At 44.1% G+C, this 72,089-nt stretch overlaps 1 protein-coding gene across 1 annotated transcript; it reads left to right on the top strand.

The window, feature by feature from the left end:
- The first annotated feature begins 24,154 nt into the window (after positions 1-24,154).
- LOC137344594 (lamina-associated polypeptide 2, isoforms beta/delta/epsilon/gamma-like) lies at positions 24,155-60,246 on the top strand. Its single transcript, XM_068007669.1, has 7 exons — positions 24,155-24,417; positions 37,799-37,922; positions 39,194-39,319; positions 41,670-41,705; positions 52,367-52,446; positions 56,609-56,676; positions 56,802-60,246. The coding sequence occupies exons 1-7, from the start codon at positions 24,193-24,195 to the stop codon at positions 57,148-57,150; spliced, it is 1,008 nt and encodes a 335-aa protein (XP_067863770.1). The 5' UTR covers positions 24,155-24,192; the 3' UTR covers positions 57,151-60,246.
- Positions 60,247-72,089: the final 11,843 nt, after the last annotated feature.

Raw genomic sequence — 72,089 nt, 5'->3', positions numbered from 1 at the left:
GGCCGCTCCTACAGTTCGTGCCGCTCCTGCTGGGCCGGCGCCTTTCCGCCTCATTACCAGGAAGCATGGGGTGAAGAGCTACGCCCACCCCAACATGACCATTGAGGCCTGCGTAAAGGCCATGGCCGAGGTTGTCGGCCCCTCGGCCATTGTCGTGGCCTCAAAAATGTACGGGAGGGCGGTGTTCTTCCTGAGGTCCGAGCGGGCGGTGTCCCTGGCCCTTAGTAAGGGGCTCACGGTGGGCGGGACCTTCCTGCTGGTGGACCCGCTGGAGGCCACCGCGCAGCGGGTCATTCTGTCTAACGTCCCGCCCTTCCTGTCGGACGAGCTCCTCCTCCCCCACCTACGTCAACTGGGGGAGGTGAGGTCGGGGGTAACGCCGCTGCCGCTCGGACTCAGGGAGAACAGCCTCCGGCATGTTTATTCCTTCCGTCGCCAGGCATTCGTCAAGCTGGCACGGGAGGAGGTTACGGAGGGGGGCTTTAACGCCCTCCACGAGGGGACCCCTTACCGTGTCTTTTGGACGGCAGAGGGTGGGCGGTGCCATGCCTGTAAGGAGGTGGGGCACCTGAAGAGGAACTGCCCTGCCTCTCAGGCCGCCAAAACAGCTACGGCGGCCGGGGCTGGCGCCGCCACCGCTCCTCCCCCCAACCCCGCCCCCGCGTCGGGAGAGTCAACTGCGCGGGTGGAGGTTGGCGTCGAGGCCTCCGCCAGGGGGGAGGAGGGGAACCCACGCCAGAAGAAAGCGCGGAGAAAGAGGAAGAACTTAGAGGCTGGTCCCCGGGACAAAGAAGATCTTAGTCAGCCCGAGGCCGTGACCGCGGCCAGTCAACATCTCGCGGTCGCGACAGAGCCCGGGCTGGCGGGTGATCAGGAGGGAGCGGAGGTGGGGGTCCCAGCAGACATGGAGTTCCCCCTCCCTCCGGGAAGGAAAAGAGGCGCCACTCCCCGGAAGCGAATGGGATCCCTGCTAAGGGACGGCCCCCCGTGGAAGGGGAGTCGGCGCCGGTCGCGGATCCTGCGGCCCCGCCCGTTACATCCGAACAGCGGCGGGGGTCATCTACCTCTCGGGGGGAGGAGATCGTGCCCGTGCCTCCCGGGGGGGATGGAGAGACCCTGCCAATAGGGGGGGTCGCGGATCCGCACTTACCCGATACTACCCTGTTCACCGGGTCGGGCGTCCTGGGTGCCGGGGTGGGCGAGGCCGTTGCGGCCAAATTCGTCTGCCCCCGGCTCGACCTCTCCCAGGACCTGCTCGACCTGGTGGTGGGTTTTAACCAAAAGATCTCACGGGCCGGGTCGGTCGGTGGCGACGTGGGTGGGGGGACCCCCTCCTCTCAGTCTCTGGGCTCGGAGCCGGGGGAGGTGGGAGAACTTGAGTACACGTTCTCCCCGGTTTCCCCTTATATCCGGGTGCCAGTGTATCACCGCTCGGAGGCTGGGGAGGGTCCCCGCCCGGCGCCGCCCTCTGACCCGGACCCCCCGGTAGAGCCCGGGGAGGACTCCTCTGCCGACGATCCTGGGGGTGGGATCGTGACAGAGGCGGGGCCAGCCGGCGCGGCCGTCTCGTTCTCCGCGCTTTGTGCGGGGAGTGGGTCGGCCGCGGGCGTCGATGACCCGGAGGAGGACGGGGACTCGGTGGTGGGCACTGGGGAGGATTTAGAGTTCGCCGCCAGTGAGGTGGTGGACACCCTCGTGCCCTGCACCGAGTCTCCCCTCATCCCCGTTGAGGAACTCCGGGATTTTGCATCCGGTTGGAGCCGTCGTCGCGATGGCGTCCGGCCGGCCCTCGACCGTTGGTCGGAGCCGGCGCAATTAATCCGCTCGGTCCTGGCCGCCGTCGCGTCCGTGGCCGCGGAAGGGGACGGCGGCGGGGTCGGGCTGCGTCGGCTCAGATCCCTCCTCACCGGGCTCTTGAGCGAGTGGCGGTCGACTAGCGGCCCCGCTCCCTCCGCGCGTTAGGTTTAAGTAGGTTGCGCTGTGCTCTCGCCATGGAGATCACCGTAGCCAGCCTCAACATCAACGGCGGCAGAGACGCCCGCCGTAGATTTGACAAGTTCTCGGTCCTGCGGGACGGGAAGTATGCGGTGTGCTTTCTGCAGGAAACCCACACCGTTCCGGGAGACGAGGCCACGTGGATCCTGGAATGGGGAGGGGGGGGGTCTACTTGAGTCACCTCGCCAGCGTTTCGAGCGGGGTGGCCATCTTGTTGGCCCCGACTTTTCAGCCGGAGATCTTGGGGGTCAAGGAGCCGGTGCCGGGCCGCTTGCTCCACGTAGCCCTTCGCCACGGGGACGTGCCGCTTCACCTGGTGAACGTGTACGCCCCCTGGTCCGGAGCCGAGCAAGTGATCTTCTTTGAGGAAGTGTCCGCTTACCTGAACTCCGTCGACGCCGGCGAGTGCATTATCCTCGGGGGGGGATTTTAACCGTACCCTCGAGGCGAGGGACCGCTCCGGTCCCGCGCGTGCCCGGACGGCGACGGAGAAGTTGAGGGACCTGGTCGGGTCCTTCGACTTGGTGGACGTCTGGCGGAATCTCCATCCCGACTCCGGCCAGTTCACCTTTGTGAGGGCCGGAGGGGGGAGCTCCAGAATCGACCGCCTGTACGTTTCGCGGGCGTACGCCTCCTGCGTCCCGTCGGCCTCCATCCGGCCGGTGCCGTGCTCGGACCACCACCTGGTGTGGATGGAGCTCGCTCTGCTCCGCGCCCGGTCTGGGTCCGCGTACTGGCACTTTAACAACCGGCTGCTGGAGGACGCGCGGTTCCGGGACTCGTTCCGTCTGTTCTGGAGCGACTGGAGAGGGAAGCGGGGAGGCTTCTCCTCCTTGAGGCTATGGTGGGACGTGGGCAAGGCTCACGTCCGCCTCTTCTGTCAAGAGTACGCGAGGGGGTCGACTAAGAGGCGGGAGTCCGAGGTCAGGCGGTTGGAGCAGGAGGTGCTTGGCCTGGAGTCCCGTCTCGGTCAGGCCGCCGAGGATCCGGCCCTGCGGCAGGTGTACGAGGAGAGGAAGGACGCTCTGAGGGACCTGCAACTGGTCGGGTCCCGAGGAGAGTACGTGAGGTCGCGGCTCCAGCTCCTGCGGGACCTGGACCGCGGCTCTCCCTTCTTCTACTCGCTGGAAAAGCGGCGGGGGGCTCGTAAGCAGCTCCTTACGCTGCTGGCCGACGACGGGTCCCTCGTCTCGGACCCGGAGGGAGTCAGGGCCCGTGCTCGATCTTACTACAAGGCTCTGTTCTCTCCGGATCCGTCCAGCGAGGAGGCGCGCAGAGTTTTGTGGGAGGACCTGCCGAAGGTCGGCCCGGAGGACGCCGACAGTATGGACGCTCCGCTCAGTTTGGCGGAGCTGACCGGCGCCCTCCACCAGCTCTCTAGGGGGAAGTCCCCGGGGCTGGACGGGCTGACCGTGGAGTTCCTCAGGGCCTTCTGGGACGTCCTGGGGGGCGACTACGCGCGGGTCCTGGGGGAATGTCTAGCGACCGGGGAGATGCCCCTTTCGTGGCGCAGGGCGGTCGTGGTCCTGCTGCCTAAGAAGGGGGATCTCCGTCACCTTAAAAACTGGCGCCCGGTCTCCCTCCTCAGCACGGATTATAAGGTCTTTGCCAAGGCAATGTCTGCTCGCCTCGGCGCCGTGCTGGCCCACATGATCCACCCCGACCAGTCCTACACGGTCCCGGGCCGGAAGATCCACGATAACATCCATCTGGTCCGGGACCTGATCCACCATTCCCAGAGGGCTGGTCTGTCGGTCGCCTTCCTTTCCTTAGATCAGGAGAAGGCGTTCGACAGGGTGGATCACGAGTACCTATTCGGGACTCTGCGCGCTTTCGGGTTCGGGTCGCATTTCGTCGCCCGGATCCGACTTCTGTACGCCGCCGCGGAGTGTCTGATTAAGGTTAACGGAACCTTGACGGCGCCCCTTCGCTTCGGGAGAGGAGTGCGTCAGGGGTGCCCCATGTCCGGCCAATTATACGCCGTCTGCGTGGAGCCTTTCCTGCGCCTCTTGCGCAAGAGGTTGTCGGGACTGGCTCTGCGCGAGCCGGACGTGGAGGTCGTCCTTTCGGCTTACGCCGACGACGTGCTCCTCGTGGTCACCGATCCCCTTGACTTGCGGAGGATGCGCGAGTGCCAACAGGTCTACTCTGCGGCGTCTTCCGCAAGGATCAACTGGGAGAAATGTTCCGGACTCCTGGTGGGTCAGTGGCGGGTGGACTCCCTGCCGGAGGAGCTCAGGCCTTTCGCCTGGAGTACCACGCACCTCCGGTACCTGGGAGTCTACCTCGGCCCTGCCGAGGAAGCCTGGCCGGCGAACTGGGAAGAGCTGGAGGCCAAGGTCGCCGCTCGCCTGGCGCGCTGGACAGGACTGCTCCGAGTGTTATCCTACAGGGGTCGAGTGCTAGTCATAAACCAGCTGGTGGCCGCCATGTTGTGGTACCGGTTGGTCACTTTGACCCCACCCCCTGAGTTTGTCGCCAAGATTCAGAGGAGGCTCGTCGACTTCTTCTGGGCAAAAGGGATACACTGGGTCGCTGCCGCGGTCCTGAGTCTCCCGCTTAGGGAGGGCGGTCAGGGGCTGGTGTGCGTCCGCACCCAGGTGGCAACTTTCCGCCTTCGGACGCTGCGGCGATACCTGTACGTTGAGCGTCCTCTTAGATGGCGTGCGCTGGCGACGTATTTTTTTCTGCCAGCTGCACGGCCTGAACTACGACACGCAGCTCCTGTTCATCTCGCTGGTGGGCGGCCGCATGTCTTTGCAGGAGCTGCCTGTCTTTTACCAGGATCTGCTCAGGGTCTGGAACATGGTTGCCTCCGGTCGGAGCTCTCGCCCGTCAGGGGTAGCGGCCGTCCTGCAGGAGCCGCTGCTCGGGAATCCGTTCCTCCGCGATATCGGCTTCGGCCACTCGCGGCTGTCGGTGCGGAGGGCCGTGGCCGGTCGGGTGACCAGAGTCAGGGACGTCCTGGATGGCGGTGGGTCGGGTTGGTTGGAGCCGTGGGCGCTGGCCGCACGGATGTCCTCGTGGCGTGCCGGGGACGCGGCCATCGCCATCCGGGCGTTGAAATCGGCGCTCGGCCCTGACTCCACTCGGGGTGTGGAGGCGGCTCAAGCGTGCGGAGCCATCCCGTCCGACCTGACCCCCATTCGGACGGAGTTCCTCCTCGGCGCCAAACCCCGGAACCTCCCTCGGGGGGCCGCGCCTCACAACTTGAGCCGTCTCTCGGAAATTCCCTCCGTGCCGATTCACACCGCGCGGAGGGATTTCCTGTACGGGCTGCTCCTGCACACCATCCACTTCCTCGCCCTCGTCTCTCGGCCGGACACGCCCTGGCGTGCCATCCTGCCGTCCGGCGGAGACGGGGGTCCCCAGTGGGAGGCTCTCTATACAGGGGTCCTCCCGTGTTACTTTGGGGATCTGGGGTGGAGGGTGTTGCATGGAGCAGTCGCGTGCAACCGGCGGTTACGCCATTTCACGGACACCCAGGCCGCTTGTGATTTCTGCGGCCTGGAGGAGTCCGTGTTCCATCTGTACACTGGGTGTGCGAGACTGCAGCCCCTGTTCCATTATTTGGAGGGGCTGCTCCTCAAGTTCTGGCTGCATTTCAGTCCCACGCTCCTGATCTTTGGCCGCCCGGTGAGGAGGGGTGGGGCGGGCAGGTCGGTGGACGTTCTCGTGGGCCTGCTCCTGGGCCTGTCCAAGGTGGCCATCCACAGGTCTAGGATGATCGTGGTCCGTGGGGGCAGTCGCTCGGCCTGTCTGCCTCTCTTCCGCGGAATGCTCCGCGCCCGGGTGGCCCTGGAGATGGAGCACGCGGTGTCTGCCGGTACGCTCGAGGCTTTCCGCGACCGGTGGGCACCGCAGGGGCTGGAGTGCATCCTGGACGAGGATAATAAAATTTTAATTTGAACACTTGGTTTTGGTTTGTTTGGTTTTAGTATTTAAGCACACCCCACACCACCCCTTCTTATAAAAGGGGGGCCTAATACAAAAAATTTTTTTAAAAAAACATAAAGTTGTGAAAGAAATCACGAGAAAATTTCATTGTGAGAATTGTGCATCGTCACAGCTAACGAGAAATACTATTTCACAATCTGACTCCTCCACCCACTTTCCCTCCACAAAATAAGAGACTTAAAAAGAAAAATCCCGACCTTCAGCAAAGTTCGATGTTTGACACGAATTCAATCTCTTATAGTTGACAATTCCGACTGCCAAGCCTTTTAACAATTTGGATTATATCTCTAATAAATAAAATGTCATCGAGTGAAAAAAAAACACAACGAAATCCCGCCAAAAATTCAACCTTGAATTCAGCCGTGAATCACAATGGCAACCGGACGGTACCACTTAAATCAGAGGTGTGTTCGTGATAATAGTACCCCAGTAAGTTTGGACAGTTTTGAACGAACTCTTCACAGAATGACTTAGGGCAATATTCTTTCAAGTTTTAGCGTGGAATAAGAAAATAAATCATAAGTTGTTTAGAAAATATTACTTTTAATGAAGTTGAATGTTGAGCCGAGCTCCCCTCCGGGTGGAGTGGTATCGCCGGTTGTCTGCCTGTGACGGTTTTAAATGGCGGATGGAGAAACCCAAAGGAAGAGGTTTTAAAGTCACCAAGTGTTGGGGGGAAAGGAAAAGTGCTTCGTTCGTTATCAGGTTGGCCTTTCCAACATTTTCTTTAAATGAAAGGATTTACAAGTTTTTGGTTGTAAAATTCATATAATTTTTTTCTTCTTCAATGTTGACTTTAACTTCACATTTCAACACCAGGGAGACTTTTGAATTAATATATGAAAATCCATTTAAATTTCGTAAAAGTGCATTTGAAGTAGAGGTAGGAGTACAAATAAATTACATCTTCAAAACAACCCAAGGAGTCCTTGTTTTGCAGACCTCAACTACCACTATTTGGTTGAAAAAATGTGGCTTATTTTTACATAGAATGTACAGCACACAAACAGATCCATGCTGGTGTTTATGCTCCACAGCAGCCTCCTCACTCTCTACTTCATCTCACCCTATCAGCATATCCTTCTATTCCTTCCCCTTAAATGCTCCTTGTGGTAGTGCGTTCCACATTCTAACCACTCTCTGGGTAAAGAAGTTTCTCCTGAATTCCCTGTTGAATTTATTTATGACTCTTATATTTATGACCCCTAGATCTGGTCTCCTCACAAATAGAAACATCTTCTCTACCTCTACCCTATCAAACCCTTTTATAATCTTTAAGATTATATCAGGTCTCCCCTTAGTCTTCTCTTTTCTGTCACCTGTAAAAAAAAAAATCACCTCTCCACCTATTACAGTCCATCACACTGGATGATCATAAATCTTGCTCTTTTATATTTACTATTTTTGAAGAGCAGAAACTAGATGGATTTTTTTTAATTCTAAAGTTTTCTCTTTACTTTCTCCCCCAAACATGCCGTGTGGGAAAGAGGGCAGACAGGACTTTGTGATTCTTTAATCATCTGGAAGGAGATTTGCAGGTGTCTTGGAATTACTTGCCCAGTAATGTAGATGCACCCACTGATAAAAGGATGTGGAGATGCCGGTGATGGACTGGGGTTGACAATTGTAAACAATTTTACAACACCAAGTTATAGTCCAGCAATTTTATTTTAAATTCACAAGCTTTCGGAGGCTACCTCCTTCCTCAGGTGAACGATGTGGAAATGAAATCCACATCGTTCATGTGGAATCCACGATTTCATTTCCACATCGTTCACCTGAGGAAGGAGGTAGCCTCCGAAAGCTTGTGAATTTAAAATAAAATTGCTGGACTATAACTTGGTGTTGTAAAATTGTTTACAATTGATAAAAGGATGGTAGGGCTACTGGAAGGATGGTCTGCATGTGTGCTCTGCCCATATGCCTTCACTGAAACCAATTCTTGTTCTGAACAATAAGTTTGCACATATGAGCTGATTTAGTGGTTCTTGAATTTTATTTGGACAGTGTCCCATCAAAAACTCCTGGCCTACTAGCAGTGGAAATCTGGCAGGGGAGGGAGGAACTCCTCCTTCACTTCTGTTTTTCACTTTCCTTCACTTCAGCTTTCCTGTCCCTCTCTCCCTTCACTATTTTGCATCAATTGTCCTCTTCTTTGGTCTTTCTCTCCTCCATAATTTCTGTTTCACTATTCCACTATTTTGCCCCCTTTCCACTTTTGTTTTTCCTATTTCTTTTCTCTGACTCTCTCTCTCTCTCTCTGCAGTTTTGTCTCTTTTTTTTCTTACTTTTCACTTTCCCTTTTTCTCACCTCTTTAAAAGTTTTCTTTCCACTCTACTTTCTATAGCATTGAAGCCAGGGTTGATGAGAGAGCTAGATGGTTGTATTAATCAGACACTGCTTTTAAGAAGAAAAACATGGGGAGCAGAAAATTGATCAGCTGGCTCCTGCTAAATGTTAGTGAAGACCATCCTGCACAGTGGTTGCACCAGTACCCTGTAATATTTGGTTAGTCATTTTTTCGTTTCTCTCCCTGACGGGTCAGTTGTGATCAATAAATTGCTGGACTGTAGTGAAATAAATTACAGAAGCAATAGAAACCAATACCCAAGGCCATACAGAAATTGCTTAAGGCTAATGGAGTAGATTTTTAGTGTATTAAAACTACCCCCAGTCTCACTGTGCGGCCATTTACCCAAACACACATCAGGCACTTGCCCCCAAAGAAAAGAAATCAGAGGGGTATCCACTTGGGACCACTCTTACCTCCTAGCAACTGACTTAATTCTAATGTTGGCAAGAGTTATAGGAGCAATAGCTTGCTTACTCTCGCAGCTCACGGATGGTGTGTAGCCTAAGGAGACTTCTAGAAAGACAACAAAATAATTTGACAAGCAAGCAGTATTAGTATACTTATACTTCATGAAGATTGTGGTAAAAGTAATGTTTCGCATGATCACTAGGGCATGAAGTGATGGTGCACGTATAAATACATCATTGCTAGGTTTAAAAAATTGTTGTATGGTATACTTGTACTAATTGTGGTTACAGGGAGAATAACAGTGAGCTTTGAAAGGTTGTCAAACCTGATTTAGACCAAAAACAAGCACTAAAAGTTTCAGGAAATACAGATAAGAATATGGAAGATTGGAAGATTCAAAACATCTGCATAATAAGCTGCATTTCTTCATATAATGGGTGTGGTCTTTCTCCAACATGTCAAATTCCATATCCTTTCATCATCTCCACTGCTGAAAAGATAGTGTTACTCAAAATTATAATATACATAAGAGATGTAGTGATAGACTTTAAGAGGATATAGACAGGCTGGTGGCATGGGCGGACATGTAGCTGATGAAATTTAACCCAGAAAAATGCGAGGTGATACATTTCGGTAGGATGAATGAGGGGGGGCAATATAAAGGGTATAGGAACAGAGAGATCTGGGACTATATGTACACAAATCATTGAAGGTGGCTGGGCAGGTTGAGAAAGCGGTTAAAAAAACATACGGGATCCTGGGCTTTATAAATAGAGGCATAGAGTACAAAAGCAAGGAAGTCATGATGAACCTTTATAAAACACTGGTTCAGCCACACCTGGAGTATTGTGTCCAGTTCTGGGCACTGCACTTTAGGAAAGATGTGAAGGCCTTAGAGAGAGTGCAGAAGAAATTTACTAGAATGATCCCAGGGATGAAGGACTTCAGTTATGTGGATAGATTGGAGAAGCTGGGGTTGTTCTCCTTGGAACAGAGGTGGTTGCAAGGAGATTTGATAGAGGTATTCAAAATCATGAAGGTCTCGACAGAGTAGAGAGAGAGAAACTGTTCCCATTGGCGGAAGGGTCAAGAACCAGAGGACATAGAGACATAAATTAAAGGTGATTGGCATAAGAACCAAAGGCGACATGAGGAAAACTTTTTTACACAGCGAGTGGTTAGGATCTGGAAGTGCACTGCCTGAGGGGGTGGTGGAGGCAGATTCCACCATGGCTTTCAAAAGGGAACTGGATAAGTATTTGAAAGGAAACAATTTGCAGGGCTACGGGGATAGGGCTGGGGAGTGGGATTAGCTGGATTGCTCTTGCATTGAGTTGGCATGGACTCGATGGGCCGAATGGCCTCCTTCCATGCTGTAATCTTTCTATGATTCTATGAGTATGGTCAGGATACCACATTTTGTCTGGTCAAGCTATACAGTCCCTCTATCAAAAACAAAGTGGGGTACTAGATTGTAGTAGTGAGTTAAGCACTGGTCTTTCACCTCTGAAACTGAGTTCAAATCCAGATCAGACTGATGAAAGTCTCTTCTGTTCTTTGGTTGTTTGGACAGTCTCAATTTGACATATTGGAGGAAAACTACACCCACATATACAGAATTACAGCTACTTATCTATATGTTTTGAATTTATAATCTATGCATTGCTGCTCACTTATCTGCACTTCCTGCTGGACTATGCTATGGTTTGGGCTCTTTTAATACACCATTCACTTTAAGTGATTCCAGTAGAATCCCCGTGAGCTGTGACCCTAATGACCCATATGGGTCTATATGGGTAGAACTGAAAAATAAGAAGGGAGAGATCACTTTGATAGGATTGTACTACAGACCCCCAAATAGTCAACGGGAAATTGAGGAGCAAATATGTAAGGAGATTACAGACAGCTGCAAGAAAAATAGGGTGGTAATAGTAGGGGACTTTAACTTTCCCAACATTGACTGGGACAGCCATAGCATTAGGGGCTTGGATGGAGAGAAATTTGTTGAGTGTATTCAGGAGGAATTTCTCATTCAGTATGTGGATGGCCCGACTAGAGAGGGGGCAAAACTTGACCTCCTCTTGGGAAATAAGGAAGGGCAGGTGACAGAAGTGTTAGTGAGGGATCACTTTGGGACCAGTGATCATAATTCCATTAGGTTTAAGATAGCTATGGAGAAGGATAGGTCTGGCCCAAAAGTTAAAATTCTAAATTGGGGAAAGGCCAATTTTGATGGTATTAGACAGGAACTTTCAGAAGTTGATTGGGAGAGTCTGTTGGCAGGTAAAGGGACGTCTGGTAAGTGGGAGGCTTTCAAAAGTGTGTTAACCAGGGTTCAGGGTAAGCACATTCCTTATAAAGTGAAGGGCAAGGCTGGTAGAAGTAGGGAACCTTGGATGACTCGGGAGATTGAGGCACTAGTCAAAAAGAAGAAGGAGGCATGTGACATGCATAGGCAGCTGGGATCAAGTGGATCCCTTGAAGAGTATAGAGATTGCCGGAGTAGAGTTAAGAGAGAAATCAGGAGGGCAAAAAGGGGATATGAGATTGCTTTGGCAGATCAGGCAAAGGTGAATCCAAAGAGCTTCTACAAATACATAAAGGGCAAAAGGGTAACTAGGGAGAGAGTAGGGCCTCTTAAGGATCAACAAGGTCATCTATGTGCGGAACCACAAGAGATGGGTGAGATCCTGAATGAATATTTCACATCGGTATTTACGGTTGAGAAAGGCATGGATGTTAGGGAACTTGGGGAAATAAATAGTGATGTCTTGAGGAGTGTACATATTACAGAGAGGGAGGTGCTGGAAGTCTTAACGCGCATCAAGGTAGATAAATCTCCGGGACCTGATGAAATGTATCCCAGGACGTTATGGAAGGTTAGGGAGGAAATTGCGGGTCCCCTAGCAGAGATATTTGAATCATCCACCGCTACAGGTGAGGTGCCTGAAGATTGGAGGGTAGCAAATGTTGTGCCTTTGTTTAAGAAGGGCGGCAGGGAAAAGCCTGGGAACTACAAACCAGTGAGCCTGACATCTGTAGTGGGTAAGTTGTTAGAGGGTATTCTGAGGGACAGGATCTACAGGCATTTGGAGAGGCAGGGACTGATTAGGAACAGTCAGCATGGTTTTGTGAGAGGAAAATCATGTCTCACGAATTTGATTGAGTTTTTTGAAGGGGTAACCAAGAAGATAGATGAGGGCTGTGCAGTAGACGTGGTCTACATGGACTTCTGTAAACAATTTTACAACACCAAGTTATAGTCCAGCAATTTTATTTTAAATTCACAAGCTTTCGGAGACTTCCTCCTTCCTCAGGTAAATGTTTCTACACTACATGGACTTCAGCAAAGCATTTGACAAGGTACCGCATGGTAGGTTGTTACATAAGGTTAAATCTCATGGGATCCAAGGTGAGGTAGCCAATTGGATACAAAATTGGCTTGACGACAGAAGACAGGGTGGTTGTGGAGGGTTGTTTTTCAAACTGGATGCCTGTGTCCAGCGGTGTGCCTCAGGGATCGGTGCTGGGTCCGCTGTTATTTGTTATTTATATTAATGATTTGGATGAGAATTTAGGAGGCATGGTTAGTAAGTTTGCAGATGACACCAAGATTGGTGGCATTGTGGACAGTGAAGAAGGTTATCTAGGATTGCAACGGGATCTTGATAAATTGGGCCAGTGGGCCGATGAATGGCAGATGGAGTTTAATTTAGATAAATGTGAGGTGATGCATTTTGGTAGATCGAATCGGGCCAGGACCTACTCCGTTAATGGTAGGGCGTTGGGGAGAGTTATAGAACAAAGAGATCTAGGAGTACAGGTTCATAGCTCCTTGAAAGTGGAGTCACAGGTGGATAGGGTGGTGAAGAAGGCATTCAGCATGCTTGGTTTCATTGGTCAGAACATTGAATGCAGGAGTTGGGATGTCTTGTTGAAGTTGTACAGGGCATTGGTGAGGCCGCACTTGGAGTACTGTGTACAGTTTTGGTCACCCTATTATAGAAAGGATATTATTAAACTAGAAAGAGTGCAGAAAAGATTTACTAGGATGCTACCGGGACTTGATGGTTTGACTTACAGGGAGAGGTTAGACAGACTGGGACTTTTTTCCCTGGAGAGTAGGAGGTTAAGGGGTGATCTTATAGAAGTCTATAAAATAATGAGGGGCATAGATAAGGTCGATAGTCAAAATCTTTTCCCAAAGGTAGGGGAGTCTATAACGAGGGGGCATAGATTTAAGGTGAGAGGGGAGAGATACAAAAGGGTCCAGAGGGGCAATTTTTTCACTCAAAGGGTGGTGAGTGTCTGGAACGAGCTGCCAGAGGCAGTAGTAGAGGCGGGTACAATTTTGTCTTTTAAAAAGCATTTGGACAGTTACATGGGTAAGATGGGTATAGAGGGATATGGGCCAAGTGCAGGCAACTGGGACTAGCTTAGTGGTATAAACTGGGCGACATGGACATGTTGGGCCGAAGGGCCTGTTTCCATGTTGTAACTTCTATGATTCTATGAATTGTACGTCTTAGTTTCCCTTATCCCAAGATTAATGATTACTCTTATTTTCACCTAAAACTGTGCACTGGAATTTATGTAGGACTCTTGTATCAATTCAAATATGACACTCAGGACTTGATTGCTTCAGGCTAAAATCAGCAGTTTATGTACACTTAAATCAAATACACAGAGGTTTAGGAACCAGGCAATATTGTTGTGCATACAGAGCCCATTAAAGCTTTAGCCTGCTATGACTTCTTTGTTTTCTACAGTTAAAAATCTTTTGTGGCTTAATGACACAAACAGTAATATAATACCAAAAACATCTTTTGGTTCAGCAAGGTCTCCCCTTGTCAGATAAATGTAACGTAGGCTATAGTTACAAAGCACTTCCTTGTGACATGTTCAGAAAAGAACTGGAAAAAACAAATGAAACAGAAATTGTTAAAAATGGCACAGCAAATCACCAGCATCTGTAAAATGAAAAAAGATAGATTAATGTTTTGGGTGCAAGAATACATCTACTGTTTCATATTTCAGGCATTGCAGGTTTTTTCTTTTTCTTTGTACTGCAGAACACAAAACTCCTCAAAAATCCTTCTCCTCAACTGTGATTTTGACTCACCCAACTTTCTTCATTTTCCTTTTTTCCTTTCTGCTCAGCGTCTACTGTTTTTCCCTCCTCAATGTGAAGTGTGTGCATATCCTATCCCCTTGCTTAGTGTGGGTAGATGTTAGTCATCCCTACTTGGCCCCTCAGCCCTTCTGGCTGCTTGGGTTTCTCCTCTTCTAGTGGTAAAATTGTGTAGAACACAGCAAACAGAACTCTTTTTGAGACTTGGAGTTGTGGAGTAGGACCCTACCTGATATGTCCTACCATGGGAAGCATTTCTGCAGCATCCTGATAGTACGTTCTACGAGAATTTGGATGGAAGCATGAGCATTGTTTTACTTTTCTTCAGCCTCATTGTGGGGATTCGGACTAGTGTCATTGGCCAGCTCGCCCAGCAGTCAGCAATACATTCTCTGCTCCTTCAAGTAGTTGTGGTCCCATCAACTGTCAAAAGATAAAAGCATCGTGGCTGCTGCCAAAATATTCCAGACCACCTGCACATTAAATGAAATCCTTTTCAATTCATACATGCCACAAGGTTATTGTTTGGTGTCCAGATGGCAACATGTGCACCTTCATGTGCCCTTGGTAACCCAGCCACCTATTAGAAGTACTGGGCCCTCCTCTAGTTGTTGCCTTCTTTCTATTGGGAAATTAACAAACATGTTGCCCTTTCCACGCAAGGGTACAGTGACCTGCCTGACGCAGCGATGTACAGACAATTGACTTATCTGACAAATGTCAGCAGTAGTGGCTTGGAATGAGACTGTTGCATGAAGTTCAATGTATGGTGACTTTAACTGCAACAGCCGGGGCTGGATGTTGCCGGCAGTTCATGCTCCAGTATATAACAAAACTTGGTGACTGCTTCCCTGCTGAAACATAGATGGAAATGCAGCTCTCTTCTGACATTCCAAAGTAGTTGTTGAAGGGCAGAATGATGCAATTTCTGAGCCATCTGCAGGTGGGTGCCAGGTACCTACAGTGCCAGCACACCTGCCAATCCTCCCTTCCTCAGGAATTTCTCTTCCTCCACCAAATTCAACACATCTATTGGCAAGTCCAATGGAAGGCCTTTGATCAGTGGCGGCAGCAGGAATCCCATTGTGGGAGATGTATACCAAAAGGGTGCTGAATTGAAGGAGGCAAGCAGTCAAGAAAAAATATCACTAGCTCTAAAGGACAAAGTTTAGTTATTCCAAAACACTTTAAACAGTGAAGTTCTTCAACATACAGCTTGCAGGCCTCGCACCGCCTATTTCACAAATGCACTCCTTGAATCAAGAGCTACACTGTGAAAATACACGGGGAATCTGGAATGGGACGAATTTACATCAATTAACATAATTTTGTAGTGTGCAATGAGATTGGTGCATGCGCAAAAGATCTTCCTCCAAAACTTTAAATTTCGTTTTCTCCCACTGAATCAGGTGTTCCTTGTCAAGTAAGCTGAGGTCTGCCTTTACAATTCTGTGGGCCATGCACACTCCTGGCTCGAGGGGCTGTTCTCTGAACGAAGCGCTGTGGAATTGTCCCTCTTGTATTGACTTCAAGGGTGATGCACTTGCACATTGGACTGTTTGTAGCATAGATTTACCACAGATTGTTTGCTGTGCTTTATCGACCATTTGATTGCTGTGAGATCTTGTATTACATTGCATTTTTTAAAAATTGATTGCATCCAGTTGGAATTAGTACATTTGCACAAGTTTGTTGTGTTGGAAGTGGGCAGAGGAGGACAATAAACCTTTCAGCAGGTGATATTTGTTTTGGGCTGCAGCTGTTCCTTTTGTGTAAGTAAGTCATTTGCAGAATCTCGTTCCTGAAAGATCCCTTGTCACAGTTAAATGCTCATTCTATAAGCATAAACCCCCAAAACATTATCCAATATCAAAACAGTAGTATGCATTCATCTTTTAAGTTTAAAAAAAACATTCTAATATCATACTGCAATCTTTTTTTAAATTAATTTAAAAAATTTTTTTATTGGATATGTTCTTAAGCACTTTCCCCAGTTAGCTTATTTATGAGAGGTAGTGTAAAGCTGAGGCATACCGATCCGCAACGTCCAAGGCTCAATCGCTTGATGAGTTATCTGATCTCAGTACAGCAGTTTTTTTTAAACTTTTTCTTTTATGTGATGTACACATTGTTTGCATACATTTGGGCATGTAAATAGACACCACCGGGCTACATGGAGAAATAAGCCAGCATTATTGTTTAGATCTTGCTGCCAACAAGGATATGTCATTGATATGGTCGCTGTTTCTTTTCTGGTACCTCATAATTAGCAGATCCTCCCTCCTGAAGTTAACTGTTGTGGACACATTGGCTCTGATATTTACGGGGAAGGACGGGGGCACCTGTCAGCAACCGGGAAAGGCGGAGGTCCTGCTGAATTTAATGGCAGGACCTCATTAGAATTTTTTTTCTGTGCCTGACAGCTGGCTAGATTGAGATGCTGATTGCTGCTGGAAGGCCTACTGCACATCGGATTGGGGGATGGGGGTGGTGTGGAGGTGGAGGGGCGGGGAGGTGAGAGAGACAGCCGATTATGGTGGCGAGACAGCAGGGGGGAAGACGGCTGATGGAGGGGGAGGAGAGATCATGTGGGGGTCGGCCGGTTGCGGAGGGGTTGGGGGGGAGTTTGGAGATCGCGGCATGTTAGCTTGGCGAGCCGGGAGAAAGCACCCCTGCTCCTGGCCCACAAGCAGTGCTACAAAAGCATTTACCTGCTGGATCTGGTCGTTCTCGGCTCCCTTTAGCTGCCGGGTTCCCGAGCCCTGGGAAACCCGGCCAGCAGCCGTTAAATCTAAATGGCTGCTAAAATCTGAGGCACGCAGCATCATTAACATATTATAATTACCGACCCGCATTGCGAGAGCGGGTTACTCGCCCTGGTTAATTCGGAAGTAGGTGAATTTGCGGCCGGTTGGGGTCAGATTTCCTATTTTTAAGAATTTAACCCCCGTCACTGTACTGCCCGTCTTGGGGGGTTAAAATTCCCCCCATTGGGTCACTGCTGCAACATCTGAGATTAACCATTGGGCATTCAATATGCTTGTCTGAATATTGTGCAAATATGCAAATAACAAATGCATCATTTGATGTATTTTCATATTTTGCACCATAGCAACACTGGATGCTGGGAATACCATGTCTTCTTGGTGTACAAAAGGTTTTTTGTAAATATTGGGGCGGAGGTAGTGTAGACACAGGTCTAGAGGGAGGTAGATGTAAATCAGTTGCACTCCCTTTAGGGTTCCGAAAATTTGCCATATCAATGCTGTACACCAAGAATTGTAAACAATTTTACAACACCAAGTTATAGTCCAACAAATTTATTTTAAGTTCCACAAGCTTTCGAAGGCTTCCTCCTTCCTCAGGTGAATAGTGTGGAAATGGAATTTTCGAATCCTTCGCATTTGAAAATCACAGAACAATGCCTGGTGATTACTGCCCGTTGCCAAGGCAATCACAGTGAGCAGACAGAAAGGTGTCAACTAAAAGGCCACCGAGATCTTGGGTTCATGTCACACTACATGTAACCCCACCAGCGAACAAATGTTATCTGTTTTTAATATAACGGGTCATTGACTGTCTTCCTTCTCTCTCTCTTTTTGGGGGGTTTGTATATTCGGTGGCCTTTTAGGTGACACCTTTCTGTCTGCTCACTGTGATTGCCTTGGCAACGGGCAGTAATCACCAGGCATTGTTCTGTGATTTTCAAATGCGAAGGATTCGAAAATTCCATTTCCACACTATTCACCTGAGGAAGGAGGAAGCCTCCGAAAGCTTGTGGAATTTAAAATAAATTTGTTGGACTATAACTTGGTGTTGTAAAATTGTTTACAATTCTTGGTGTACAGCATTGATATGGCAAATTTTCGGAACCCTAAAGGGAGTGCAACTGATTTACATCTACCTCCCTCTAGACCTGTGTCTACACTACCTCCGCCCCAATATTTACAAAAAACCTTTTGTACAAAAAAAAAATTATTTTTGGCCTACCCTGGAGGCAGCCTGTCAGGCTGGTTTCTCCCAAGGCTTGCAGCAGCAAATTTTGGTCCCTGCCATGAGGTGGGCACCCTGATGCAGTCAGGAATCCCGTTGGAAGCTCACAAAACATTAAAATGAGTCTGACTATGAAATTGGCCAAGGCATGGATGGCAGAGGTCCTCCCCTGCCTAAGTTATGCCAGCCTAGGGGCCAGAGGAAAAGTGGCCCTATGACCTATAGTACATGGCAGACTAAAAATGAAAGCTGGATTGTTCCACATAGGCCTTCATTTTTATTTTAACTAAATTCTCCATAACAATCTAATTTTCTCCTCCTCTTGTACAATGGATCTGGATCTAGATCATTATTGTAACTTTTTTTGTCAGGCAACAACCCCTGCCTCTGTCTTGTTTGAACACCACTCTCAGGAGCGTTGCATCATCCTGCTCCACAGGGTGATGGGGGTACAGGTCTCCCACCTGTGAATTCCCCACACAGTGAGCGCCTGATTTTCAGTCATAACATTGTGAATAGTTGCCAAAATTGACATCAAACTTTGCACGATAAGAAAAAATAAATTTAGGAGCAATAGTGATGAGAAAATAAAGATTGGAGCAATAGTTCTATATCATTTGCTGCAGAATAACCGTGGTTCTTAACAGTGTTTCCTTGCTTCTTTTGCTGGATAGCAAGAAACAAAGAGGGGGAACAACATTGAATTCTAGCTGAATCAGCATCCCACAGCCAGGATGAAAGCCAAGAGGAACGTGAAGCAGTAAATCGGAAAATGATCATAGACTAAAGGGAGATGGTCCAAAAATGGCCCCTGCAAGCAGGGCCACTGGAAAATTGGGGCCATGTACATACTCTTACACATCAATGGAAATAGTTCAGTATTATTTTGTTTTGCTTGTGCTGTTGCAGTGGTTGTAGTTCCTATCAGAACAGTGTATGGCATTAGTAAGAGTAATAAAATGAATTTCACTAAGCATTTCCAGCAGCTTCTAATTATTAAGTGTGAAGTTTTGCCCTTTTCTGTTAGTTTTTATTACTATTTATCTAAACTGTGAAATTTTTTTTAAAAATTGTTATGAGCCTGATGCAGAATCCTAATGTGGGGCAAGAGAAGGTCAACTGATTTGATATACACAGTTCTTCTGTAGTGTTCCATGTGTGATGTGTGGGCAAGTGAAGACACTAATTCATTACGTTTTTAGTTGACAAAAGATGAAGTACTGGGTGGAGGAAAAAAATGTTACCTTCAGTGGTTTTCATGTTTTGGGTATTTTGTAAACATTGGCAACTCCTGACAGTTTTTGTTTTCAGAATTGTGATCTAATGAAGTTCAAAGTTTGGCTGATGGTATCACCTGGTCCTGTGGAGATGCTGCACAAACATAGGTTCTTATGAAGAGAAGGTGGAGGGGTTTCAATTAAAAACTAAATTGTTGACTGGGTGAAATTCAGTCCAGTGCTAGGTAACTTGCGACTCAAGTTGATCTTGAGATAGCATAGGCAGTCAGGAGTCTTCAGCTTGTGTTCAGATTCCTATCTGTTGATTCAATTTTAGATATCTTTTTGAAGCATTTTGTACAATACAACCAAATCCCCATCCAATATTGACTTTTTTCTCTGGTTAAAATTTGAATGGGGTTGCAACATGCAGGGGCCGATTTTTGGATGGCCGAGCGGATGCGTTGGAGGCGAGGGGTCTCCGAAAATGGTGGAATCCCGGAGCGGGTTCGGAGCCTGGCTCCATCCTGCTCACTTCCAGGTTCCCCAATGACGCGTTCGGGTGCGCGCGCAGCTCCCGCATGCGGGACTCCCACCGGCAATTAAAGCCGGCGGGATGATAATTTAGATACTTATTTAGCTAGTTGAGGTACTTGACAGACCTCATTGAGATTTTGGCAGGTGTGCAATTTTGAAGGATCCTGAGCGTGTTTCCCGTGCTGTGGGAAACACTCCCTGTTGGAGCAGACGTGTTTCAGCCAGCAGCCAGTAGGAGATGCAAAGGATTTTTTGACCGTTAGGGGGAATACCTCATTTATTGCATCAGGGCACTCTGTCACTTAAGACAAGTTTTGGCTGCAACTCCTTTGTCTTTCCACTCAAAATTATTAATTTATACCCTAAACTCTGCTGTGCAAACACATTTATCTACTTTGCGGATCCCCTCAAACTCACACCGTCAGGATTGGGGGGGCGCCATAGCCATCACTTCATCCGAGGACGAGCAACATCACCAGCCTCGCCAGTAACGACATCCACCTGCGCCACGTGGAGCTCCACAATACAGTGCTGCGCCACAGGCACCTGCACAAAATAGTTGTGCAACTACATATACACCCACTGTAGGGTGACCCAATGGGTGGCATCAAGTGTGAGTGTTCATGGTGAACCCCATGAAAGGGACTTATTACACAAGCCAGCCAAGAATGGCCAAGACATGGCAGTAGTGGTGATGATAATATTTAATGTGCCGTTAACAAAAATCAAATATAAATAAAAAACATGACAAACCATCAAACACCCTTGTGCATCCCCTTTGTGCTCACAAAACCTTTGCCTTATGCTTACGAGTACTCCTACGTGGTGCTTCCCCTGTGGCTGCAGCAGAGGTAGTGGCAGGTTGCTCTTGGTCATGCCCTGACCGATAAGATGCTTTGGGCCTAAGCCCTCTGCGTTTCGGGGCCCATGAGGGCCCCTCCAAAGACTGCTCCACCTGCACCTGTGCAGGGGCAGACTCGACCACTTGGAGAGGAGGCAGCATTGCGGGTACTGGTTGAGAGGGGGGCAACGGGTGAGACATGGGAGGGCTTTGAGTGGCGTCCCCAGTTCTATGTCCCCTTTCGCCATCACCCCTCTCCTGGGCCAGGCCCACATCACTCCTACCACCCTGCTGGACGACAGTTTGCAGGACATGTGTGAAGCCTTGTAAAGCCAGTGCTAGTGTATCTGGCTGCCTGTTTAAGGCGGCAGAAAGTTGCCCACCCTGAGTCTGAAGGGCCATTGTCAGGGCCTCAATGGACTCATTGGTGAGCCGTGCTTGAAGCTCGATGGAGGCTAGCCTTCCCTCCATCGCAGACATTCCCACACTTATCCGCAACACTATCTCAGATGCCCGCACGTCCCTGTGACAGTATCTCAGAGATTCCCTCCTGTACCTGTGCCACCATTCCACTCATGCAGGAGTTGGATTCCTCCATCCTCTGCACGATTGTGGAGAGTGCACGTGGCACCTGCTCCAGCACCTCGCAAATGTGCTGCTGCCCCTCGATCATTCTCCTTTTAAAGGATGGCCCCCAGGGTTCAGCATTTGTGTCCAGCTGAGCAGAGCCTGGAGAAGAGTGCTCCCACCGACGCAGACTCTCCACAGCTGCCCCTGCCACCAGTATCTGCTAGTGCTCACGTGTGTGGTGACTCACCATGTGCAACCCAACTAACTGAGGACTGGGACCCACCGAGGTGTGTGTATCTGCACTGGTGGATGGGTCGCTCAGATGTGACGGTGCCCCTTCAGAGGCCGTCAGGTCCTCTGCGGAATCGCCCTCTGCTGTCACGGCGGTTGCTGAAGGCCCTGTGAAAGAACAGAAGGCAATATTAAGCATGATGACAGATGTTGAGGTGCTGAAGATGGCAAGGCATGTTAACATCATTTGCTATTGTGAGTGCTGAATGTTAAAGTTCTTTCACCAGCCGTTTGTCGGGTGGCAGTCTCGGCGTCCCCGACGGACAGGCACTCGAAGGTGCGGCTCACTTCAAGAGCCTCCTGCTCCGCGTCCATGAGGACGACCTGATGTTGTGGCCCCCCTCCGGTCTTCGCCCTCTCCCGTGCATTCTGGACTCTCTTCGTCTATAAGGGGAGAAAGTAGAGAGGCGTGAGTAAGGGATGGTGATGTGGCCAAACACTGAATGCATTGGTTTGGGTGAGGCTGACCGTGAAAGAAATGCATCAGAGGGTGAGTATGAGACAGAGCCATGACATTGTATGAGGATTGGGTTGAGTGGTAGTGGTGGGATGAGTACTGGGGAGGTGAGTAAATGCAGGTAAGTTGAGGATGAGTTTTGAGTAGCTGTGAGGAGTGATATGATAGAGTAGAGTTGGCATGTACAGAATGAGTTGTGGGGTGGGGGCGGTGATGTGGAAGACGGAGTGTAAGAGAATGAGCTGACCTAGTTAGGTCATTGAAGTGCTTCCTGCACTGGATCCATGTGCGGGAGATGCTGCTGCTGGTGACCTTCTCTGCCACCTCGAGCCAGGCCTTCTTGGTGGCAGAGACAGGCCACTTCCTCCCGTCCACTGGGTAGAAAATATCCCTCCTCCTCCTCACCCATCCATAAGGCATCAGTAAATCTGGGAGCAGCCTTTCTTCTGGGCTGCTCCATTCTATAATTTTGGTTCTTTGCTGCAGGAGCAGCATTGGAGGACTGCTCCTCTAAGTAGAGCTCCTCCAGCTGACAGCCTGTGATGCGGGTGTATGGTCCGCCCGCTGCGCAGGTTTCAGACGGCAAACCCGGAAGCCATGTTAAGTGGCTTCAATTTACCCGCGATTGCGTGGGGAATGGACGGATTTCACTGGGCGGGTTACCCACGCGCCCAGTCACACACACCCCCCCCCACTGCTGCCATCCCGTCTCCCTGGTAATATCGGGGCCGCAGTGTCTTGTCAGAAAGGGTGTGGTGCATTTCTTGGACCTACATTATAATGCTATGAAGCTATTCATTATTCTTCCTGGTTTTTTAACCATGCTAATATGGAGTGGAGTACATTTGCAAGCAGCAAGGGAAGACCAACAGCTATGACAAGCTCATTGACCGAGATTTTACTTCAACTTTTTTAGAATGGGAAGTAAAACCTCTGGCTATGACAAACGGCTTGTGTTAAAATAATAACCAATATGACAGGACTTTCATTATTTTTTTGTGTGCATGTATTAAAAATTACAATTTAATTTCACTGGAGTATCTTATTTTTAAGTATATACTAGCTGATCTCCAACGACATTACGTGCAGTTAGTCTGGGGGTTGCAGCACAGTTCTAATGTTTAGCTGCCAAACTGGCTTTTCCTTTAAGGCCATTGATCAGGTACTTTCCCTTTAAGGCCAATGGGCAGATTATTGGTGAGTAGATGGCCTTTTTGATGACTATCCATTACTTTGCTAATGTTAATGGGGAATGTAGTTCAGTGGTCGAGTGAATACTTTGCATGTATGAGGTCCTGACACCCTGTTCAATCCTTAGCATCTCCTAGTAAATAAGTTTTAGGTCAGCCTTGGCTTAGTGGTAGCATTTTCTTCTGAGTCAGAAAGTTGTGGGTTCAAGTCCCATTCCAGAAACTTGAGCATGTAATCCAGGCTCTCGATTCAGTGCAGTACTTGAGGGAGTGCTGCACTGTCAGAGGTGCCGTTTTTCGGATGCAACGTTAAACCAAGGCCCCGTCTGCCCCCTCAGGCGGATGTAAAAGACCCCATGGCACTATTCGAAGAAGAGCAGGGAAGTTCTCCCTGGTGTCCTGGCTAATATTTATTCCTCAACCAACAGCACTAAAACAGATTATCTGGTCATTACCTCATTGCTGTTTGTGAGACCTTACTATGCGCAAATTGGCAGCAGCGTTCCCTGTGTTACAAAGAGCCGGCGTGGGCCGTATGGCCTCCGTCTGTGCTGTAACCATTCTATGATTACAACAGTGACAACACTTCAAAAGGTACCTCATCAACTGTAAAGTAATTTGGGTCGTCCTGAGGTCGTGAAAGGCACTGTATAAATCCAAGTTCTTTCTTTATTGCGAGTAAGCTGATAGGATGGTAACTGACTGGGTTAGATTTGTTCTGCTTTTTATGGATAGGACATACCTGAACAATTTTCCACATTGTTGGGTAAGATGCTGGTGTCGTAGCTGCAGTGAAATAATTTGGCTTGGTGTGGGGCTCGTTCTACTGTTTCAGCACTACAGCCAGGATGTTGTCAGGGTCAATAGCTTTTGTGGTATCCAATGCACGCAGTCACTTCTTGATGTCATGTGGAGTTAGCTGAATTGTCTGAATTCTGGCAGCTATGTTGGTGGGGACCTTGGAAAAATGTGGTATTCGGGTAAACCAAAAATCAAAGTAAAGCGCTTGTGGTTTTGGACTCCTATCGCAGGGATTTATTACAGTATCTATTTTCTTTGTGTGGCCTCGAAGGAGTTAATAACAGTTTGTCCAATGGGTTTCCATTTTCTATCGCGTCCAATCCGCCGTGGCCTTGTTTTCACGTACAGTTTGCAATTCGTACATGCGTGTATGCGGGTGAATATTTCATGTTGTTTCTTTGGTTAGTGTCTTATCTTAATTCTAATAAATAAAAGAGCGATTTGACCCTTATGCTGAATATGTCAGATATTGGGGAGAATCAGGATCCGTCTCATTTAACTAAAGGCAGACTGAAGAGTGAATTAATTGCTCATAACGTGCCTTTACCGCAGGGGAAGCAGAAGAAAGAGGTTTATGTGCAGCTCTATTTAAAACACATTTCTTCTAAGAATAAGTCAGATTTAAGGGCGGATTTTTCCAGCGACGAGGAGGATTCTTCAGAAGTTAAAAGCACCGTGAGTTTAGGGAACTTGATGTGGCTGTTTCGTGGATGTGTATGTTTTTGTATTTGAGCATTTAGCTGGGCTCCGAGTTACGAGATTTGAACCCTTTACTGGGTTGGGTGCGGGCTCACCGTTACTCCTTAAAACTGGGCTATATGTGTGTGCAGTTTCTTGTTCAAAGGAGATTTGTTATAAGTTTCTCTCTGTGTGGCACTAGGATTTGCTGTCCTTAACGTTCTATAAACTGGAAGCTGTTCGTGTTATTATGTACCGTGCGATGTTTTATTATATGTATTTCGTGAATTCTCTGCAGTTGTTGAATTCTGTTGATCGTTTTTATTCAATCATCTGGGTTTCATATGTAAATGACACGGAGTTTTATGCACAATATAAACCCACAAATTGAAATGGCAAACTTAAATATGTTGGGGGTGGAAGGGTGTCATATGTAGGATAACGCATAGTTTGTAGTGAGATTTTTTTTTAACGCACTAACCAACCAAATAGTTGAGATGATGTCCCAAAATGACAGCAAAGCTTATTAATACTATCAAAGCCACAAAATGGCCGTTACTGCCCGGAACACGTTCTAGAGTGTGGGAATCTGAATAATATAGAAACTTTTTTTTGACTTGCATCAGCAGCTTCCTGCATTGAATCGTGTAATTGTTCTTTTTATATTTTAAACAGCTAGTACTAATGACAGTCTTGTGGGTTTTTTTTTGGTGGGGGGGTTGTTGTTTAGAGAAACTGCTGAGTCGATCTAATTTGTTAAAGCTAAAGCATCCTTGGGTTAATGACTATATCCAGTGATAATTACACAATCGAGCTGAACAGCTCTTTCCCAGCCGGCTTTCTCATTTATGTTATCAACACTAGTTATCAACTGAACCACCTTTCCTTCCCCATCAATTAACTTTTAATGTTAAATATGCTGTCCTGGGCTAGGTACTTCGCCACAGGAAAGAAAAGTTTTCAAACAGCACCCGACAGGTCACGTGCAGCCCCAGGCCATAACAACCCAGCCTAATTAATTATATTTCTCATTTGCTGGTTTGTCCTATCTGAATTTTGTGGGCCTGGAGTTTTGGAAAAGGCTGTTTTTGCCTCATTGGTGGATAAATCATTAATCAGAACAGCAAGATCTGTTAGCAGCAACTTGAAATACATCCACATTAATCAGAATGTGGATTTAAACTTTATATATGATCCCTAAGGCGCCCTGATTTGCACCTGAGATGCCCACAATACACAAAAGGTCAGAGGCTGGGTATTGTGTGGTGAGTGACTCACCTCCTGACTCCCCAAAGCCTTTCCACCATCTATAAGGCACAAGTCAGGAGTGTGATGGAATACTCTCCACTTGCCTGAATGAGTGCAGCTACAACAACACTCAAGAAGCTCAACACCATCCAGGACAAAGCAGCCGCTTGATTGGCACCCCATCCACCACCCTAAACATTCACTCCCTTCACCACGACGCACCATGGCTGCAGAGTGTACCGTCTACAGGATGCACTGCAGCAACTCGCCAAGGCTTCATCGGCAGCACCTCCCAAACCTGCAACCTCTACCACCTAGAAGGACAAGGGCAGCAGGCACGTGGGAACAACACCACCTGCACGTTCCCCTCCAAGTCACACACCATCCCGACTTGGAAATATATCGCCGTTCCTTCATCATCACTGGGTCAAATTCCTGGAACTCCCTACCCAACAGCACTGTGGGAGAACCTTCACCAAATGGACTGCAGCGGTTCAAGAAGGCGGCTCACCACCACCTTCTCGAGAGCAATTAGGATGGGCAATAAATGCTGGCCTTGCCAGCGACACCCAAATCCCATGAACAAATTTTTTTTTAAAACTTGGATACTTCTGACCTACTCCACACTAGTGTCTAGTTATTGAATGGCAGTGGCACAGGCAGAGTCTCAGTCCGCCTTCTTGGTTCAGAAATAGCACTTGGAAGAACAGAGTGGAGGGAGACAAAATACAAATTAACAGTTCCCTCTCCCCTATCAAAAACAAATTTGGAATCATTTTTTAATGTAAGTACTTAAATTTAAAGATTCAGTGGGTGAATGCATTTTAGGCAAACCTTTCAAAAAATCTAATCAGAGTAGGACAGGAATAAGTTAGTGCGGGCAGAAGTTTTGGATGAGTGATTACTTTCTCCAACTCAACATCAGTAGGACTGAAGGTATCATTTTCAGCCAACACCACTAATTCCGCTTCCCTGTCACTGAGTTAATCTCCCTCTTTGGCTTTACACTCAGGCTGAACCAGACTATCTGTAGTATTGGTATTCTGTTTGACACTGAGCTGAGCTTTAAACCCTACATCATATTCATCACCAAGCTGCTTACTTCCACTTTTGCAACCTTGACCCTCTCTGGCCCCTCCACAGCATAACCCTTCTACATGCCTTTGGCACTTCCAGCTTCGACAATTCCCAACACCCTGTTTGCAGCCTTCACCTACTTCCTCTATAAACTACAGTTTGTCCAAAATTCTGCAGCTGTTGTCTTGTTCTGCTTGCCCACGTCCCCATCCTTACTGACCTTCACTGTTTTCTCTCTCTCTCCTCCCTTTGGGCTTAGCATCCTAATCTCTTTTTCTTCTAGCTTAGTGTCCACTTCCTTATGCATGTGAGGAAATTCTTAACACAGAATAATCAACATATGGAATAGACATCCAAGAATAGTAGTCGAGGCACAAACTTGGGAATTTTTTTAAATAAATAATTCAATGCTGAAATGGAGTTCTTAAGGATCTTTCTAGTTTTTTAAATTGCGGAAAGTTTGAATGGCCTGGTTTATCTGTAATTATCTTGTTATCAGGGTATAGATAAGTAAGTTAAGTATAAATAATAAAACTTTTTAGTTAGTATAAGTAATATAAACATGAATGGGTGCATAGTAATATTTTTACCCAGGGTTGGCATGTGTGGAATAGAGAATTCGGCTACATGAGTACAAACTTAAAAACTTGGTATTCTCTCCATTTCTCAATCTTTCGCTTGGTTTCTGTCACTCGTTCTGTCTCTTCCTCCCTCTTGTCTCTCCCACTCATCTTCCTGTGATACATGCTGGAAAGAATCAGGAGTGGGAATGCTGGCTACTCAGCACAGCATGAGAATTCAATCTGCTGTCTCTGGTTTATACGGCTGAGCTACATTATGGGTTTGCCATCTGTGCTACACGGGGAGATCTGTTGGATAGATATTTATAATCCAACGCTTGGGTCTGCATTTGCAAAGGTCCATAGAGAGTTGATTATTTTTGGTCTTTGTTGTTTTTAGTGGGGTCAGGAATGTAGCTTTGTGACAGAATTCCACAAGAGTTACTGTCACAGTGACAGAGCGAGTTTATCCAGTCGTACATACCAGCAAGGTCTCTTGTTCAATTCCTGGCCTGTGCTGAATTAGCTGGTCTTACCTCAGTCAGGGATTGCTCCTCTAAACGTTAATTGCTGCTGGAAGTGCGCATGTGTGGTTGTACAGGATCAGATTTGGCTGTGATGCCTGCCGCAGTTTAGTAACTGTTAACGCTTCCAGTCAAGTTCACACTTGAATACTGACCACTTAAGGAAAGTATCAAAGGTGCCCCGGACCAGTAGAACTATATCTTAGCAAGGAGTAAATGTCTTGAGATATGTCTTGTGCAACAGGATTCTAATTTGGCTGGAACTTACTGGGAGACACAATAGTTTGATGGAATTGAATCAACAATTTTTAAAAATGTAATCAATATAAATGATACAACTGTTAGCCTATATGTTATATATAAAATGGAAAGAATTGTGGTGCCACAAAGAACTTGAACTTCAATTTTTATGGTAATAGAGTGTGGTTTTAGCACTGTAAAGTGGCTGAATATTTTGGAAGGCAGTACTCTTGAGAGGGTGTCACTATTAGTGTGATTATGATGATAGATCTAACTTGATTTTCTTCATTGTTGATTGAATGATGCAGTTTACTGTAGCCTCAATTGCACACTATATGGTGTTACTAACGGTCTGAAATAAATTCACTTTATGAATAACCAGTAAATCTGCATATGACGGGTGACAAACATTGGCCACATCTGACAACACCGAATTATTAGTTTTAAAATTTCAATTTTGTCCACAGTGATCCCAGGTTGTAGAGTAGGAGGGTGGAGGAAGAAGAGAGGAAATGAGCTAGGGCTTCCATTCAGAATTGCTGTGCAATGACCAGTGCTGGAAACAGCATGGCTACATTGGTTGAAGCTAGGAATACACTCAGCTGTTATGCCTCCATACTCATTTTGTAGATCCATGCACAAAGATTGGCTCATTGGGTCAGGTACATAGGGCAGGGGCAATATATATTCACCTGGAATTTCCACAGGGCATCTTCCAATCTCCTACTGTAACTTTGGTAGAAGATTGGGGAACCCTCGCTGAAATTCTACCCCATAGCTTGGCGATGAATTTCCAGCAATTTTTGTCACAATCTATTTAACTCTTTCATTCTGGTGCCAGTGAACACCACAGAGCACCCAAGTGGTTAGCTTCTGTACTGATATCCACTGTCGTCAAAAAGAGAATCAAAATAAAACTGCACCATGAATGTCATTGTAATAAATATATGTGTATGTATAAGTCTTGCACACTTGCACCTGACTTATGAAAATTATTTTTCATCCAAAAAAATTACAATTGACTGTGTAGAATGTACCAGTCACAAATTGCTATCAATATTTTTTTTTAAAGGTTAACCAATGAAATTGTTCAATATATTCTGAAAATCATTCACATAGAATTACATAGAATGTAATATATATAAAATAATGTTTTATATTTATGGCCCCTAGTTCTGGTCTCCCCCACAAGTGGAAACATCTTCTCCATGTCGACCCGATCAAATCCTTTCATAATCTTAAAGACTTCTATCAGGTCACTCCTCAGTCTTTTTCTAGAGAAAAGAGCCCCAGCCCGCTCAGTCTTTCCTGATAGGTAAAACCTCTTGTAAATCTTTTTTGCACCTTCTCCAATGCCTCTATATCCTTTTTATAATATGAAGACCATTTTGGTTTGTCAGCCACCTCAGGAGACCATCATGAAAGTACTATTTCTAAAATATGCAAGACTTTAAAAGTAATTAATGACAATACATTTAAACTTCCCTATACAGTTCATTTGAATTTCTTTGACTGTTTCTGTTAAGAGGCTTTTTCTTTGTATTAGAAGCCTGGATGTAATTTTGCTGCACTCCCAAGAGGCTGAAGCAAAGTAGAGAATTCCTGGAATGCATGAATGTCACTCAGTGACTGCAGTTCCCAAAATGCTGTCCTCCATCTGTGTCAGACAGGAAGAACAGGGCTTGCAAACTAAGAATTTGCATTTATATAGTGCCTTTTATGACCTCAGGTTGTCCCAAAGCAACTAAGTTCTTTTAAAGTGTTGTCACTGTTGCAATGCAGAGAAACACGGCAACCAATTTCATAGAATCTTACAGCACAGAAGGAGGCCATTCGGCCCATCATACCTATGGCAGCACTCTGAAAGAGCTATCCATTTAGTCCCACTCCCCCTGCTCTTTCCCCATAGCCCTGCAAATGTTTCCTTTTTAAGTAGAGATCCAATTCACTTTTGAAAGTTACTATTGAATCTGCTTCCACCACCCTTTCAGGCCGTGCATCCCAGATCATAACAACTTGCTGAGTTTTTAAAAAATCTCATCTTTTCCACCCCCCGGCTTTTAAACGCATCCTCTGGTTACCAACTCTCTTGCCAGTGGAAACAGAACTATTAAAACCCGTCAGAGGTTGATTAATATATGTTTACGAATCGCATTAAGGGTTAGTAGCAAACTAGTGATCAAATACTATACAGAACACAATGGCTGATGTACAGCAAGGTCCCACAAACAGCAGTGAGATAAATGATCAGATAATCTGTTATTGATGGTGTTGGTTGAGCAATAAATGTTGGCCAGGACACCGGGAGAACCCCTGTTGTTCTTTGAATAGGGCTCTGGGATCTTTTACATCCACCAGAGAGGACAGATCGGGCCTCTGCTAAACATCTTAGTTGAAACAGGAAGTTGTAGCTCATGCTACGAATGGTTAGTCTTTCAGTCCACTTTTTTGTAAAAGCTACATCCAGATAATATGATTTGAACAAAAAAGTTTTTTCTCTCATTTTGATTGGAAATTAAATCTGGGGTTGAGGGAACCTCAGAACACATATTGTTCATTATGTTAGCAATGCTATTAAACCAGTGAGTCCCTGTTTCTCCTCATGGTCACCCTCTCAGCTGTGTTTTTTCTTGTCCCTCATCTGCCGTGTTCTGTTCCCTTGCTTCCTTCCTCCTTATTGCCCCACCCACTGCAGATTCTTTTCCAGCCCTTTACTGTGTACCTGCAGCTTGGAATAAGACCATACCAAACATCATAACTGCTCTCTAAACCTCAGGCCCATGAGCAAAGTTTAAGATGCATCCATCACACATTTTCACACATGCAAATATCTGGCACTTTTTTTTTAAAAAGCAAGTCATTCTCTGTGGTTTCTTCAGAGCTTTGGGAGGAGCCAGAAATTTACACACAAATGCCAATCTACAGAGAAACCCTCGCTCTCTATTTGAATTCAAAATACACCTATCAGGAATTAACCTTTTTACAGCAATTAGATCTTTAAAGCGTAAAGGGTCAGATCATGTTACTCACAATTCCACCTGTGAATTAAATCTTGTGTGTCAGAGTTTCATCAGACGTAAATTATATGCTCCTGCCTTATAAACAAGTGTACCCTGTAACCTAACATCAACATTACAAGAAATTGTATAGCGTATTATATTTTTAAATACTCTGCATCAACTTCAAGGCTTATGAAGTCACTTCACTATAAAGATACAAAGTTATATTAAAGTGAAACTTGCTGTAACTGGAGAAAAAAGAATTTTGGCTAATGTACCCCAGGATTTTCCCCAAAGTCGCTGAATTTTTTTAGTCATAGTTTAAAGCTTTTAACCTATGTATATTACAGACTACAGCAAAGTATGCAAGGGCAATCATAGAGTAATACAGCAAGCCATTGGTCATACTCCGTTTTTTTTCTTTCTTTCTGGGGCCCCCACCCCCGGAAGTATATATATCATAACCCAGGTGATTTTCCTGTGGGCATTAATTCAGCAGATTTTACATCTGCCCTTTTCTCACAAAAGTCAAGCCATTGCAAATACTTCTATTTAATTTATTATGAAATTTGCCACACACAAAATTAAAGCTGTGCAAATTTGTGTCTCCCAAATTTAGCCCTTTGAAAATTACCTGATTTACCGTATGGCTTTTTTCTTTTGTTGGGGGGGGGGGAGGGGGGCAGGGGATTGGGGAGGAAAGAACAACCTTGTGCAGTCACTTAACAAAATTTGGTGTGTCAGAATTTCATCAGACGTTTCATTATGTATGATACTGCCTGACTGTAAATGCCGTGAGACTTTTGAAGGCTTCCGCTTTAAGGTTAGTCATGGTTTCCGCTACATCTTTTAGTTCCTCCTAGAAAAACGGTCAGCTGATTAATTTGTTTTTGTTTCAGGTGTGTGGGGATTTTTCTTTGAATGGAAGGTGGTCTATTGCCATTTAAATTTGCATGTTTAATACTGCAAAACGTACTTAGTATATACAGTATGTGTAGATGGTTCTAGTGAAGGCTTAATGTCTGATATTTTAAGCAGCAGGGATCATTGGACTGGCCTCTTCAAGTTTGTAATGATTTTTTTTTTAAAGAACTGTAGCGATTTAGAGCTTGGAGAAAGAGAAATGTCCAACATAGTTCAGGCACACAGCATCATCTGTGCTTTGGAAAAAAATCTATTTTAAAAATCTTACGTACTTATTAAAGAATTCAAGGCTAAATCCTGGAGCAGAACTGAAAATAATCTAAAGTGGAACCATTTTAAGTTACTAGTGAGCTTTTTAGTGAAGAATAGCTGAACTAATGTTTGCCTAGGCTGAGAAAAGATGTCACAGGCATCAGCTTGGGCAGTGTTAACACAATATCATTGAAAATTTGATCTATAAGGGATCTGAAACCAAAGGAAAATGTTCGAATCATAGCAAGAGATTTGATTTTTGTCTGCTCAAGGTGCAGGATGTCTGTACGGGGAAAAGAATATTTTCTCACTTTAAGCACCTGATGTCAGCGTCAAAACTTTTCGTGCCAAGTATAACATGACCAGACACATTCTGATCATTGCAGAAATTTGCCTTAATTATAGCTGTTTTTGTTTTGCTCTGTTTGGGCTCACAATCACTTCACTCGTAGCTGAGGTAAGACTGAACCCAAACCCATTTTATCTTCCAGCCAGCAGAAGGAACAAACTTTCATTCTGTTAGTCTGGGCTGGATTCAAACATTGTTGTAACCTGCTGTGCCTTCCACCTCCTTTGTGAATTGAATAAACTGGTCATTGCATTATTACTTTTATGTAGTTTTGCTTTTTTGAAACAAACTAAAAGTTAGTCATACGGGCTGTTTGTAAAATATTTCGACAAAAATTCCTCAACCATTTTTTGTTTCTTGGGAGAAATAAACATCAAAATGCAATGGTGTGAGATTTTCAGTGGAGGGAGGGAGGAGAATTATTTCAATCATGATTGTATTGGTTTTATGAAGCTATCTTGCAGAATATTAGCTCTTCAAATTGCTGCCATATACCATCTGGATAAGGGCTAATTTAAGATTGATGTGGGTAATCAGAATTCTGTGTGTATGTGTGTGTCAACTGGATTTTACTTTGTAGAAAAATAGCTCTGGTTGTACATGTTTTTTTTATAGATTTCTAATATACAGTAGCCTTTATTTATATGTACTATTCCCTAAAGATATTTGCTATCAATTTCAGCCCTTGGTGATGTACCCTTTAACTTTATGGGGTAGACATTGGACCCCACTGCACCTGTTTTTGTCAAACATAGAACGGGGCAAAAACCACCAATTTCCCAGTGCCAAATCTCACACCCCAAGGACACCTGAAATACATCTGACCTTATATTGGGGCAGGCGCTACTCAGGCACCCCTGGTGGCAACCTAAAACAGGTGTTGGGCCCCTTGCATATGTTAATAGGAAGCCTAACACCTGTTTCAGGACCTCTTCTGGAAATTTGTTATTACTGAGCGGAGATCGCGATGAGCCTGTTCTGCTCAGTTTTTTAGGCACTTCAGCAACCTAACCTACAGTCCTTAAAGGGACAACTGCAAGCCACTATTTAAAAGGCACGCTTTCTCATTTAAACATGCCTTCATGTGGAGACGGGGGAGCAGAGTGCTTCTCCCGGCTCCACATTACTACTGCGGGTCATTGCTGGCCATGCACCCGTTCACTTTCTCTTCCCTTCCCACCCCACCCCCCCAACCAGGACTTATCCGAGGGCCGATGCCGGCGAGGCAGCTGGCCCAAATTGGACATCGTCAAAGTGGCAGGCTGTCTCTGGAGACCCAATTGGCGTCCGCAGCTCGGCGAAAATAATGCTGAAGAGGCCCAAGACCCAATCTCTGGTCTCCGGCTCTTGGCACACACTCCGGCCTGAAATAGGTGATGCGCTCAAACGGGCCTAATCAAATGGGTCAGTGCAAACTTAATTCACATGTATTTAAAAAGTTGGATGGAATTAATTTAACTTAATGAAATTTGACCTGTAGCTTTTCTGCTTTATTACCTCATACATTTTTCCTTCACTTTGCCAGAAATTGGGAGGGAAGAATTCTGGGTGGGAATTAACTGAAGCCCGAACTCTTTTTTTTTAGTTAAGAGATTCTACGTATCAGGACCCTAAGGTGCATAGTTATTTTAGTAACTAGCTCTTAAATGGTCATTATGCATACCTGAGAGTTTAGTTACAGTTTGGCACGAGCCAAATTCTGCTGGCCTTGCAGAGCACAGCAAAGTTTAACGTGCAGATAAAAATGGAGAATATGTGTTGACTTTTGAAATGAAATTAAAAGTCTAGCTAATTAATCCTACAGTTGCCACCCATTCTAAAAAATAAGTGATACAATTGCAGAGATTAGTACCAAGTATTTGATTTCTTTTCCCTCGTTCATTTAGTTTAAATTGGGAATGTTGTGCTAGTTGGTAGCTATCAGATGGGTTTTACAACAGATGACCTTTCCAAGTGGAGAGTAAACTGTTGGTGGCTTTTTACTTCTCCCTTTTGAGCGACGATATCCTTGTGTGGTTTTGAGAAGGTATAAATGCTTTCGATATCTGCAGACTTCTGTGACTTCCCGTACTGATAATTGAAGTGCAGTGGAGCCCTCTTCAGATCAAATCAATTTAATTTTCCAGAGAAATGGATTTGCTCAGAAGTTGTAACTAATGAGAAAAAAAAGTTCTGACGGATTTTGTGCTGAAATAGGCATTTGAACTGATTTAAAGACAATGATGCTACATTGTGCTTTAGATAAAAGCTTTCAATAAAAAATAGTATAAAATATTGTCGAACATTGAAAGGAAAGACGTTTATATATTGCCTTTCATGACCTCCGGACGTCCCAAAGCACTTTACAGCCGAAGAAGTACTTTTGAAGTGTAGTCACTGCTGTAACATAGGGTAACATGGCAGACAGTTTGCACACAGCAACGTCCCATAAACAGCAATGAGATGCGTGACCAAGTAATCTGTTTTAGTGATGTTGGCTGAGGAATAAATATTGGCCCAAGACACCAGGAGAACTCCCCTGCTCTTCTTTGAATAGTAGCATGTGCAGATGAGGCTTTGGTTTAATGTCTTATCCTCAATACTGCACCTGCGACAGTGCAGCACTCCTTCAGTACTGCACTGAAGTGTCAGCCTGGATTGTGGAGTCTCTGGAGTGGGACTTGAACCCACGACCTTCTGTCGCGGAGGCAGGAGTTCTATCACTGAGGCAAGGCTGACGCCATTAGTTAGTCATGGTAATGTCTGCAAATTTGAACTTCTGTCATATTTTAATACCTGCTCTCTCCGCCAGTTGTATTTTTGAGGTTTGTGCATCAATAGATTGTAGATGTACAATAATGACGACTTGCATTTATGTAGCACCTTTTAAAGTAAGAAAACATCCTAAGGTGCTTCACAAAAGCGAAATCAGATAAAAATTGACACCGAACCAAAGAACATTAGGAGAATGATTAAAAGCTTGGTCAAAGAGCTAGGATTTAAGGAGAGTCTTAAAGGAGGTGGAGAGGTTTAGGGAGAGAAGTCCAGAGCACCAGGTGGCTAGGCAGCTGAAGGCTTGGCCACCAATGTTGGGGCGAAGAGATTAGTGATACTTAGGTCTGACTTGAAGGAATGCATTGTTCTCTGAGGGCTGTAGGGCTGGCGGAGGTTAGAGAGATAGGGATGGGTAAGGCAATGGATGGATTGAACAAACAGATGAAAATTTTTAACTTGAGATGTCGGTGGACTGGGTGCCCCAATGTACATCAGCAAGCACTGGGATAATAAGTGAGTAGGACTTGGTGCGGTTTAAGATACGGGCAGCTCAAGATTATGGAGGATGGGAAGATGGGAGGCCAGCCAGGAGAACATTGGAATAGTTGAGTCTGAAGAAAACAAAAGCATGGATGAGGGTTTCAGCATCAGATGGGCTGAAGCAGCGGCGACGATAACCGATGTTACGGAGGTGGAAGTAGGTCGTCTTTGTGTTGGAGAGTATATGGGGTCTGAAGCTGAGCTCTGGGTAAAAAAGGACGCTGAGGTTGCGAACAGTCTCGTTCAGCCCGAGACAGTGGCCGGGGAGGGAACAGAGTTTGTGGCAGAGGCCAAAAACACAATGGCTTCGTTCTTCAAAATGTTTAATCAGAGGCAGTTGCAGCTCATCCAAGATTGGATGTCGGACAAGCAGGCTGACAACTTAGAGGCAGAAGAGGGTTGAGAGAGTTAGTGGTGAGGTAGAGCTGGGTGTCGTCAGCGTACATGTGGAACCTGACGCCATGTCTTCAGATGATGTCGCTGAGGGGCAGCAAGTAGATGAGAAAGATGAGGGCCGAGAATAAATCCCACGGTATTGTGCTAATGTTACATTAATGGTAACCATAGATTTTTTTTTTGAGGAGGAAGGGTAGGGAATCTATTCACGTGTTTAGTGATAAACCGAAGATGGATTTAGCATGGAATTGTTTAGTGACCTAATCATTATGTGCTATAACTAATATCGCTGAGTTCCAAACTAGGACAGATGTTGGCGCTGAATGGGACACATTCCACCAACAGAATTCTTGACTGAGTTCTGCATTTTGTGCTTCCCGGTTGTGTGTGTGTGTGTGTGTGTGTGTGTGTGTGTGTGAGAGATATGCCTGCAAATACTTCTAATTTTTAATTTCCTTAATCTAGCTGCCCTAACACTAAATCTTACCACAGCTTAAAAATACCCAAGTTCTTAGTAATGGTTCAAAATGTGTATATATAGTGTACAAATAGTGACTTATTTTTTCCTATATTAAGTCCCAGAACGAGCTTAATTTCCAACTTTACAACTTGTATGATTGCCGGAAATATCATTTTGATGTTTTGGCCACACTTTGTGTATTTTTTTTCTCTCCCCATACCTCCTTCCACACTCACTAGATATGGGATGTGTGTTGTTCCATCAATATGGAATATTAACTGTTCCCTTTAATAATTAAGAAGTGTTCTTAGCATCTGCTGGGGAAATTTCAGTTTTTTTTTAGCCATTGCTTTTAACACTATAAAATTCAGTTCTACCTGCCACTTGTATGAGGATCTAATGTTTTTATAAAGCTACCCACTTTGTAGGTTTGTTAAAATACTAATACTTAATAGGATGTAATGTTGAATCATCCATCTACATGAAATTTTAAACTTTCATTTAGTTGGTGCTATCCAATTTACTGAAAGATAAACACACCTTCAAGCACCAATTAACAATGTAAAATAAAGTTTTTGTTTTATCAAAAATGTTAAGGGGGTATGCTGTTTTTTTCTTATTAATATGTAGTAGAATTATTGTATGTATCCTATAGAGTATTGACATGTTTTTGAATAGAATGTGTGCATTTCAAACCTTTTGACCTGTCTTTAACAATACCGTGCAGATTCTACTGTTTACAAAGGGGACACATACACAAATGCACTGGTATATGTTTTCAAACAGAATCCTTTTTATTAATGAATCTATTTGCATCAGCAGTTATTTCCTTGTGTCGTTGCATGGTTCGTTACTTGTATTATTAAGCTACTGATTTACACAACTCCTTCTGTAAGAAGCTTTTTTGCACGTGTTGTGTTACTCATATTTCTAGTCAGCTTCCTTTAGTGTTGGAAGACAATTTTTGCTCTGGGTTATTAAGCTAAAGGCTAGTGGAACTACAACCTCTATTGCAAATGCTGTTTCATTTGCCTTTTGTTTTCCTTGTAACTAAGGAACTGCCCAAATTAAAAGAGGCTAAAGATAACCATACAAATGCAATGGATGTCACGCAGCTGAGCAATGAAGAGTTGAAGGAACAGCTCATGAATCATGGAGTTACACCTGGTCCTATTGTGGGTAGGTACAAAATCGAAAGACCCTTTTCTACACTGCTCAGTCGCAGCATTTGTTTCTGAATCCAAAAGCAATGGGATTTTTTTTAATATACCTTACTGTGATGGTTATTGTATGTAGAATTGGCCACTCATTGACTATAATAGGACAAAAGACTACTTGAAGCCAGCCAGTGTTGGATGCAGCCAGGTTACGTTCTGATAATTACTTCTTCCTGGTTTAAAATTCATTCGGCAAGGAAACTGTTTTTACTTAGAGAGCTTCTGTGAGCAACATTAAGATGGTGGGATTGACAGTGTAAATAAACCTTATGATTATAACAAACTACAGTATTTCAAACAAAGTTCAAACCTGGCTTACAGTTGAAAGTTTGCTGCTGCTCTACATTGGCTTCCAGTACACCAATGTCTTGATTTAAAAATTCTCATCCACGTGTTCAAATCCCTCCATGGCCTCGTCTCTCCCTATCTCTGTAACCTCCTTCAGCCCTACACCCCTCCGAGAATTCTACATTCCTCCAATTCTGGCCTCTTGTGCATCCCCTACTTCATTCACCCCACCATTGGCGGCCGTGCCTTCAGCCGCCTAGGCCCTAGGCTCTGGAATTCCCTCCCCAAATCTCTACTTCTCTTTCCTTCTTTAAGACTCTGCTTAAAACCTACCTCTTTGACCAAGCATCTGGTCACCTGTCCTAATATCTCCTTCTTTGACTCGGTAACAAATTTTGTCTGATTACGCCTCTGTGAAGCGCCTTGGGACTTTTTAGTATATTAAAGGTGGTATATAAATGCAAGTTGTTGTCGTTGCTCTCATTCTGTAGAAATAATCTTTATTTGAGTGGTATAATAATTTAGTGATGCAGGTTTGTAATTGCACCCACATAGGAAGTTCTCGATCTTTATTATACTGTTAGGAAGTGCCAGGTGGAGATAAAGTTTATTCACTTTCCTCGCAGCTGAGCCTGATTGTGCAAGTCTGTTTGTGTTAGTTAAACAAAAATGTAACAATTTTAAAAATATCATTGCCTTTTTTTCTGCTACGCTGTGGTCTTTTGTCTTCTCGGTATCAATTTCCCTTTTTTTTCCCTTCCCACAATTGAAATTTGACCCCAAACGCACATACAAAATCACTCAGCTTTTGTCACTTTCCTTGAATGCGCATTCATCTGCTCCCATTCTTCCAAACATTCCACAGGAGATGCACTATTTTTTTTTAAATAATCGTTCCTCGGTGTTGTTTTTTGTTGACTTGCTGCCTTCTCTACCTGCTTGTAGCCACTACCAGGATGGTTTATGAGAAGAAGCTGCTTAAATTGATGGGACAGGGTCCTGCTGTGCCCCCACTCAAGCAAAACGGAACTGGAGATGTTGACCAATACTCGGACAGTGAAGAGGAAGACGGTAAAGTCATCTTCATTTTTAATGTCTTGTATGTGTTCAAAATCACAGTTGGAGTACATAAGTAATGATGTCTAAAAGCTGGAAATGCACAGCAGATCAGGCAACATGTAAAAGAGAAAAATAGATAAACTTTTCTAATGTGACCCTTCAGTAGAGCTCAGGTTTATAAGATCAGAAGTAGGTAGGAACAAGAAAAGATGTTTTCTTGCCTTGTGTTCAAGGCTTTCCTTAAGGACTCTCACTGACTGCTTTTGTCTCCAACCTCCTCTGGTGGCAAGCTTGTTTCTCTACCTCCTGCCAAATCTGAGTCTGTCACTTTCCAAATGCTTCAGTCAAATCAGCATTCACTGCATCATGCAATGGGCCGGTCTATAAATTAACAATTCCTTATGAAGAAGTTGTTCCTGAAAAAGGAATAGCGTTTTACTGAGTTGCCATGTGTCAGTGATAAAGCTACTTTTAACATTGACTTTTTAAAAGCTAAGTGAATGCTACCTTCTAAAAAGGAGGCTGGACAAATGGTGGCTATTATGCTAAATGGAAATTGTATCCCCAGAGACTAAACAACAAGCAACCGCCGATATTGCAGCAATCCCTCAGTACTGCACTGAAGTGTCAGCCTAGATTATGTTCTCAAGTCTCTGGAGTGGGGCTTGAACCCGCAACCTCCAGACTCTGAGCCAAATCTGACATTTAACTCGAAGATTAATTGTATGGATTGAGTTAAGTGAGTCCAGTCACAACGACTTTTCTATATGAACATCTTACTTTAGACTAAAGCAGCTTTAATGATTTGTATCTGGCCTCATCTTACCAAGTATTTGCTCAGTCCACCCGTGGAGAGATTGAAGAAGAACTTGCAGAAGATACGAGTAACCGGTCCAAACTACAAGGAGATGCTATTATTACACTCCTGGATTACGCAGTCATACAATTAAATATAGTGCAGTGTGAGCCAATAAAAGAAAGATGCTGACACAGGAGTGACTGATGAAATTGAACTCAGGAAGGTATCTGTGACCTGCCTGAATTTGTAACACTTATGTAATCCTCATACCAATCCATATAAAAGGGAGATATCTATACAGTTAGCATCTGGCTGTGCACACGTTTGCTGTGTTTCATGTTTTAAACTTATGATCAGAGGCAGTCTAAGAGTGCATATTTTGGATTGACATCCTCTCTAATGTATCCACATGAAATTCTAATCCAGTGATATGAATGGGGAGCTTGTCCCACTGCCTCCATTCATGATAATTTATAAGTAAAAGCTCTATAAAGCAGTGATGTGACCCTGAGGCATCACTAAGTGTACAGCTATCTTCCATTCCATAGTGTTTAGGATTGTTTGATAATTCAGTAGAAACTATTTCACTTGTGTCTTATAATAATGCCACCTGGTTCCCCTTTCAATGATATGAACAAATGACCATCTTTTAAATGCCTGAGTTCAGGATGAATTTGATGATTGCCCTGGTGAAAAATTGCCAAGTTGGAGATTTAATTTTGGGCAACTGTTATCTACAGTATAGAACAAGTTAGTTGTAGAATAAAGTTCAGTTTTACCTTGCCCTATTTGTATTGCAGCCTAAAAAGGCAGCTTTTACTGCGCTAACGTTGCATTTCCATTTCTCACACAAGTCCTATCTCAGACAGATTGTCATTTAGTGCCAGATATTTATGGTGTGGATTCTTGCCCAGTAGGGTTGAGTCCATGCAAACCATTTCAATTAGAAACCAAGCAGTCTTTTTAATGGTTAGCATTAGTCTAGACTGCAATTTAACTTGCATCCCACAAGTAAAAGAACTCTGCCACTTAATCTCTGTATAGCCTGAAGTTTCAACTCACCAGTGCCTATCATTTTGTTGCAAGCATCCATCAATTGCTGCCAGAATGAATGAGGAAGAATAGCTGAGTGATATCCCAGGGTGTAGTATGAGGAAGATCTGGCAAGTATATAAAGCTGGAGCTGTAAGGAGAGATCCTTGCTTACATTTGTATAATTTCAAATAACATTTTTGAATTTTTCAAGATTTGTCTTCTGATTCATGTGGAAAACGTTCAACATTGAGTTCTGAGGATCCCCAGATACTGACGTGTTCTAATAGCCTGTATTTACGTAGAGATTGTGGAATGGTAGGTTGTTGACTTCGGCATATTGATGCACCTGTATGTCATGTCAATGAGTTTGTACGATTTGATCATTTATTCAAATGGATCAAATGTTCATATCTGCTAGAATTCCTGACTCCAGTTTTAAAATGCCTGCTGCCATGTCCCATCCGCTTCCTGAAAGTTTTGATTTTTTTTAAATTGAAAATTCTACAAAATTGTAATTCTGTTTTTCAGACTTTCCTCCTGAGGGCTCCACACAGAGCATGATTGGTGAGTTGAAGCTAAGTTTCATATTGTAGGCCAAGCATTCTTGTTTGCCTGAACAGACCATTCAGATTTATAATAGCTCCAGTGTAGACTTATTTACTCCATAACCGAAGTTGCAATTTCTCTGTTCATGGCATTGGACAATAGGAGTCTGCTGTTGATTTCCAGCATTGTCTGCCTGTTTGAATGCTTACTTAAAGAGATCTTTTAGAATAAAGACTGTAAGGGAGTCTCAACTCAGACTGTTTCTAGTAGCGAGATATCCATTTTGATGCAAAAGGTTGTGTTATTCCATAGATGGGATTATTTGCTTGCAGTAGCAAAAAGGTGCCTGTTAGGATTTGTTAGTGCAGCTGGATGTAAACCAGGCATTATACTTTCATCCTATCATTGGATTATACTTAGGATTGTACATTTTCCTTAAGATTTTGGGTCAAATTTCACAATCGTTGCACATTTTGGAAAAGATAAATTTCCCAGGTGATGCATGGACTTTTTTTTTAGAAAGGGACTTGCGGCATTTGGAAGGGAGACAAAATATAGACCCCTTGCTGAGGTACAATCCCATAAGCACCCCTCCAGTACATTGTGCAAGGGCCAGATAGTCATGGTTGACCCTTGATGGTGAATGTCAATGGGCTGCATCAGAATTTGAGCCCAATCCTTCCCTCGCTGAATGTCTGCATGTGCATGTCCAACAGTGGCTGGAAAGGCATCAGAAGTAGGGCGCGTGGTCAATTTCTCCTCCCTAACCTGGGGCACGTAAGTCAATTGTTGTACCCAAATGGCTGCCCTGGCTGACATCAGCTAACTGAGCATATACTGAGGATTGAACCTGTGCCCTGCAAAGTCCTTGGATGATTCTATACACTTATAACCAATATGAGATGTTTTTGCTTGTTGTGTGCACCTCTAAATACAGCCAGAAAACATAAGCAATGGCCTGGAGTTTCCTCCGTGGAAGCAACCCAGATGTTAGACCCGAAAATGCGCCCAATGTCATGCCCATTTTGCCAATGACAAATTACGCCCAAGTATCCTCCCAATCTCATTAGATTACACCCAAACTTAAAATGGGTGGATCAGGGTAAACAATCAGGACGACAAGGAAAGTGCTGAATCCACACCTTATGTTTCTTCTTTAAATTTGAAAATTTAAGTTTCAACTCATTTAAGCCACAGCATGTTTAGGAACCTACAATTTGGGAAGCTTTTCATTTTTAATATGACTTATACTTGTACCATAAAAATACATTAAAGAAAGAAAATACAGAGCCGACCACAGTGAGAAATTTAAAAGAAACGCTCAAAAAAATTGCAATGAAACACCAGAAAAATGACTTTCTTTCCTGCTGCGCCTAAAAATCTGGTCACATTATGAAGACACCCTCCAAACAAGTGCAATTGAAGGATGCTCGCATTTGAGAGTCGGACGCACGGCCATTTTTATGGATGGAGATTCATTCAGGCGGAGGGTTTGATGGACGGCCGTAAAAGATCGAGGAGACTTGGGCGTTTTGTAGTTATGCACATAACTCATTTACGCCCAAAATCATAGAATCTTAGAAAGGTTACAGCACAGAAGGAGGCCATTCAGCCCATCGAGTCCTCGCCGGCTCTATGCAAGAGCAATCCAGCTAGTCCCACTCCCCCGCCCTACCCCGTAGCCCTGCAAATTTTTTCCTCATTCCACCATCTTTTTAGCCACGTAATTGATTTACGTCCAGATTACGCGTGTCTTGGGGTAGAAATGCGGAGGAAACTCCAAGACAAGCAGAGCAGTTTAAATTGTGTTGATTACAGGCTTGAGAGAAAGAGAACTCGGACTTAATGTGGTGTGATTGGTTCAGTTTGTATTTGGCTGACTGTTCCTTTTTGTGGATTTTGAATTCTTCTTAAATTCAAAGTCCCAGTAACTCTTTTCCGCGGTATAAACAAGATTGGAGTTGGGTGGGGGTGGTGGGGGGGCGCGGGGGGTGCAGGATGGAAGATGGAAAATCCCATGAAGCAGCATTTTGAAATCCCGGAGGAGCAACCAACCTATGCTGGTTGTTAATTGTATCCATATGATTTATATCAATCACTGTTAATAGTATTTAGGTGGTGTGCATCAATTGGGGACTCTCTTGTATCCATTTACATGAGAGCTTATCTAGAGTGTGAAGTGGATAATGTTGAGCTCTGTGAATAAAGGGTTGGAAGCAACTGGAGACCAGGCTCTAGTATTCTATCCTTCACCAGGCTATCCAGTTTATTACACTGGTCAGTTTAATACACCTTTTTTAAAAAAAAACGCAGTTCACTCTTGGGTAGCTTTTAACTTTTCACCGCTGGGTGGGAAACTGGCGGTAGTGGGTTGCTTGCCCTATAAAAATAAATTTAAAACAGAAATAGACAGTTTCCTAGAAGTAAAGGGAATTAGGGGTTACGGGGAGCGGGCAGGAAATTGGACATGAATTTAGATTTGAGGTTAGGATCATATCAGCCATGATCTTATTAAATGGCGGAGCAGGCTCGAAGGGCCGATTGGCCTACTCCTGCTCCTATTTCTTATGTTCTTATACACCCACCCAATTTTCCTTTGTATTAAAGTCAATGGAAAGGAGAATCGGACAGGATTGACAATGGGTGGCCAATCCACTACTGATAGTTTTCCAATGAAAGTTTAAAATCTACCCCAGAATCTATGTATTTTAAAATTATTTAGGATGAATTTTTATTGTTCTTAGAATTGCTTTTTTAAATTTTGTACCTTCGAGGAGTTGGATGGAAACTTGTCTACACTGTTTGTGTTTGCTCATCTTTTGTAAAATATTTAATACTTTAAACTTAAAATGAGGTTTGCTGTGATGCTTTGTTGCTTTCGAAGACCAGAATGAGATATTATGAAAGCATAGGCTAAGTCCAGCAGCTAAAAGCAATTACCAAACAAGGTTTGCTGTTAATTTGCCAGCGCATGCCTGTAATTTACTTGAATCTCAAGGCAAGCATAGACGCACTCAAAGATACGGGGTTTGGGACTAACCCATGAGAGTGATCCAAATTACTAGAGCGAAAATATTCTAGGGTAAGAAAATTAGAAAAGAACTAAAAACATAACAAAGACTTGAGGAAAAGTATTATAGGGTAAGAGCAGGGAAATTGGAAAGAGTAGATTGCTCTGACAACACCACCACAGGCATGAGGGGCCAAATAGCTGCCTTCCATCCTGAATTTTTTAATGATTCTACATGCTATATAGCTCCAACTACTGACTAGAATTTATATACAAATTTAGGAACAGAAATGTAATCGGATAAAAATAAGAAAAATTAGCATACACTGGGATAAAGGGTGGACACTGGTTCTATTCAAAATAGAGTCTAGAAGTGAGGGTTTTTTCTGAAGGCTAGTAATTTTTTTAAGATCATTATGACCGTGATAGGGCCATTGCTCTACTACCTTGTCTGTGTGCCTCTTCCATCTTCCACAGGTGACCACTGCTCACTGAGTCTGTCAGATGGACTGACTGCAGCGACTGTCCAGATTAACAACACACGGACTTTCTGGCACCTGTGCATTAAACTGCACCTTTCCACCTCTACAATATATACAAAAAAAACCAGAAGAAACACACAAAATTACTTAAGAGGGGCGCGGATTAGTGTGAAGAGTCATACTTTACCAAACGATTGATGGTTATGACCATTTAATGTAGAAACCTAAAGACGGACAAGGGTTTGTTCCATGCTTTGATTTTAAAAGACTTCAAATTTCACAGGCTCTTTTTGTCCATGGATTCTGTGCAACCCATGCAAATTTAGAGCCAATTATGATTCATGCTAGTGATCTCGTTCACCATTTATAATTTTGAAATGATAAAATCAAGGTAATCAACGTTCTCTTACAATCAAGGTAATTTTGGCACTGCTTTTAACTGATTTGCATTGCTTTTGAATTACTGAGGCAATCCATTATAAAGTAGCATGCTGTGCATCTGACTATTCCCAACTTTTGTCCTCCTGATTCATGACACCCTTTGAATCACCTTGCCCCGTAACTTCTGCCTTGGGATGCTAGCATGCAAACATTTACTACGTTCCTCTGAAATTCCTCTCTCCATTATTTTATAGAAGACATTTAACCAGTTTAAAATATGTGTGTTGACTTCTCCACTTACCTGAGAGAGGAATTTCTGACCAGCATTAAAAGTTTAGATTCTAATAATACATTGATCATTATGTTGTGGTTTGGAAGACAGCACGAAATGTAGAGTGGTCTTGTGATAAGACCATAAAAGATAGGAGCAGGAGTAGGCCATTCGGCCCCTCGAGCCTGCTCCGCCATTTAGTGAGATCATGGCTGATCTGATTTTTACCTCAACTCCACTTTCCCGCCCTTTCCCCATATCCTTTATCTCCTTTGCTGATCAAAAATTTGTCTAACTCAGCCTTGAATGTATTCAATGACTCAGCCTCCACAGCTTTTTGGGGTAAAGAATTCTAAAGATTCACGTCTTTCTGGGAGAAGAAATTCCTCCTCATTTCCGTCTTAAACGGGCGACCCCTTATTCTGAGACTATGTCCACTAGTCTTAGATTCCCCCGTGAGGGGTAAGATCCTCTCAGCATCTACCCTATCGAGTCCCCTCAGCATCGTGTATGTTTCAATAAGATCTCTCATTCTTCTAAACTCCAATGAGTATAGACCCAACCTGTTCAATCTCTCCTCATAGAAGAACCTTTCCATACCCGGAATCAACCTAGTGAACCTTCTCTGAACTGCCTCCAATGCAAGTATGTCCTTCCTTAAATAAGGGCACCAGAACTGTACGCAGTACTGCAGGTGTGGTCTCACCAGCACCCTGTACAGTTGTAGCATGACTTCCCTGCTTTTATACTCCATCCCCCTAGAAATAAAGGCCAATATTCCGTTTGCCTTCAGGATTACCTGCTGCACCTGTATGTTGACTTTTTGGGGTCAATTTTCGGATGGTCGAGTGGATGCGTCCGTGGCGGGGGGGCTGCTAAAATTGGGGATTCCCAGGGCGGGTCCAGAGTCCGGCTCCAACCTGTCCACTTCCAGTTTCCCAATGACGCACTTAGGTACGCACGCAGCCCCCGCGTGCAGGGCTCCCACTGTCAATTAAAGCCGGCGGGATCCCACTTAAACCAATTAATTACTTAGTTCAGGTCGTTTGCAGACCTGATTGGGAGGATATTTTAGGAGGGGTGTGATTTTCATGTCAACTGAACGTGTTTCCTGTACAGGGGGAAACACTCCCAGTTGAAACAGACGTTTTGCAGCCACCAGCCTGTGGGAGCTGCAAAGGTCCATTTGACAAGTGTTGTGGGTGGGGAGACGCTCACTCATTGCAGGAGGCCACTCTGTCATTTTGGACAAAGTTTGGCCTGCACCACCCTCCTCCTAACACTAAAATTCACCAACTTGGAACCTCAACTCCGGTGTGCAGACGCATTTATTTACCTTGGGGACCCTCTCAAACGTACATCTTCCAGATGGGGGCCGCCATAGCTGCAGTCATGACCTCATTGGACGACGAACAGCAACGCCGGCCACCTCTGACACGTGGAGCTCCACGACACGGTGCTGTGACACATACACCTGCACAGCAGAAGGGAGGGCAACCGCAGAGAGCTGCGTCACAGAAGGCACTACCCTCGCCACAGGATCTACAGACCAAGGCTCAGCTTAGTGGACCTCTCTGAGGAGCAGTGCACACAGAGGTTCAGAGTCACTCGACATGTAGTCGTGGACATCTGCAGCCTCCTTGATGCCGAGCTGCTCCCAGCTGGCCCGAGCACCATCTTCTTACTTGTCGCTGTCAAATTCACCACTGCCCTCAACAACCTTTCCTCCGGATCCTTCCAGGGTGCCACTGGGAACATCCCCAGCGTCTTTCAGTCGTCTGCACAAAAGAGCCCTGCAAATACACCTACACCTACTCTGCAGTGACCCAATGGGTGGCATCAGGTGTGGGTCTTCATGGTGATCCTCAGGAAAGGGAATTATTGCACAAACCAGACAAGATTTGCAAAGACGTGGCAGTAGTGGTGATAACAAATTTTAATGTGGATGGCAAAACAAACAAAACTGAATGAAAAACATGACATTCCGTCATACACCCTCGTGCATTCCCTTTGTGCTCACAAAACCTTAGCCTTAAGTTTACGGGAACCCCTACATAGTGCTACCCCTGTGGTTTCAGCAGAGGTAGTGGCAGGTTGCTCTTGTCCATGCCCTGACCGATGAGATGTTTTGCGCGGACGCCCTTTGGGTTTCGGTGCCCTTGAGGGCCCCTCCAAAGACTGCTCCATCTGCACCTGTGCAGGGGCAGACTCGGTCACCTGTAGAGGAGGCAGCATTGCGGATACTGGTTGAGAGGTGGGCAATGGGTGAGACGTGGGAGCGCTTTGAGTGGCGTCCCTACTTCTATGTCCCCTTTCACCATCATCCCTCTCCTGGGCTAGGCCCACATCACTCCTTCCACCCTGCTGGATGACAGTTTGGATGACTTGTGTGAAGCCTTGAAAGGCCAGTGCTAGCGATTCTGCCTGCCTGTTTAAGGCGGCAGAAAGTTGCTCACCCTGAGTCCGAAGGGCCGTTGTCAGGGCCTGAATGGACTCATGCTTGAAGCTCGATGGAAGCTAGCCTTCCCTCCATCACATACATTCCCGCACTTACCCGCAACACTATCTGAGAGATGCCCTCACGTCCCTGTGCCACCATTCCACTCATGCAGGAGATGGACGACTCCATCCTTTGCGCGATTGTGGAGAGTGCGCGTGGTACCTGTTCCAGCACCTTGCAAATGTGCTGCTGTCCCTCGATCATTTTCCTTTTAAAAGATGGCCCCAGGGTTCAGCATCTTTGTCCAGCTGAGCAGAGCCTGGAGAAGAATGCATCCACCGAGGTGGACTCTCCACAGCTGCCCCTGCCACCTGTGTCTGCTAGTGCTCACGTGTGTGGTGACTCACCATGTGCAACCCCAACTAATTGAGGACGGGGACTCACCGAGTGATGTGGTAGAGTAGTATTGGCATGTACAGAATGAGTTGTGGGGTGGGGGCGGTGATGTGGAAGACAGTGTAAGAGAATGAGTAAGTGTACTCACTTTGGCTGACCTAGTTAGGTCGTTGAAGCGCTTCCTGCACTGGATCTATGTGCGGGAGATGCTGCTGCTGCTGGTGACCTCCTCTGCCACCTCGAGCCAGGCCTTGGTGGCAGAGACGGGCCACTTCCACCCGTCCGCCGGTTAGAGGATCTCCCTCCTCCTCCTCACCCCATCCAGTAAGATCTGGAGTGAGGCATCGTTAAATCTGGGAGCAGCCTTTCACCTGGGCTGCTCCATGCTGTACTTTTGGTTGTATGCTCCAGGAACAGCATTGGAGGACTGCTCCTTTAAGTAGAGCTCCTCCACAGCTGACAGCCTGTGATGCGGGTGTGCAGTCCGCCCGCTGCGCAGGTTTCCAACGGGGAAACCCGAAAGCCACTTTAAGTGGCTTCAATTTACCCGCGTTCGCTTTGGGAACGGACGGATTTTACTGGGCGGGTTACCCACGGGCGCAGTCCGCCCCCCCCCCCCCCCCCCTGCTGCCAACCCGCTTCCCTGGTAATATCGGGGCCTTTGTGTCCTCATCGCAACTTGCTTTTCCACCTATCTTTGTATCATCAGCAAATTTGGCCACAAGACACTCTGTTCCTTCATCCAAATCATTGATATATATTGTAAATAGTGAGGCCCCAGCACTGATCCCTGCAGCACCCCACTAGTTACAGATTGCCATTTTGAAAATGACCCTTTTATCCCAACTTTTTGTTTTCTGTTAGTTAGCCAATCCTTTATCCATGCCAGTATATTACCCCCAACACCAGTAATCTTTTATGTGGCACCTTATTGAAGGCCTTTTGGAAATCCAAATATACTGCATCCATTTGTTCCCCTTTATCCACCCTGCCTGTCCTTCCTCAAAGGACTCTAATAAATTTGTCAGACATGATTTCCCCTTCATAAAACCATATTGACTCTCCTTGATTGTATTATAAGTCTCCAAATGTCCTGTTACTAATTCCTTAATAATGGATTCTAGCATTTTCACAATGACAGATGTAAGGCTAACTGGTCTATAGTTACCTGCTTTCTGTCTCACTCCCTTCTTGAATTGGGGTGTTACGATTGCAGTTTTCCAATCCGCTGGGACCTTTCCAGAATCTTGTGAATTCTGGAAGATTACAACCAATGCATCCACTATCTCTGTAGCCACTTCCTCTAAGACCCTCTGATGCAAGCCATCAGGTCCAGGGGACTTGTCAGCCTTTAGACCCATTAGTTTACCTAGTACTTCTTCTCTAGTGATAGTGATTGTTTTTAGTTCCTCCCTCCCCTTTGCCCCTTGATTTTCTACTATTATTGGTATGTTATTAGTGTCTTCTACTGTGAAGACAGATACAAAATATCTGTTGAATTCCTCTGCCATTTCCTTGTTTTCCATTATTATTTCCCCAGTCTTATCCTCTAAGGGACCAATGTTTACTTTAGCTACCCTCTTCCATTTTACTTGTAGAAGCTTTTACTGTCAGTTTTTATATTTCTTGCTAGTTTACTCTCCTAATTTATTTTCTCCCTCTTTATTACTCTTTTAGTCATTCTTTGCTGGATTTTAAAGTTTTCCCAATCTTCGGGCTTACCAGTAATCTTTGCCACGTTGTGTGCTTTTTCTTTTAACCTGATACCATCCTTGACTTCCTTAGTTAGCCATGGTCAGTTCACCCTTTTTGTGGAGTCTTTCCTCCTCACAGGGATATATTTTTGTTGCAAGTCATAAAATATCTTTTTAAATGTTTGCCACTGCTTATCCACCATCATACCATCTAATCTGTTTACCCAGTCTACTTTAGCCAATTCCGCCCTCATTCCTATATAATTGCCCTTATTTAAGTTTAATACAGTAGTTTCAGACCCAAGATCCTCGCTCTCAAACTGGATGTGAAATTCTATCATGTTGTGATCACTGCTTCCCAAGGGATCCTTTACTTTGAGATCATTAATTAATCCTGTTTCGTTACTCATTACCAGATCCAAAATGGCCTGTTCCCTGGTTGGTTCCCTGACGTATTGGTCTAAGAAGCAGTCCCTAATACACTCTATGAACTCCTCCTCAGGGCTTATTTTTGCCAATTTGATTTGTCCAATCTATGTGAAAGTTAAAATGGTCCATGATTATTGATTGCATTGCCTTTTTTACAAGCCCCCTTATTTCCTGATTAATATTTTGCCCTACAGTGTAGCTACTGTTAGGGGGCCTATATACTACTCCCACCAGTGATTTCTTTCCCATGCTATTTCTTACCTCCACCCAAATTGATTCGATATCTTAATCTTCTGAGCCAAGATCATTTCTCACCATTAAACCAATATCATCCTTTATTAACAGAGCTACCCCACCACCTTTACCTTTTTTCCTATCCTTCCGAAATGTTAAATAACCCTGAATATTTAGCTCCCAACCTTGGTCACCTTGCAACCACGTCTCTGTAATGGCCACTAGATTATATCCATTTGTTTCTATTTGTGCCGTAAATTCATCTATCTTATTACGAATGCTGCGCGCATTCAGATAAAGAACCTTTAATTTTGTCTTTTTAGCATTCTTTCCTACCCTGGCCCCATTTGCTAGTGCACTCTTATGTTTATACGATCTGTCCCTTCCTGACGCACTCTGTTTATCATTACCCCCATCACTTTCCTGTACTACTTCCTTGTCTTTTCTCTTTATCAATCTAAACTTCGCCCCACCTGAGCCTTCCCCCCCCCCCCCCCCCACTCTATTTAGTTTAAAGCCTTTTCTACTGCCCTAGTTATTCGGTTTGCCAGAACCTGGTCCCAGCATGGTTCAGGTGACGCCCGCCCCAACGGAACAGCTCCCTCTTTCCCCAGTACTGGTGCCAGTGCCCCATGAATCGAAACCCACTTCTCCCACACCAATCTTTGAGCCACGCATTCATCTCTCTGATCTGATTTACCCTGTGCCAATTTGCTCATGGCTAAGGTAATAATCTGGAGATTATCACCTTTGTGGTTCTGCTTTTTAATTTAGTCCCTAGCTGCTCAAACTCCCTCAGCAGAACCTCTTTCTTAGTCCTACCTATGTCGTTGGTACCTACGTGGACCACGACAACTGGATCCTTCCCCTCCCACTCCAAGTTTCTCTCCAGCCCTGAGGAGATGTCCTTAACCCTGGCACCAGGGTAGGCAACCCAGCCTTTGGGACTCTCGCTCTTGGCTGCAGAGAACAGTGTTTATCCCTCTAACTATACTGTTGCCTACTACAACCACATTCCTTTTTACTCCCCCCACTTGAATGGCCCCCTGAACCACGGTGCCGTGGCCAGTTTGCTCATCCTCCCTGCAGTCCCTGCACTCGTCCACAAGAGCTGCAAGAACCTTGTATCTATTGGACAAGTGCAGAGGCTGAGGCTCCTGCAAATGCTACCTCCTGGATCCCTGTACCTGCCTCCGTATGATGCCAACTGCTGGTCCTGAATCACAAATGTGCCTCTTAGAATGGTATAGCTGATGGCAATATGGGTAAATTCCCAGTTATTTTCTGGCTGTGCTGTGGATTTAGGAATTTGCAATAATATTATCATTGTATTTCTCTTTAGATTCTTCATATCAAAGACAAAACATAACTAAAGTCACTGTCACAGCTGCAAGTAGTACAAGCAAACCAGGACTAATCCAGGTAATGACAACCATATATATGTGATGATATAACTGAACATATGATCAGCACAATAATAGACCCTTTCCACTTGGTCAATCAGTTTCACCTGAGTGATTTTCTAAAAAGGACCACTTCCAATAAGAAAAGGTATGAATTGAAGCAGGTGGGAGGAAGTACTTTTGTCTGAAAACTCCTAATAAGTGAATGTTTTCTTTCCCTTCATGTACTATTTATTTACCCCGCAGCTTTGATTATTTTGTACATGTATGATAAAAATGTAACATTTAAATCTACTTTATTTTATGTTTTTTTTCTTAATTGCAACTGCAACTCGCTTTACCATAAAGCAAATGTATAGTCTGGGTTTTGGGAATTGCACAGCTCTTAATATTATATTCACCAATTAAATTAATCATTTCATTCAAGATGTGCGCCTACATCTATTTTAGTAACCAGTGAGACTTCCTGCTGCCTTAATTATACCTCATCAGAATTAAATGCATAATTACATTTGCAGTGAGGATGTTCCAGTGGAATCTGCACTTACATCTTCATTTTATGGATTAGTGCATCCAGGAACAAAAATAGATAAAAAGTAAGATTGAAAGTTCTTACAGCAGGCAAAGAGCTAAATCTGTATGCTATTTATTAGATCTATAATAAATCTGTTGACTGAAAGCATTTCCTGTAGGCCGAAGAGGAGATTGAGAGAAATGTGCAAAAAACAAACTAATTCTAAGTGTAAAATTCAAAGATGATAGTAGTTTGCCCAGACTTAATTTGCATAGAGCTAGCAAAGAGAGGACACTTTTTTTTTCCCATTTGAGCAGATTGCGAACCCAGGCCCTTCGAGTGAAAGGGCTCTCTTTTTCTCTCCTCCCTTCCTATCTTTCACTTTCTCTCTCTTTTTCTTCCCACCCCCCACCACCAATCCTAGAGCTGACTAGATCTGATGTAATGTTGTATGGCTTCACCAAAAAAAAACTAGGAATGTTACTATTTTTATGTAAATTGTACTCCTTCCAAGTATGAAAGCAGTTCAAAAGATACTACAGTGCTGTGCAGTGTTTGTGAGTTGTCTATTCTTCACATTCCATTTCATGTTACACTAAAGCATGCCTATCCAGCAAGTTGTGATCTCATACTTCATGAAAAGCAGTTGACCAGCAGACATGAAACACTGTCTCGCTTTAGCTTTGTTTGTGTTACTAAATAAATGGGTCCATATGCAAATATTAATACTGTTGAAGAGACTGCAGGGTGCTGGGACATGTTGTGTTTCTTACAAACGTTGATAAGCTGAGGAAACTCTTAATTGCATTCTGTATCCTCTTGAGGGAGGAACTGTTGAGATAGCCTGTAAATGGCTCGCGCCCAACAATCGAGACCAGAATGAATATTTATGCCTCCCAGTCTTCCTCTTCTAAGGACTGCATTATTTATTTTATTTTTAAATAATTCAGTCCAATTTCTTTCATTTAGCAAATATAAGGCTCCAGTCATTGCCAATTAAAATTATAATTGTAATTTTTTTTATAAAGGGTGGCTATTTTGTTTTACCCAGTTGATAGATGCACATCTTCACAATAGTCCTCATTTACAGAGTGCTGAGAAAATTGTATGGTCCCAATGTGTGGGTAAAAGCACAAGATGGTGTGATACTAAGCCATACAGACAAGCTCCCAGGTTTGATCCCTAATCTAATTTATGCCTTTTGTCATCTCCAAATTTACTCCAGTGCTATCCTTGCTGCCCTCCTAACCTCCCCCTCCACTAACTGCACCTCATTCAAAACTCTACTGCTCGTATCCTATCCCACATCAAGTCCTGTTCGCCTATCACCCTATCCTTGCTGACCTACGTTGTTTCTCGGTTCCCCCAACGCTTCAAATTTAAAATTTTTGCCCTCGTATTTAAATTTCTCAATGACCTCGTCCCTCTCTCCATAATCTATAACCCCTACTACTCCTACAAGTACAGAGAAGGTTAAGGGGAGATTTAATAGAGATGTTCAAAATTATGAGGGGTTTTGATAGAGTAGATAGGGAGAAACTGTTTCCACTGGCAGGAGGGTCAGTAACCAGAGGACACAATTTGAGATAATTGGCAAAAAATCCAGGGGGGAAATAAGGAGAATTTTTTTTATGCAGAGCAATTTGTTATGATCTGGAACGCAATGCCTGAAAGGGCTGTGGAATCAGATTCAGTATTAACTTTCAGAAGGGAATTGGATATATACATGCAAAGGAGAAATCTGCAGGGCTATGGGGAAAGAGCAGGGGAGTGGGACCAGTTAGATAGCTTTTTCAAAGAGCCGACACAGACACAATGGGCCGAATGGCCTCTTTCTGTGCTGTATGATTCTATCCCACCCACTCAAGAACTCTCCATCCCTCTGACTCCAGCTTGTGCATTCTACCTCTCCCTTCACCCTGCCATTGGCAGCTGTGCCTTCATCACTCTATGGAATTCCTTACCTAATCCCCTCCTGTTCAACTCCCTTTCCTCCTTTAAGACCTTCCTTAAAACCCACCTCTACACCCATCCTTATCCCTCCGTCGCATCCATTTTCCTCCGTGAAGTGCCCTGGGATTTTTTTTTATATATTAAAGGCACTTTATATATTGAGCATAGGAACAAATGCTTGTTGTGATGGTAATTGTTAGCTGATCTGTGCTTGAGAGGTGGGGGGGGGGGGGGGGAAATCAGCCAGACGTCCTGCTCCTGATTCTTGCCACGTGTGGTTTCGAGCAAGAGAGAATATCAGGTAAGAGTGGCGTCTGGCACAGCTCTAATGTTCTTTGTAGTCGAATAGCCTGCTGGCAATTGCTGTCTAAGCTCACACATGAAGAATAACCACTTAGCAAGATACTGGAGGACTGCCAGAGCCCATGGAACTAACTGTTCCCTAGCAAGAGCGAGTGTTTTCAGAAAAAAATTTTCCCTTTTATAACCAGCAAAGAACAAAATATTCTGTCTAATTTGAATAGTTGCAAAATTCCAGTATGAGTAGGATGCAGATAAGAAATCTGGAAAGTGAGTTTTCCAAACTGTTTGACCCTTTCTTGCCAGTGATTCCTGAAAGGGGCCTTAAAGACAAGCTGACTAAAAGCAGTAGATATTGAGTACACTTAGCATTTGTTGCAGATGATCACAATAGTAATGTTCACGCCACTCTTCCTTCGGTTTATGTGGAGAACTGCAGGCGCAAATCTATTTAACACGGGGGGTACATGTGTATTTTATGGTTGCAATTGGCTCTTTAATCCCAAATTTATTAAAAGTAAAAGAGTTCAAGCTTGCCGTAGGTAAATGCAGTGCTTAATGTGGTACTTAACTACATAGACCAGAAGACTCAGGTACAAGATAGAGACCTCCCTCTTGTCAACTGATCTCAGCCAGAAGGCTACAGTTAGTCTCGGCATCTCTGGGCTAGTTAGGGGAAAAAACTTCAGACTAGATTCTCACTCCTGATCGCCATCCAGTGACCTGTGCTGAAAAGGGGTATGTCTGTGGATGCTGGGTGAGGAACAAGTTCAGACTGGTCCGTATTGTCCACTTGTCACATTCCCACGGTCGAATAGCTTATCCATACTTAACCATCTAACCTCTCATGAAGAACAGCCATAGGACTGACTACCAGTGGAATCGTAGCTCTGCAGAAGTCTGCACCTTCAGGGGACAAAGGAGAAACTTTGGTTGCTGGGGGTGGGGGGTAAGATTTACTCTGGTGTCAACATCTGTAGAACAGCTGTCATCTTCTATTACTTTTTGATATTTACTAGCTGAAGCTGGGCCCTCTGGGATGTTATATTGCTGTATAGAACCAATAACATTTTTTTGTCCTGTCTGATCTAGGTAATGCTGTATGTTTTCATTTTGTTAATAAATTTTATGGGATTTTAGTTGAACCATCATTTACGGTTATTGATGAAACTGTTGTTGCAGTGCTGGTATAAAAGTTACATATTGCTGAAAAAGAAAAAGTTTTACGAATGGATTCCTCATTTACACCAAGTGTAAAGTGACTGCTGCACTATTTCTGTTTTGCAGACATCAGAATATATCTGGGAATATAAAGCAGATTGCACTTTTGTATTTGCAGCTCAGCCAGTTATACCCGACTGGTGTGTCACAAGTATTAAAACAATGTTTAAAAATTATTATTCTTTAATTGCAGGCAAAGGAGATGGGCGATGTGTTGACCCAGATGTTTCCAGATGAAATAAATTCTCCATCAGGAATCAAGTAAGAGACCTATCCCTATTATTTAAGCTTAATGATCTCAAATGCCCAGCAGTTTGGAAGGGGTAGGGGGAAGGAGAGAACTCCTCCACTAATGAATCAAACTATATTTTTGTTTCTATGCACAGTGCAACACGGCGCCGACCAATCAAAGGAGCGGCAGGTCGACCAATTCAGTACACATTTGATGATCTGCTGACACGGGCTACAGAGAGAAGTAACTATAAAGAGAGAAGTACCTATTCAGTCACCAGGGAAGTCAAGCCAGCTCAGCGTCTCATACCAGTGTGGCTACAGATCCTCCTTTGCATCTTAGTATTGTTTATCCTCTTCCTGGTCTATCAAGCAATGGAAAGCAATCAAGAGAATCCTTTTGCGTACTTCCTGGAGAAAACGGCCAGCCAAGCGGCATCGCAGCCGGAGCAGCTGGATCCTCAGACCGCGCCAGAGCTTGATCCGCAGGAGGCTCCAGAGTAGGTGTAAGCGCTAAAAGTAGCGGTCTCTGAATTGAGCGATTTAAAGTAGTTAAGCACTGTTGGGCTTCACCGCTTTAATCAAATTGAGGGATATATCATAATATCCTGATATGCCAGTACATCTGTATGAAAAACTCATTCATAACCTTCCCACCCCTCCCCCATTGCCTCCCCATACACCATGATAAAGCTGTTGGTTTTGCAATGGTAGGAAAATGAAAACTGTTGTCCAATTTGTTCAAACTGAATTGGAAGGAGAAATGCCAAAATGGTGGTTTAGCTTGTATGTGCTGTGCAATGTCTGTCTCTGTACCATCTGATCCCCGTGACACAGTAGCCCTAACATTCTTTTTGACCTACCCAGATTATAATTCAGCCAAAACAAATTAAATTTACACGGTGCCCTTTAGTATGTACGCACTGCTACAAATTTCTAACATGGTGTCTTGGTTGTTTTAATTTTTGGCAGAGGGAAAATCTTCGAATTTTGCAAGACTGTTTCAGTGCTGGCATATATAGGGACAACAATTCTATATATAACTTATCGTCAATAGTAGCTCATTTTGTACTCCTAAATGCAGAGTGATTTTTATGTTCGAGGTAAAATTATAATTGAAACTTTAGGGTAATCTTTCAAAAGTATTTAGTCTTTTTTTTAAAAAGAAAAATCAGAAAATTGTTCTAAGTTGTTAAATTTATGGGTGGAATTCTCTTAACCTGGATATCAAAGCCAGGTTTATTTTGAAATGCCTTGGACGACAGTTCTCCCAATTTAAAAATAAACAAACATCCCACCATAAGATTTAATTTTCTTCAGTTTTTTTTCATAGTTATTTGTATGTCTATTCATTGCTTTTATTGCATGGTTTAATTCAAAGCTCTTTGCATTCAGAAGTGTATATATCCTTTATTTATCTAATATTAACCACAGTAACTTAGGTGCCCATCCAGTTGTTCCACTTTTAAGAGTAGCGTAACCCCAGTTCAGTCTGTGCTTTTATTTTGCAGGTTTTCCACCTGTTGCTTGACTGCTGTTGTCAATGAGTAAAGGAAAATTTGTGTTTCCATCTCTCGGGTTGTGAGTCTCTTTCTTTTCCCTCCACCTGCCCCATTCTTTATTAGTCACATGTACATTTTCAGGCAGTGGCCAAATCCTCTTCTGGAGTAATAGTATCAACATAAACTGCTTGAAAACCTATAATGTTGGGATTATTCAATGTTGAGGTCAATCAGTAAGCAAAGTTGAGAAGTGGGCAAAATGGGTGTTAATGCAGTGAGGTTGATAACTGATGCACTGTGCCAGCGCAGTGAGATATAAATTTCTGAACTTAATTGTGTCTTAGAGAGGCAACTAGCTGGCCAAATTACCCAAGCTCCTAGTCGCAGGTTACATAGTGGAATATGGAGAGAAAAAGACCAACTCTGCTGCCGTCAAACTCTTCCAGTTAAAATGTGCCTGGGATATTTGTGGGAGTGAGGAGTGTCCAGCCCCCAATAGTTTTGCAAATTTTAGAAACTCCACTTGTGCAATGTCAGCTTGGTTCTGATTCATTTGAAGGAGAGAATTGGTGTCATTCCCATAATGTAGAATCACATGCACTGCAAATGGACATCTTCCATGTTATTAGCATGTCTTTGCTTTTAAGTTCAAATTTTAAGTATTACCAAGAGACAATGGGGTAAACTTTCAGAGACTCTGCCGGGGTGGGGGGGTGGGTGGTGGAACCTGCTGTCTTTTGTATTTTTTTTCCCCAAAGTGGCATGCATTGCTGTGTACCTTGAATGTTGAGAGCGCTGACATGTTTAAAAGAACCATTTGTGTAGTTTTGTGTTGCTTTTCTTTTTATTGAGCTTGGTATTTGTTTTTCAACACTTCAATTAAATTCGATTGGCAGCCTTCTGTTTTCTCCTAACCATTCAAGCCATCCAGCCTCAATTACATCTCCAAGCAGCATCACTTGGAAATAGTTCTGACTTTGTTTTATTTTGAGGCGTAGGGAGGAGGAAGAAAAAAAGGAATCCCAAAAGATGTTAAATCTCAGTAATAATTTGGGCAGTCAATTTTCAACTCCATCCTCAGTGAAATACATGGTACCTGACGCACTGCCTTAAAACAGTCCATGTCAGCAAGCTTTACTCCATTAAATAAATAGTGTGGAGAGACTCTTAACAATATGTACTGCACAGCTTATCAAGCAGACAGCTCCCAAATCCTAACAGCAGACTGGCTACACTTGGCTCTAGTCTTCAACATTGACATTACAGAACTGGAAAATTTCCATACTTTTGTAAAATGACCATTTCTAGTATTTTCTAAAAAAAAAATCTGCACCTACATACACAACACATACCCTTTGAATGATAGGACCATGTTATATTAGAAAACAAAACAATAAAAATTGATATTTTTCCAATGATTTGCAGGTTTGAACAAACCAACAGTAGCAATCTGGTATTTAACCTATAGAGACACTTGGGATAGAGATTTGGATACCTAGAATTTAATTTTTTAAAAAATGATTAATTCTTGCTACATAAAGTGTGCCTTTGGATGCTGTTGAATTCAGCATGTTGGTGCTTACAATGATAAGCTGTGGTTTGGTCCATGTCTGAAATGGAGAATTGTTTCCAAATACAACTGTTCTGTGTTCAGTGTATTTTCTGCAGTTGCTTCTGCTTTCCAAACAATTTTCAGCAGCTAAAAGACACCTACTTTTAGTTCCCGTGGATAATTGGGAAGATAAATCTTTGAAGATTTTTAGTGTGCTGTTCAGTACAGAGTTGTATGTAGCCTGGGCTTCAGTAGGACTCTTGCAGGCAGCTCAGTCACTGTGTTTCCGATTGGGTTGGATCTGTTTTGCTAATCTCCTCCCACGGCCCACAGTCAGCATCTGTAAAATACCAACTTGTTTCATCCATAAACAGCGTCCAATTGGCTCACAGTTCTTCACATCTTAAATGTGTTTTATTTTCATTTGGTGATGTTTCTATCTAAATTGCTGTGTTTTGGAACTTTTTAAATGCTAGCTCTGTCTTGAATGTGCCTTATTTATTAAAATTTCTTATCCAAATTTAAATAAAGTTTGTATATTTAAAATGTGGCTGCATTTTGTGTGTGTTTGTGTATACACACAGTGTAGGGAGGGGTAGGTTATCCTGACCTTGGCCCAAATCATAGATGCTCAGGTTTTGTGGATCTTCCCTTTTTGTGCTTTTCCACAGTATAACAAAACTCTGCAAGCAGCAGATATTCATCACACCATCATATCTTAATGAAATGTCTTTTCTGCATCAACCTTCATAGAAACATGGTCGTGTTTCTGACATGCCCCTTGTTCCTCCTGCTAAGAAGGTTGTGACTCATGAACAGTGGTGGCCCTCTGGTGTATTGTCCAAATGGCCATTTTTTGCATATGAATTCGCGTAGAGTGACTTCAGGGGATCTCATGCCCCTGCCCAAATTTGTTCTGTGCTGTTGTGTAAGCACGTGTTTGTTGGGGAACAGTCAGGAGTGGGACTGTGGCTCCTAATGTTATATCCCTCTTTCTCCCCCTCTTTTTTTTTTCTATCCTCCCCTTGTAGAGTTGCCAACTCTCCAGGATTTCCTGGAGTCTCCAGGAATTGAAGATTAATTTTCTGGACACTGCTGTGAGTAATCCAGGAGAAAAATAATAGTCTTTTTTTCATTTTCTTTGAATACTTTTGTTTGTTAGTTATAGAAATATTGGAAATAGTTGGGGTGGGGGGGGGGAGAGCTGTTTGACTGGGCAAGGACGTGGGACATCTTGTGAAGAAACCTCCAAGAACATGTACAATCAGAATTGGCAACGCTATCCCTGTGCTGTTTGCACAGAGCTGTCGAGACTAACTATTGTGTTCACATTCCCTGCCAAACCAAAGTTAGCTAACTCCCCACAGACCAGAGATCAAGTCGGGGACCCTTTCTGGTTCTTACGAGCTAGGGACCACACTGCAGTAAATATCCACTGCACCATGGGGAAAATGAAGTTTAAAACTTCTGTACACCCAGCAACCATGACCTGTACATTTTATGGTTATGCAAACTTGCTCTCAAAATGAATCTGTGGAAGTAACAAGTCTACATCTAGCAATCATGAGGCAGAGTATTTTCAATTCAACAAGAAAACGTGTAAAATTGACGAGCATCTGAATTAAAGCCATATTGTTCTATGGGACATGCCCGGGAATGGAAGTGTGTTTTGTGATCATGGGCTGTGTACAGATCTGCAGCGACCCAAATGCTTCAGTTTCCGCCATACTGAAAAGGACATAACATAGCAATCCTGAATCATTCAGTATCCTAGAGATCTGAATCTTACTTGCCACACTATGCCAGGGAATGATGTGTGCCCAAACAAGGGAAAGGAATGAAATTTCTTATGTGCCACAGTTGAAGATATGTTGCAGGCAACTTATAATTTAAAAATACTATTGAACCTGATACTGTCTTATCTGCTTCCTGGCTTGAGAAAACACTTCATCCTCAATAACAGGCGATCATAAGGGCAATAACTGGCCTCAGCACCACTGGGTTAGGCAGGGGGAAAATAGCCTGGGTTTCTCGCACATAGTCGCTATCCAGCAACCTATGCTGCAAGTGCCTGTGTGTGAGTGTTGGGTGAGGATAGGATCGGGCTTGACTGAAGCAACTCAGTCATGTGGCCTGCCAGTACTCACTGTGAAGGCTGAGACACGAATGAGGGCCACTTAGATGAGGTAGTGGAGGATGATTTGGTGTCTACGGAGCTATACCCCGACAAGGAGTCAGCAGCTTCAGGAGAGGAGGGCAGGGGTTAGAATTGGAAGGTGGGGGGTGTGGGGGAGGGGGGGGGGGAGTAGTGAAAGCACTTTTATTCAGGCACTAACTGCATTTTAAAACCCCTGGTAGCAGTTCCAATTAAGAGGCTAGCTACCAACAAGGTGCAGTACTTAACATATGTAAATCTAAATGTGGGCCAAAATAATAACTCCATGATGAAGTATTATCCTAGAGCATCCTTTTAAATTGCAACAATACTTTCCAGAAGTCCTGGCACGACAGCATTGCCTACCCGATTGTGACTTTGTATTGTGTGTATTTGGTCCAATTCTGAACTAGGACAAAAAAAGATTGGTTCCAAAGGTTAGGTGAGAACATCAATCCAAAAATGGCACAAGCAGCAATGACTTGATGTAACTCAGGCCAACGAGTGCTTAAAATGTAGTCTTACCTAGGGATGGGTATTTTTAATTTCAAGTTAATCTAATAAAAAAAAGTATGATAATTCTTTATATAACCTGATGGTTTGTGGGCCAATATGACTGTACAAACAGTAATTGTATCGTAAAGAAGCATTAACCTTTGCAAAAATGAAACTATTCTTGTGAACCATAAACTGAAGCAAACTGACCTAGATTAATCAAACCAGTAAGCAGTTTGAGGCTGTTTAGCCAGCCTGAAGCGATGTGAATTGATTCTATCGGTGACTGCAGTGAGACTATGTCTGGGAACGGAAGCAAATTATAGTGAAACTATGTTTAGTAAAGCTCGCAATGATGAAGTACTTTATTGTAATTACAACTTTAATAACCATTTCATCCTAGATTTTTCCAATCAGGATTATTTTGACACTGGCTCTCACCCACTTATTTTAAACAGATAATGCTGATCAGTAAATCTTATGTTCCTTTCCTGACTACAATGAAGTGTCTGTTAGGACTAGGGAAAACATTTTAATGGTTCAAATGGTAAGGGATATAAGTTGGAAAATTGGATAGCTGAGAGCAAGAAGGGAAGTTCAGTGGAATTTTTTACACTCTAAGGGTGATAGATTTGTTGAACAAGTTACCAGGGAAATTCAATGAAGCAGATAACACAAAACAGATCAAGTAGATGTATATCTGAAGAGAAGATGGATATGATGAGAAGCTAAGTGGAGTTGATCAACCAAAATGGTGTTGGACTTAATGGTCTTTTCCTGTTCCTAAAAGTTCTTACTGGTTTGCAATTAATTTTGCAGTGCAGTCCAACAGATTTGATTTGGAGATCATTTCATCATGATGTTCAAATGATAGACCTAAAGCAAGTAATACTGTTCCTCATGCTCCCAAATGAACCAGATGCTTCAAAGTATAAAATAGCCATTGAGGAGTATTGCAAAATAATTAATGCATCTTTTCAATGGCACAAGATTAATTTTTTCCATATCCCAAAAGAAGTGTATGTTAGAGTACTTGAAGCTAGAGGTCTGTGGTATTGTCAGTATTCCATTCAGATGGGCAGTCGTCACTTGGGCTGGAAGACGTGGTATAAACTACAAATTAATATAACAATGGGCTCAGTAGTTTAAGTCCAATGCCTGATGTGGAACTGAGTCGTACAGACTAGTGAGGTCCCAGGTTCAATTCGCAGTCTGTGCTGAGTTATCTGAGCTCAGCTGGGGTGTTACACTAGGCCTCAGTACCTAAGGACTGGAGAGGATTTTCCCATCCCGCGTGCTGGTTTTTCCCCTCTTGCTATCCAGTGACTTGCTGGAAAGTGCGTGTGGATGTCAGATGAGTCAGGCTTAAGACTCAGCTGTGATGGACCACACAGTTGAATAGCCTGTCAATGTTCACTGTCTAGGGTCACATATGAAGAGTGGACATGTGGTGAGGTACCAGAGGGTGCCTAGTACCCATAGGCAAGTGTGAGTCAATACTATCAGAACAGAAAAAAAGTAATCTGGATCTTTCCATAGTCTGCCTATCCTCTATGGAGTGGTGCGGGCTTCAGCATGAAGGGAAAATTTATCTAAACTCTGAATCATGGTTTGGAACTCCCCAAGACTTTTGGCTTTGAGAGCCATATTTGCATTGTTTATTGATCCACATGGAGTATTGTACCACTGCTCCAGCTGAAATTTGTCTTGTTGCATTTACATGGAGCGATCAGAGGTGGTGCCTGCATTTTGATCCCAACTGGGTAGGTTTTGAATAATACGCACTTTCCAATTCTCAGCCCTGCTGTCGGGAGCAGGTGCCAAGTGGAACTTGGGTGCTTGCCCAGGAAGAAGCGAAGCAAGTTGCTCGAAGGTGAGTTTATGTACCTTCCATCGTCTGGGAACACAACACTGAGGGGAAAAGTTTTCACAAAAAAGAACATTTATTTAATTCTAAAACAAAAGCAAAATACTGCGGATGCTGGAAATCTGAAATAAAAACAGAAAATGTTGGAAATACTCTAGCAGGTCAGGCAGCATCGATGGGGAGAGAAACAGAGTTAACATTTCAGGTTGATGACCTTTCATCAGAACTGGAAGAAGTTAGAGATTTAACAGTTTTTAAGCAAGTTCAAGAAATAAAAGGTGGGTTTTGAAGAGGAGCTGTAAATCAATATTGATTTCAATAACTTCAGATCATAACCACTGCTCCTATTTTCTGTTTTTATATTTATTTTAATTCTAAATTGATTAGATCAGATGTTTGAGGTGCATTAACAAAAATGGTGGTATGATTTGCAGTATTGCAAATACTGAAATATCCACTGAACTTACCATCATCAGACTAGTGTCCCTGCAATTACTGCTACCACTGATTTTAATATTTGTATATGTATGTATGTTCCTTTATTATTGGTATTAGAGCCACTGTGTTGTACTCTAGTTGAATTAAAAACACATAATATGGAGAGGGAAAAAGATGATATAAGGATGTTTTGTCTTGGCAGTGAGAGTCATCACCTAATTTTCAATGCAGTCGATAGCACAGAAAATCAGGGCTCCCATTTGTGGATTTACTGTGATCTGAATATGTTACATGACTCATGCTGTGCCTCAAAGATGATTGCATAAAATCTTAATTTACAGTTTAAATCACCAGGCACTGGTGGTCAGTGTAACAAACTTTTAATTTCATTCTAGTAATCCAATACTGCTTTAGGGACTGTAGTAGTGTATATCAATGCCATTGCAGTAAGTCTGAGTCCCTGCTGTGAAATTGATTGAAGCTCTTTAAAGTGAGAGATAACACTGAACAAAACAAGGCTGGTATGGACTGTCCCAAGACATTGCATCATAAACCATAGGGGAACCCATGGCACTAGTAGCAAGATTTTTTTAAATTTCATTCTCAGGATGCCTGACATTTATTGTCCATTGGGCCTTCTTGAAGCAGTTTAATACAACTGAGTACAAGGCCACTTCAGAGTCAACTACGTTGGTGTGGATTGGAGTCACGTATATGCCAGACCGGGTAAGTGATGCCAAGTTTCCTTCCCTAAAGGGCATTAGTGAAGCAGTTGGGTTTTTACGACCATCTGACAGCTTCATGGTCACTTTTACTGATTGTAAACAATTTTACAACACCAAGTTATAGTCCAACAAATTTATTTTTAATTCCACAAGCTTTCGGAGGCTTCCTCCTTCGTCAGGTGAACGGTATGGAAATGACATTTTCGAATCCTGATAGCAGCATTTTCACTTCCAGATTTTTTAAACTGAGTTCAAATTCTCAAACTGCTATGGTGGGATTTGAACTCATGTTCTTTGGATTATTACTCCAGGCCCCCTGGATTAACTAGCCCAGTAACATAACCACTACACTAACATACCCATATTGTGATTATGTGAACTAATAGTGGACAGATAGAATGGTTTGGAGTGAATTGATGTTAAACTCATAATTGTTTGTTTCAAGCTTATATTTTGTCCAATTTCCCAGAGTAGTGAGAATGAGCTAGAGACCAGCTCTCTGGTTGTTTGTGAATTCTTATAAATCTCTCATAGCTGGGTCTTTCTGGTATGATTCATTTTAAAATGTTTCCCAGATAGCCCTTACTCCTAGCCAGCTCAGAACAACATGGGCAAAAGCCGAGGGGGCCGGTCACCCCTCTGCCCTCTCTGTCACAATTGGTATGTGGCTAAGGAAGACAAAAGAGAATTGGGGGAAGGAAATGGATAAAGAATTCATACCTTCATTTAAAAATAAATGAATTGGTGCACAATCTGTCTAAACATTACATACTGGACTATGGGGAAGTATAATTATATACTGGACTATGGGGTGCATGCCTGGTAGCAGATTGGGTAAAATTAATTAGAACATCTGGATTCACTTCATGAATGCACAGGTGGTTGGTGACTCAGTGTTGGAGCACCAGTTTTTGGACACAGGATCCCAGTCCCAGAATGGGTAAAATATAGGTGTTATGCGTGTGCCTTGCACATGCCTCCCAGCAGTCCATTTCAGAGCTGTATTGGTATTAATAACTGGCCCTGGATACATATTGGGAAAGGGGGGAGGAGTAATTATTGGGACATTTTACCCACGCCCAACGTGCTAAAGTGCACCACCTGTGGTGAGATTGTACTATGTATTGAGAGGAACTAGAGGCGGGGAGTGTACTATCCATTAAGGGGCATAAGCGACTGGGAGGGTAAGGTATGTGTTATGGGGCAATAGGAGCGGGGAAAGTGTAGTGAAGGCACTTTTCTTTCTCTGCAGAGAGGCAGAGAAATCTTTGCTTCTGAAGTGCACCGCCCTGCATTATAGGGAAAAAAATCTAACTGCACATAAGCCAGAAATGCTCAGCACCTGTGCAGGTAAAATCAGTCATTGAGCACTCAGAACCAAGGAAGCACAATGAGAGAACAAAGACAGAATCAGTAAGTAACATCAGCTGCCTTCACCCAAACCACCTAACAGTTTATTTCAGTCTTCATTTTTTTTGTGGACCTTCTAGGGATTTCCTCGGTCTTTGTTTCCTGTTTCTGTCAGATATTTGGGAGGTGGGGAAATCCTGGAGCATTTTGGAGATTTGTATTTGGCTGGAAAAAGGGTTTCCTTTATGCTGTGCAGCACTGTGGGGATTGAGCGCTGTAATGTGGTAATGAATGTCGAAAGGTACTTGATTAATATTCACAGCAAAAGAATACAGTAGATCCTCTTATCCAGACAGCTAGGACAGGACCGATGTCTGTAATTTGAAGTTTATATAACACAGCTGATTGTGTATTGAATGCGGATAGGGGGCGTTTTTATTCTAGAGTCCTAGACCTAAGATGTCTAAAATTTAGTTCCGTGGGTATCCACCGTCAAAGCTGATAATGTGTGGCATGGAGATAGCAGGAAAGGGTTCAAATGTGTACAATAATGTAATGGTCTTGGCACTGGACTAGCAACCTAGAGGTTGTGAGTTCAGGTCCCACCATGGCAGGTTGTGAGACTACAATCAATAATCCTGGTCGTTTGTGGGCTTGCACCAGAAAATATGACCAAGGAAGCTTCCGGATTGTGGTAAACACCCAACTGGTTCCCTAATGTCCTTCAGGGAATAGAACATGCCATCCTATATGGTTGACCCTTAATACTCTCTGAAATGACTCAATAGGACACTCAGTCGTCAGAGCAACTAGGGATTGGCAATCAATGCAGCCTTGTCAGCATTGCCCTTCATCCCGAGAACAAATTTTACAAAGAGTCTTAGGATATTGTTTTCAATTTATTTAACTGTTGCAACCCTCTCTTACTGTTGCACTTTATACTTTTCAGTCAGAAGGGCTGCTGAATGAGTTCAGCATAATCCGAGGGAAGGGCAGTACTGCCCTGTGCCACACTGATGTGGAACAGAGTATGGCTCTTTCCTCATAAACTGGAAATGAAAATGATTCACTCATTATAGGTAAGTCAAATATCATGTACCTTACCTAATGTTGGTGTAGCACACCTGGTATCGCACAGATTGTTTATGTCTTGCTCATAAATAGTGGGACAATGTAACACACAGGACCAGGTGTAGGCCATTCAGCCCCTTGGGCCTGCTCCGCCATTCAATCAGATCATGGCTGATCCATACCTGAACTCCTCCATTTTCTCGCCTTTGCTACATATCCCTTGATACCCTTACATAACAAAAAATCTATCGATCTGGGTCCCACAGCCTTTGGGGGGGGGGGGCGGGGGGAGAATTCCAATTTTCTACTACCCTTTATGTGAAAAAGTGCTTCCTGATTTCGCTCCTGAACGGCCTAGCTCTAATTTTAAGATTGTGCCCCCTTGTTCTGGATTTCCCCACCAGATTTGAGAACCTTTCACTCACTCATAATCTCCGAATGCTTGTGATTTTCAAATAAAACTGTTGGACTATAACCTGGTGTTGTAAGATTCCTTACATTTTAACGGAGGCAGTAACTCATTTAAAATAAACGGGTTAATGCCTCTGTTAAAATAATGAGCAAAGTAATTTGATACAAGGCATTAAGGGTTCTTACAGTAGTAATGAACTGTGTAATTTCTAGACTCGCATAAATTGGTAAAAACACCACCTATATGCAATTGGTTGCTTTTTTACGTAGCTCCTAAATAGACCGAGTTTAAGTATATTGTCACAGTATTATTTGAGTTTTTACTTGCGAAATGGTGATGAAGTTCTGCCCTACACCATAGAACAGCACTGACTGAGATCTAATGGTGTGAGGATCTGAGGGACTCATTCTTGCCAACAGAATTCTCTTGGGACCAAGTTCAGAGGGCACTGATTTGTTATGCTAGTCATTCTTTGCAATCCTCCTGTGCCTGAAGGCAGACAGCTCTTAATTATGCAATGTCTAGCTCTCATTGCTTTTCCCCAGTCAAAGACTTTGCATACACTTGTTATTTATATTTTTAAAACAAAATGAGCATCGATGTTTCTGAACACCATTAGGTCTGTGTCGTCCTGTGATTATATATGATCCGTACTGTGTTTTTTATTTTTAACTTTGTCAGAGTTTATTTGAGGTGGGCGAAAGCAGAACAGAGACAGTACTGTTACCTCTATCATGAAATTTATTGGCCGGAATTTGCTGGAAAGAGGTCTAACTAATGGAACGTGCGGCGAGATCTCGTGGCACGTTCCGTTAGTTAGACTTTTTCCCTCACCCATAAAGCGGCAACATTTTTTGGTGCTGCAAATTGATAACGGGGCATCTTCACCTTGGTGAATGACGGGACCAACAATCGATCGCCTTAATGAGATTTAAGGATTGAGAAAGAAACAGAGGAACATTGGAGAAGGAAATAGAGTGGATTAGTCAAATTATAAACAATTTTACAACACCAAGTTATAGTCCAGCAATTTTATTTTAAATTCACAAGCTTTCGGAGATTTTCTCCTTCCTCAGGCAAATGTTTCAAGATCTCCTTGAAGCCTACGCATTTATACATGCGTAGGCTTCAAGGAGATCTTGAAACATTTGCCTGAGGAAGGAGAAAATCTCCGAAAGCTTGTGAATTTAAAATAAAATTGCTGGACTATAACTTGGTGTTGTAAAATTGTTTACAATTGTCAACCCCAGTCCATCACCGGCATCTCCACATCATGACTAGTCAAATTAGGTACTGAAGGAGAGGGAAAGAAAGATTGGATTAAGAGAGAAAAAAGAGACAGAAAGAAAAAGTAAGAAAAAAAATTTACATTTTAAATTTTAAAAATCTCTAACAGCAATTTACTACCTGCAGGAATGAGACTCCACAGTTTCACTTGTTCCCTTTGTGGGCTGTAAAGGTTGAGTGGTATTGCAGGAACATAAATCTTGTTGTTAGAAGGGTCTCGCATCATTAAGTACCAGCCCCAACTTTCTGTGGCGAGTTGAATTAGTTCTAACAGTGCAAATGCAGCAACTTCTTGACACTCACGGCCAGGATGTTTCTGTCCTTGCAGCGACTTAACGAATCTTCCTCTCCCTCCTTCAGAGTCCCCCTGAATTATGGTCCTTCTCCAAGTTTGCGACATACTGAGGACTCCTCACATTGGGGAACCATTTGGCTTACACTCAGTGCCTCTTTCTGGCCACGTAGCAGAGATAAGAAACTTTTTTTAAAAATTCATTCTGAGGAAGTGGACATCGCTGGCAAGGCAGGCATTTATTGCCCACCCCTAGGTGCCGCTAGAGAAGGTGGTGGTGGGCCTTCTTCTTGAACCGCTGCAGTCCGTGTGATGAAGGCACTCCCACAGTGCTGTTGGGTAGGGAGCTCCAGAATCTTGACCCAGCGACGATGAGGAACGGCCGATATATATCCAAGTTAGGATGGTGTTCCCATGCGCCTACTGCCTTTGTCCTTCTAGGTGGGGGAGGTTGTAGGATTGAGAAGTGTAGGAACTTGTAGAATGAACTGCTAGTGTACTGTGGCGGTGTTTCAGAGCTCTGCACAGTGCTAGCTGAATGGTGCTATGTTGTCCCACCTCCGCCCCCAATCCTCCCTTGATTTTGTGCGGTTCTACGGGAGCTGGCTGTCCTCTACTACTTCATCCAGTTGGCCATCCTTCATGTATGACCCTAGTCAGTGAGAGCACCACAATGAATCCCAATCTTCGCCTAACCTGATATCCGCACTTTCCAGCACCAGTCGTTGGCTAGCAATCGGGAGCAGGGATCGTGGCAGTTCATTTTTTCCCACTCTAACATTCGAATTGCCATCTACTGAGATTACCTAGCACAGACTGGGGATTGAGGATGTTGCTACTTTAAATTACTTTTAAGAAAATAAGGAAGAACTAGCACCTTTCACAACCTCTGGATGTCCCAAAGCACTTCACCGCCAATGAAGTGCTTCTGAAGTATAGTCACTGTTGTAAATTAGGGAAACCAGGCAGCCAATTTACGCACAGCAAAGTCCCACATACAGCAAGATAATCTGTTTGTGATGTTGATTGAGCGCTAACTATTGGCCAGGGCACCTGGAGTGTTCCCCTGCTCCTCTCCAAATAATGCCAAGGGATCTTTTACATCCGACTGAGAGGGCAGATGGGGCCTCGGTTTAACGTCTTATCCGAAAGACGGCACCTCCGACATTGGGTTGCCAACTCTGGTTGGAGGCATTCTGGAGGTCTGACCATGTGACGTCTGATCACATTACATCTGCAAATACAAAGGTTGGGTTCCCTGTAGTTGAGTGTCTTTTATGGTGGTTTTATGCCAGAGGCTGTTGTACTGGAAGTTTTGAAAACCAGGAGGCCCCCCCCCCCCGTGAGCAGGGGGAAGAGGGGAAACCGAGGGAGGGGGGAAGAGGGGGAACCAGAGGTGGGAGGAACATGATTCCACCGGTAATCAATAGTAATTCACTGAAATTGCACTGATAACTAATAGTTATACTGGTAACACTCAGATTCCCCTGATAACCAAAAGTAATGCAATCACTCACTAATAGTCTATATGTAACTGGTAGTAATAGGTGTAACGCCCCAATATCCTATCTGTGATTAGTAGTAATCCAGTAACCCACTGATCTGTACCCTGTGACCACAGCCAGTATCCCCCTGCAATGCACTGGCTCTCCAGTCAACTTTTAACAGGCCCCATCTCTCTCCCTATCTCCTTGGACTCTGGTTCGGACTCCAATTCTGTGTGACGGTGACAACTGTGAACCGGGAACCTCTGTCAGAGCTGACCTGTACTTGGACATCGCACATCAAAAACGACCAGCACAGACCGACCTAAACCAAACCGAGAGATCGCACAGAGAACCAATCTAGCTCCACACCTCCCCTCCCGCATTAACAGCAGCGTCCGGGAGATTCATTGCCCCATTCCGGGCAATCTGGGTGGTTTGGCAAGCCTACTCCGACCGGTACAGCCCTCCCCTCAGCACTGCACTGAACTACAACCTAGAAAACGTGCTCATATCTCTGGATTGAAGCTTGAACCCACGACCTTCTGAGGTTTGTTTCATCATAATTTTTTTTAATATAATTTCTCCCCCATCGTGTAAGTTAAATTTATTTTCCTAGCTCCTCGGCCCCGCTGTCATGCGCATGCGTTGCTTTCTATTCAAAAGGCAGCCTTCTTCCTACTGTTCTTTATCCAACCGCTAGGAGGCACTTCAAAGTGGCACAGGTTGGCTTGAGTGTCCAAGCATTTTTTTCTTTGTCTGGGCTTCTTGAGTGCATACCACAGAGCATTAAAAGCATAATTCATGTTCCTA

The sequence above is a fragment of the Heptranchias perlo genome, chromosome 27 (genome assembly GCF_035084215.1).
Source record: "Heptranchias perlo isolate sHepPer1 chromosome 27, sHepPer1.hap1, whole genome shotgun sequence".
NCBI lineage: Eukaryota > Metazoa > Chordata > Chondrichthyes > Hexanchiformes > Hexanchidae > Heptranchias > Heptranchias perlo.
This window is presented reverse-complemented; position numbering and strand designations above follow the sequence as displayed.

Excerpts from the sequence above, each read along its gene's own strand:
- LOC137344594 (XM_068007669.1), top strand. The coding sequence starts at position 24,193 with ATGCTGAATATGTCAGATATTGGGGAGAATCAGGATCCGTCTCATTTA. Across the intron at positions 24,418-37,798 it reads CTTCAGAAGTTAAAAGCACC|GAACTGCCCAAATTAAAAGA; the intron begins GTGAGTTTAGGG and ends CTTGTAACTAAG. Across the intron at positions 52,447-56,608 it reads GCAAACCAGGACTAATCCAG|GCAAAGGAGATGGGCGATGT; the intron begins GTAATGACAACC and ends CTTTAATTGCAG.